This window comes from Juglans regia, chromosome 13 (genome assembly GCF_001411555.2).
Source record: "Juglans regia cultivar Chandler chromosome 13, Walnut 2.0, whole genome shotgun sequence".
NCBI lineage: Eukaryota > Viridiplantae > Streptophyta > Magnoliopsida > Fagales > Juglandaceae > Juglans > Juglans regia.
In genome coordinates this window covers 34,018,475-34,084,468 of record NC_049913.1, presented here as the reverse complement: position 1 = coordinate 34,084,468, position 65,994 = coordinate 34,018,475, and the positions used below count along the sequence as shown (strand labels likewise).

General features: G+C 35.9%; 2 protein-coding genes and 1 long non-coding RNA gene across 3 annotated transcripts; all 3 read right to left on the bottom strand.

Moving 5' to 3' along the window:
- Window positions 1-13,184: 13,184 nt before the first annotated feature.
- On the bottom strand, window positions 13,185-16,482 carry LOC108997743. Its single transcript, XM_018974121.2, has 3 exons — window positions 15,289-16,482; window positions 14,374-15,078; window positions 13,185-13,586 (listed from the first exon to the last, which is right to left on the bottom strand). Exons 1-3 carry the CDS (start codon window positions 16,480-16,482, stop codon window positions 13,185-13,187), a joined length of 2,301 nt encoding a protein of 766 aa, XP_018829666.2.
- A 13,800-nt stretch (window positions 16,483-30,282) lies between these two features.
- LOC109010823 (putative wall-associated receptor kinase-like 16) lies at window positions 30,283-34,067 on the bottom strand. The gene is made up of 3 exons (XM_018991742.2): window positions 33,185-34,067; window positions 32,801-32,992; window positions 30,283-31,611 (listed from the first exon to the last, which is right to left on the bottom strand). Exons 1-3 carry the CDS (start codon window positions 34,065-34,067, stop codon window positions 30,395-30,397), a joined length of 2,292 nt encoding a protein of 763 aa, XP_018847287.2. The 3' UTR covers window positions 30,283-30,394.
- Window positions 34,068-46,684: 12,617 nt separating this feature from the next.
- LOC109010813 lies at window positions 46,685-50,821 on the bottom strand. Its single transcript, XR_004798037.1, has 2 exons — window positions 50,614-50,821; window positions 46,685-47,218 (listed from the first exon to the last, which is right to left on the bottom strand). It is a non-coding gene; the product is annotated as an uncharacterized LOC109010813 (long non-coding RNA).
- Window positions 50,822-65,994: the final 15,173 nt, after the last annotated feature.

Sequence of the window (65,994 nt, the reverse complement as noted above, 5' to 3'; positions counted from 1 at the left end):
TTCCTTCCCAAAGTATATGTGAAATTGTGTAATCCATAGCAGTACCGACCCCTTGTAGCTCCTCCCAGCAATCCTCCAAGTACCATATTCCACAGCGTCCTCTCTTCAGCCAAGAAATGACCACCTTCGAATCCAGCTCAATATCAACAGAGGTAAACTGTCGCTGCTTGCATTGTTTGACTCCCTCCAATAATGTAGCCAATAAGGCTCGATTACTCGAGCCATGTCCAAGATTAACCGAATACGCATGAAATACATTACCCTGCATATCTCGAATGACACCACATGTCCCCGATAAGCTAGGATTCCCGAGAGTACTGCCATCTAAATTGAGTTTAACCCGAGCCTGGCTTGGTTTGGACCATGAAATCAATTGAGTTTGTTGTAGTTGTACTGGAATGATTCAAATATCTAAACTGTTGAGAATGTAAGAGTCGGTCTGAGTAAACTTCTTTATCTTTTTTATATCTTGACTTATCACACGTATCCAGTGTTTGACAGAATCCCACACAGCTAGCTTGTGCCGACTCTATTTTGCCTTCCATGCGTGCAGAACATCTTCTACCCCATAATTTCCATGTAAAACCCATGATGACCCATTTTTTAGAGGAATTAGAGGCTCTCTGAAACCAACATAGAACTGCTTCTCTCCATGTTCTTCCAATCGGCAATCCTAAAAGATTACCACATTTCTTCTGAACCACTGCCTCCCCATAAAAAAGAATGGTTTTGGTCTTCATACATACCTTGCCTACAACAATCACAATTTGAGACTAGAGGAATCCCAATACTTCTTAATCGATCATCCACAACTAGCGCAAAGTTCCATGCCTTCCACATTAATGATAACATTCAAAGTTTGAATGACAACAAGTCAAGATGTCATCAAAAGTAGTGCTGATTTTTTGTCTCCCACGTTTGATATATTGTCTCCCACGTTATTTATAGCCCAACATAATGTACACAAGTTTAATATATATATAAAATATGATTCCCACGTTTACGGTGTGGTGAGATTTCTTTCCATCGAGTTCTGATTTTCTTCTTGGTATCAGAGCGTCCAAAACTGTGAGGAGGGCTCTTCTTTTTCTGCAAATATGTCTTCAGCTTCGTTAAATGTTGGCAACTTTGTCACAATAAGACTCAAGTCTGAGAATTAGCCTCTCTGGCGTGAGCAAGTTCTTGCTTTGGCCGAGAGTCAAGAGCTTGTTGCCTATCTTACAGGTTATGCTACTATCCATGCTGTTGTACTTCCAGCTCCAGAGGGTTCAACTGCTCAACATGTGCCTGACCTAGAGTTCAAGAAATGGAAAACAGTCAATCGTTTGCTTGGAAGCTGGATCATTGGGACTTTATCTGAAGAAGCTCTTGGAATTGTCATTGGGTTAGATACCTCGGCACAGGCATGGAATGCTCTCATGGAAGCTTATGCTCAAGCCTCTCAAGAGCGTCAGTTTCAACTCACCCAGTAACTTACCTACATGAAGAAAGACCCTGACATGTCCTTGAATGATTATCTCCGTAAATTCAAGGCTGTATGTGATAGCTTATCTGCCATTGGTACTGATAAAACCAAGGTGTGCTCTCTGCTCAATGGCTTACGTGCGCGGTATCTTTGTTTCCACAAACTGTTCAACAAAGTTACTACTGCAAATCAAATAGATAGGTAACTAACTGATCCGTCAAGACTTCAAGTTAGAGATTATCACTGAAGCTCTAGCATAGATTCTATATGTATGCAGTTCTATTTGTGCAAATACAGATCATTTGGTAAATAATTATATTAGTGTTTTAAAAAAAATATAAAATCAAAAGAATAATGCTACATGATCACCATCTATAAATATTTAAAAGAAAAAGATAATGAAACAGAACATAATGGGATTCATTACTTTTTGTTCAAAGTAATAATTGAACTAGCAATATTAGGTTCCGTTAGGTAAAAATCAGAGAGTACGTCATCACACAAGTATACATGAGGCTTACACATATATTCTAGGTTCTAAAGTTTAGAGTAGGAACCTGCAAAGGGACTCTAGCTAATTCATTAATTTTTGAGTTGTGCTCTTGCTTTTATATCAAGTGATCTTAAATCTTAACGCTTAAAATTAATAACAAGATAAAACATAAAATATTTAATTAATGGAGTTTTATTACTGTAGTACCGATAGTTAATGTAGATTATATATTGATTGCTAGATCTTATTCTTATCATTGTCAACAATAATATATACAAAATGAATTAAGATCGATGCATGGCAAACCAAACGAACATGATCACGAGTACGGTTCGAACTTCGAACCCATTAAATATTAGGAAAATAGCTTAAAACCATCGATCCAGATTTTGCAGAAGCTCAACAAAAGTTTCATTCTATATAAAAGTTGTTTAGTATTCCTTCAGAGTTTGCAGAAGCTTTATTAAGGGCCGGCTTGGATACCAAAATCTATCTCATCTTATTTCATCATTATAATTTTCTCTAATTTTCATATAAAAATATAATAAACAATTCATTTTTTCAGATTCTAAAATAAAAATAATACTAAAAAATTATATTTCAACAATATTTTATTCAACTTTCAAAAAAACATCTCATCTCATCTCCCTACAAGAAAATCGGTCATTTCCAGCATTTTTAAGATGGCCGCAAATACTCATTATTTCAGGCGACTTCCATGTCGCTGCTGAATTTCAGAGCGGAGTTGAAATTTGAAGATGGAGAATTTACTGTTCAATTTTTTGCGGCGATTTTTGTTGTCGCATTAGGTTAAAAATTAATCCTAAAAGTTGAGATGAGATGAGTTGAGATAAAAGTTAAAAATTAAATAAAATATTGTTAGAATATTATTTTTTAATATTATTATTGATTTGAGATTTAAAAAAGTTAAATTGTTTATTATATTTTATGTGAAAATTTGTGAAAGTTGTAATGACGAGATGAGATAAGATGAGTTGAAAGTGTTTCTCAACCCAAACTATAATTTACAGTGTTTTAATCGAAAATAAATAAAATCAAGCAGTCAGGTCAATAAATAAATAAATATATAAAAGAGATATAATTTACAGTGTTTTAAAATAACACAATTATATTTAAATTCACTAATTACTAACTATAATTTAATCCAAGGCATGCAAGAAGGTTTAAGCTTAATTATAAATAACTTTGGGTCAAAAAACAAAAATAGCTTAATAAATAATAATAAATAACATGCTTAGGCGCCGTTGCTATTACTTTCAACGGATACAGTACTTCAAATATCGTAAAAAAAGGATGTAATTTTAACAATATTGATAATATTGTCATTGCAAAGTTTTTCATCGCAAATGCATGTATTTGAAGACTAGGGAAGTTCATATATAATATAAGATTTTGATAGTACAGTACGTACAAGTAAATTTTCTAATTAAAAGTAATTAAATAATTTGGTTTCACTACAAGAAAATAGGCCTTTCTCAGCGCCAGTTTTCGTCGCAATTACCCCCCCCCCCCAATTCGCTGCAATCCCTCGCTCTCAACGATAAGCAAGAGGCCGCATGTTGGTTGAGATTAAGTGCATTTTTTTTATGACAGTCAGCGAGATGTGAAAATCGCCGCAACTAGTGTTCCTGTTCCCGCAAATAGATTTCGTCGCGAAAACTGAAATACTCCCCGTGTCACAACATGCCAACTTATCGACGGAATCAATTGCTTTCGTCAATTTATTGCGACGCAAAATATTAATAAGTCAACGCAATTAACTTCGCCTCTCACCGGCGTCTCAGTAATCGCCGTAATTAAGATTTATAGCCGCGATGGATGTCGACGTAAAATCTGCCTCTATCGCTGGAAATCTACTGTCTCGACCAAACTAGAGTCTGTCGCAATATGTCTATTCTGGGATTTAATTTCTTCTGGCGGCGTTCCTTCATCGCTGCAATAAGCTATTTCCCAACGATGTTTGCATACGACAGAAATGTGTATGACCCAACGTCTGACTCTTGCAACGGCATTTTTTTCGCCGCAACAAACCTGTTTTCCAGCAATTTGTTTGTTCGACGCGCTGTAATTGGGATGCTGGGGTGTCGTTCCCATTTCGCCGCAATAGGGATATTTTTACAGTGCTATTTCAGCCCAAAACGTGAACGTATTAGCGTGGGAAAAAACCCATTAGTGGGCACTTAAATTGCTACTGTCCTGTTGCACTACGTTTGGCACAATTTTACGTACATACCCCAAATACATATATGTTTGTTTTAACATATATGTTATATTTTGCAATATATATTTGCATTAAAACCCAAGTGGTAACGTCAATCTGGGATGGTACATACTTTATAATTAAACAAACATATATATATGTTTAACAAATTATGACTTAAACAAACAAATTCAATTATAATTATATTTGCAATCTGGATGCAAATTTAACCGACTAATTATGCACTAGTCAATGCATAGTAGTCATCTAGTATAATATATCATCAAGTTGAGAATGACGATCCTGCTCACCCAATGGCTATATACATATATAGAAAGATATGATTCCTTTTTCTATATTAAATAAACCATCATCATGAGACAATAGACAGAGATGATCATGATTCATTCATCAAATATCTAAAGCAGTTCATATCAACAGCATAGCCCCCCAAGAGGTGTACATCATGTCATTTTAACAAAGGCAGAAGCCACTATATAATTCTGGTCAGGTGCATATTGGATATAGACATGTAGAAAGATTTATGGCTTGAGCAGTTAGGAATGATACCCTATTTCACAAACAGACATTGACTCAATGACCTGCAGCTTTCTCCTTCAGTCCATATGCCCACACAAGTCTTAGTTATATCTGATATTTGTTGCCGCATGCATGACTACTGGATCTCCACCAACATAAGTATTGCATCTACTTTCCCGTCTACACACTAGCAGCATATTTTTTCCTTTTGTGTACATTAATCAGCCCTTGGATCTGGGTTACAACCCTGCATCTCAGTGTAATACATCTTTAACATATATCATTAGTGAGATGAAACCACTTGAATATAACCATTGAATATAACCACATGACATACATCCTTTCATTGCTTATATATATATATATATATATACAACATGACATGCACTTAACATGACTTCTCTCTCTGCAGATTCATGGTATCATTAGCCCCAGTCCCACTAATGGTATATCATTATATTTACCATTACTGGTCTTGTAACAATGATACTTTGCCCATTTGATCTACAGAGAAGTAATGAAATTAATCGATCTATGGTAAGCTGATAGAACTAATATTGTGGCATAAAAGACTCAGAAAGCTGACTCAAAAATTCCCCTGGACCTTCAGGTAAAGATGGGCACTGAAAGGATTAGATTTACATGATTATCCTCATGATAAAATAGCTGAGGAATATGTAGAGATCTTGTTTTTAATTTACACAATTAATTAAATGAATATCCTCATGATAACATCTATGAGTTTGTTCTTTGTTTGTATCTTAGTACTACTTAGTATTATTCAATCATGGACAAATTTACACATCTCTCTCTCTCTGTGTCTAGATCTTGTCAATAACCCTTCAAATATCAATGCATTCGACAAAATAATATTAAGCTAAGCTAGCTTCAGGTCTGTATTCCCAGGGTATCCAATATGTAATGTTACCCACAATACCCCCCCTCAGTGTGGCTATGTTGTACATAATTAGCTAGTTGGCTCCCTTCATTCTTAATTAGCTAGCCATCTTCCTTTTCCCTTTTTATTTTAATTAATTTTTGAATGTCTATGTTGTTTTTTACCCAATAATGAGGGATGTCACTTTTACATGATATTTCTTGAAGTTTTTCTTTATTGAGTGGAGGTATATATATATATATATATATACCTCACCTATGCATATATATATATATATATAATGGTATATATGCAAATCCATTGACATACTAGTTAGAAGTTAGTGCATATATTGTAATTCCCAACTTCCACTCAGCATTCCCCTTCTGGGCTTTGTAGGATTTTTCATGTATTTGGTCCCCGGAGTGTGGAAACTAGTTGGCTTGTTTTATTCAATTTTTGAGAAGGCCTTTTTGTTCTCTTCCAGCATGGATAAATTACTATATATACCATCAATTAATGGCATTGGGTAATTTTAGTTTGTTGTTGACATTAGATTGATATATGCTGATAAAGGTCGGCTATAGTTGTGGACTGATTTCAGCATATATGCTGATATATCCTGGCACTGAGGATGGATAGTTATAATCTGAAAGTTGCTGCAGTCATTTTTCACAAGAAAACAGACCGAAATTTTTTGTGGCGGTACATGCTTACTATATAATTTGTCCATGATTTAATATAAGTCTTGTTGTACCTATGAACACCCTATGGCAGAGTATTTACTGCTTCTATCTAACTTTGTAGACATCATGCAGGATGTCTATTACACTCTACTGCCCCTACATTCAAAAATTCCCCCACAAACGGCATGCAGCATGTTAAAACTCTAGTGGGAGGGATGACAAGTATATCATCAGAATACTTGATTGTTATCATGGAATTACAAAATAACTATCATTTATTTTGTGATAGTTCAAATATCATAAGCATATATTGACACTATTGTATGTAGTCTGGAAGATAGGGAAGATATGTGATGGAGGTGGTTTTTTTGCAAACAAATATCAAACAGAAACATGCTTAATTTCATCTTCGGGTTATGTCTTATAATATATTCCTTAATCTATATAACATGAAAAACAACCGCACCTGAAATGCACCCCAAAGGAAAACACTGGCCTTTTCCCCAAGTATGCATCTTAAATACAACTTGAAAACGTCCGTCTCTCCCACCTCAGTCTTGACCACAACTTGGGTTTCCCAATTTAACCCAAGTCTGCCCATCAGAAGTGCCTGTATAACAATATTATACAGGAGTTAGATAGCATGCCAGTAGTCACAATTTATATCACTGCATTTCAGGAAAATATAGGGTACCAAAATCAAAAGATCATACCTCGTTACCATTACAACACAGCCTGTTGTGTCCCCCCCAAAACCCATATTTGCCAAAAAAGCAACATCCATATTACTAGATCGGCAGATCCTCTCATATCAAAAAAGATGTACATGATTCATATCAAATGACACTAGTTTGCATCGAGGTTATTCTAGTTACCACAAAACACTATATCTTCAACCTCCAATGCATATATACTGCCCAGCCACCATCTCTCTACCAAAAATGCACCCAAAATACTCAAAAAGATCCCACCCAAATATCTACTGATTGTATCTTGTTCACTGAGACCTCCGAAGAGAGTCAGTGAGCTGAGAAGGGAATTCGGCAAAGAATGTCGTCATCATCCTCTCCATCTCATTCTGTCTATCCAAAACTCTGTTCAACCTTTCCTTCATCTCGTCTATTTCAGCTTTGTGCATCTCTGCATCTCCCTTATGTTTGGCCACTAAATCTAAGTATCGTTGATCTCGCTCCCGGTCACGAACTCTAGTAGTCTCTGGTATCACCATCTCACCTAGCCCTTGTGCATAACCTGGTCGACTTCCAAGGACCTCCCTGAAGACTGTCGCCGCTGCCTCCTCAGTACGTTGGGAAGGTTCTAACTTAGACATCTTGGAGACCATGGATTTCTGCACATGGTCAGAGAAGATTTGTTGTAAGTGGTCCTATGATGTTGATTTGTTTATCACTTTTGGAACAAAAATTTAACCAAGAAGCAGTAGTGGCTGAATGTAATTTCTCAACACGCACATGTATGTCTTCTGTGGTAGGCGTCACAAATTTTTCCATCTTCTTCGACCAACGAACTTCCTTGTAAAAGTCCACCAAGTTGGCTCGTTCAGCCCTCTACAAATTTGTGCATATGACATGTATCAATCGAATATACACTCTGTATACGAAAGATGATTATTCTAAAATATATTCCGTTACTCAAACAATGCTTATTTTGACTACCACAGCTAGCTCTAGCAAAGCTGAATCTGTTTTACGTACTGCTTATAGCATATGGCAATATTACCTTCTCCTCTAGGATCCGGACAAACGATTTACGCCCTGCAGTGTGATTGGTATTGAGTCTCTTCCGGTTCTCCCGATTTTGGGCTGACATTTTCTGCCCAAAAACAACCATTCTTAGTACTACTACACGTGTGATCCCACCAGCCAACCTCCAATCTACAGCACTATATATTGTATTACTTATCTAACTAAGTTCAGAAAACAACCACACCATACCTTGAACGCGTCACTTCCCCATCGACCACATAGCTTTACCCATACGAGATTGTCGACCAAAGTTGTTCCAGACGCCAACGCTTCTTCATGGCTGCCATAAGCCATGTACTTCTTATGCAACTCATGGTGGAAGGCGTTAAACCTCTTTCGCAGCTGTTTTGTAACTGCCAATCGATGATTATCCAGCTCCCAATCTAATTCGAAGTCACCCTACATATTTATAACAAAAAATGTAGTCATTTACCAGACATATATGCTAAGTTCACTTTTAGTTTTGTCAGCGAAGTTTTGAGAAAATTACCCGGACCCGTTCAATCAGCTCATCCTTCTCTGCCTTCGCTACGTCACTCCATCTAGCATATGACATGTCCAAATGATGTTTTAATATCCATGTTATCCGCATCGTAAACATTGACGCGTTCTCACAACAAGGTGCGGTTTCTCCATCATTAATCTTCAAGTGAATTTTTCCATGCTTTCGCAATTTTTCAAACTCTGTGCACTTCGCGGGCCCCCGCTTCCGTTTATTCTGAACTTGGTTTACAATAGGCACCATCGTTGCCTCCATGTCTGTATGAAAGTATAAATTAATATATAAATCTCACAATAATAAATGTCTATTATTGCCTATTGTACTACTACATGATTAAACTACATGATTAAAACTGTTAATTAGTGTTAATCCAGTTATCAACAGTAGTTAACCTTACCAATTTCTTCTCTAGTAGGTTGTGGTTGTGGGATTGGATTGGCAGGTGGAGTCTCCCAAACGTGTGAGGGAGGCTGTGTTGAATCATCTGAGTTGGACTCAGATGGCTCAACAGGGCTGTGGTATGACGCAATGTGAACACCGCATGGTCTGCGGGCTTGAGTTGACCATGGTGGCAAACGTCTTCTAGGACGGATCACTGGTCCTCTTCCTCTAAAATGGCCACTTGTCTCCATGAGGGCACCTAAAAATATAACTCATTAAATCTTGTCAATTGTAGTTATTTAACAATTTATTAAAAAATAACTCCCGGATGCATTGACCATGCCAAAGTAGATTTAAATATGCTGGAACATAAACTAATGTCAGAGCATAAGCAGCAGAATATTCATATATAGTCGCCCTGCTAGTGATTGCAGGGAATTGGGGGAGGGGGGTAATTGCGACGAAAACTGGCGCTGAGAAATCCATCTTTTCTTGTAGTGCGCAAAGCAACAAATCCTTTAGTATCGTGCTACGAAATGAATATGTTGTGCTCGAACGGTCCCTGTCTCGGCACCACTTAAAGCATGCACGCTAGTGTGCATGCTTTAAGTGTTTTGAAGGCAGACCAAATTTTATATTTCAATTTGAATCTGGACATTTGGTTTTTCATCGATTTTTCTATCCCAGCCTTCCTCCATGCATGCATCTAATTATTATAAGAAATCACTTAATATCTGTAACTTTTTGAAATTATAATTGATCTAATATATCATCAGTATATACCGATGTTTAATTATATATATATATATATAATTAACTACACACTAGCTATATATGTAAGTATCATTACAAGAAAAATTCTGAGCAGATGGTCAATTATATACGATGACAATGACTATTTTCTATCAATATCAGAATGGAGCAACAAATAAATATGTAGAAATATAAATATTTCTGTATGTATTATAATGATCATGTGCATATATATATATATATATATATATATATATCAAGTTCCATCGACATTTTTTTGCCTAACAAAAGAACTAGTTTCACAACTTTTGGCCTGTGCTGCTGAAAATAGCTTCCAGATAGGCATATCTAATATATTATATAGATCGATGGAACTTGATCATATTAACAGCAGAATATTCAAAATCAACCAGACTTCATATATATATATATATACACACAAGAAAACAGACAACATCATCACTAGGTTCAACCATTGTATACTAACCTTCTGTTTTGGAGATTTGGCAAGTGGCTGCAATACCATATTGATGGCTGAAAACAAATTTGGTTCCCGTTACAGAGAACCAGTAAGTAAACATGCTTTCTTTAGCTTTTTACATCAACTCCACATATTAGAATGGATATAACTATGTTGTAAATAGCTACCCCCTCCCTACATGTTATTTTAACCCAACAACACCCCCCCCCCCCAAGCCAATATACATCAGGACAACACCTAGAAATTGCAAAACACTATAGCTCAAACATGTTTCGGGGAATCCTCACACTTTTATGGACAAAGTGTGCTTAAGGGTCTTTAACAATACGTATAACTAATTTATTGCAGAAGCCTACCACACTATACCAGCCACATCTCTATATGACTTGCTTAAAAATGGCTCCAATGCAACCACTTACCAGGAAACAGCTTCTGTTATGGAACCTTTGTGGAGTAGATCAGCACTGGTCCAATGCAGCGTCCAGGTATGGACGTGGGTTGGTGAAAAGCTGAAACTTTTCTTCAGGTTGCAGCAGGGCAGCTAGAGGTGCATAAAGGCAGGAACATCTATATTCTTCAAGTGTTTTCTAGTTCTGCCATGTGAAAGTATGAAGAGGTGCATGACTTAAACTGTCTTAGCTCTCAGTCTGGTCATGTCAGTAGCATGAGATTACTATTTTGCCCTCAATCTGTCTCAGCTTTTTGTAAAACTCCCGCCCATCTTGTCTTGGATGTTAGCACCAACTTTTTGGGATTTATCCTGAGATACATAAGTTTTGGATATTAGTAGTAGATAGGGACATGCTAATTGGCTTGTAACTCCCACGGTGACAACTGTATATATACTTAGTGTAGAGAATAACTATCATTTTGAAATACAGAGTGTAAGGGAGTGTAGTTCATGCTAAATTAACATCGTACTGAAAATCCTTGGCACCTCTCTACTTGGCCAGATTTCTTTGTTATTATCCCCCAGTCTGTAACATATGTAGTTGACACCATTTATATAGTTGTTCTTAGCATCATATTTAGTGTACATACGGAAATCACATTTTACTGGCAGCAGTATGGGATCACCCGTTTAAGTCTTTAGCTGAAATTTGAGAGCTCCATATAACATATTAAATTTCAATCTGGGTAATGTAAAGGCCACTTTTTCTTTTTCTGCAGGATGTTTATTCATCATTCGTATCTCACTTCACTCTAGGCCTTGAAGAAATGTCTTCCTTTCATGGTTGGGGGATTTTATTGTCAACCTGCTTATTATCCAACATGCAGCAAGCATCAATCCAAAATAGAAATTAACTATGTTGCCCATCATATATGTTTTACATGCAACCAGTTTTTCCATCCCAATTATAAAGTTACACCTGCTGAATTGACCATCTTGCATTATTGTCAACCTGCTTATTATCCAACATGCAATTCCTTCAATCCAAAATAGAAATTAACTATGTTGCTAATATACGTTTTACATGCAACCAGTTTTTCCATCCCAATTATAAAGTTACACCTGATGAATTGACCATCTTGCATTCTTGTCAACCTGCTTATTATCCAACATGCAATTCCTTCAATCCAAAATAGAAATTAACTATGTTGCTCATATACGTTTTACATGCAACCAGTTTTTCCATCCCAATTATAAAGTTACACCTGATGAATTGACCATCTTGCATTATTGTCAACCTACTTATTATCCAACATGCAATTCCTTCAATCCAAAATAGAAATTAACTATGTTGCTCATATACGTTTTACATGCAACCAGTTTTTCCATCTAATTATTATAAATGAGGACCCCTGATGAATTGATCATCTTGCATTAGATTTCTAACATTACAACATAACATATTAATTTAACACTCTGTTTGGCAAATGTTGCACCGAAGGGTGATATCATTTGTACCACTATATTCCATTTAACATACTTTTTCAGATTTTAAACAAAATCTACGTGCTATTTCATCTACCAGCTTAATTCCCCACAAATTTCATTTAGGGGGTGGGAGGTATACTTAGGAAATGCTGCAGATTTGTTTAAAGATTATCATCGTTTATATAGATTTGCTAAACAATTAATGGACTGCTTTCTTTAGATTTAAGTTGCCGCTAATGGCCATGCATATTGCTAGATTTTGGGAATTAGCCTATATTTACATCTATATTCTAGTAATATTCATTTGAAGATCTCCCATCTTATATCCCATGCCACGTCTTGCGAACATGTACACCAACCTCGCACCTGCATTAACATCACATGTGTATCGAATAAATGAGGTAAGTGGCATCTAAATCTTATATATCTTAGTGGGTGAACAAAATGTGTTGGAAAAAATCTTTTACCAGCAATTACAAGAAGTTAACTTGTATTATTGATGAAATGTTGTGAGTTGGCCATCTCGCATCAATAGGGAGCATACACCTATTAACAAAACCACAACACTTGTATTAGCTCAATAAGGACATGTAATTATCGAGCATATTAACGACACGCACCAACGCGATTGAAAAACTATGTTGTAGTTGACTTGGAAACAAGCCTGTGTCCAACATCCCATTTCGGGGGTTTTAGAAATACAGAGTATTTACCTTCCAAGAAATATTCCCCACAAATTGTGTAATTTTACATGGACTCCTCATTTGTGGATAGGTCTTCCTCATCGGAATATTCTCCATCCCCATACCCATCATCTGAACCAGACATGGCGAGTGGATCTTCCATGCTTGCTCTTGTAACTAAATCTATGTCTGCTGGACCCATCATCGCCACTTCACGTGCATCAATTTGCCTAGGTTCTATATCAATCCGACTTAGTGGAGTCACCACAGGAACTTCATCACATTGCATGGGTACGTAATCATATGCAGATTCATTTTCTTGATAAGCATCATCGTCACTACATTGACCATCCAAATCTTCTAACACCCTCATGATGGGTGGAATGTCATATACATTCCTATTATTGAACTTCTACACAACACACCAATTTCCCCTCATTCTTAGATCTCTAATGTAAAATCACTGTGAAGCCTGGCATGCCAACACATATGGGTCGTCCTTATACCAAGTCCTGTCCATATTGACACTAGTGATGTGGTGGTCTACTCGTACACCCCGTTTCTTATCGCCAACATCAAGCCAATCACAAGAGAACAAGTACACTCGATGCCCTCCCATGTAGTGTAACTCCACGACATCATTGATAACACCATAGAAGTCCACATTATTAGACTGTTGGTCCCCAGTTACCACCACACCCGAATTTTGTGTTCGTCGCCGAAGTTCGCGCTGCTTTGTATGGAACCTTTTCCCATTTATTATGCAAGCAGCATACGATCCCACCCAATTGTCAGGACCACAAGCTAACGCATATAGATCGGCAGAGACTCCAAGTGGGTTGCTAGCTCGCTGGTCTTGAACCTACAAAATAGTGACACGTTAACTGTCGGAAGTAAGTCACACAGGACATATAAAATGGTCTTATTGGTCATTCTAAGTAGACATGCATCAGTCAAACTTACACGTTTCTTGAACCACGCTTGAAACTCATGTTGATGTGTTCGATCAATGGAATTTTGGTTGTTCACCTGACATTTCGCGTAGTGCTCCTTGCACACAGGACATAAAGGAAATCTACCATGTTAGTACTACCGCTTGATCGAACATGCAACAATTTTTGCCACAAATGGGAAGGACTGAAAAACGTCGTCTGTGGGTAAGAAGAAATTAATAATGGTACATGGTATATCAAGGATGCTTACTCCAAGTAGGGGCCAATTTCTTGGCAATTGTTAAGCACGTACCAACGAGCTACGATGAAAAGGTTGTTTTCTAATCGCACATCAGAAGCAATACCCAATGGACGAACTTTTTGGTTAAAGATTGAAAATCCATCTGTACTCGGCTCTTCTTGAACATCAACATTGCGGTCCGGTCGATTAAATCTCATCTCAACATCATTAAGATACATCGAGCAAAATGTCAGGCATTCGGTGTGAATGTATGCTTCCGCTATTGAACCTTCTGGGCGTGCTTTATTTTTTACGTACCGCTTGAATTTGCCCAAATACCTCTCAAATGGGTACATCCACCGGTATTGTACTGGACCCCCAAGTATGCCCTCACGGGGTAAATGGACAGCTAGGTGAACCATGACATCAAAAAATGATGGCGGGAATATCATCTCCAATTTGCATAGGATGCTTACAACATCAGTTTCAAGCTGGGACAGGCGATTGATATCTAGTGTTCTCTCACACAACTCTTTGAAGAAAGTGCTTAGTTCAGTCAACGCTAAGGCAATATCACTCCTTAAGTACCCGCCGACAGCAATAGGCAGTAAGCGCTGCAAGAAAACATGGCAGTCATGGCTTTTCAAGCCAGAGATTTTGCAATCATGTACAGAAACACAACGGGAGATATTGGATGCGAACCCATCTGGAAATTTAACATTGGTCATCCAAGAACAAAATGTCTTCCTTTCATCTCCGTGTAACGTGTACAATGCATGAGGCATGGTAATTTTCTGCCCTTCAACCTTTAAATGCAATTCCTTTCTTAACCCTAACAACTGCAGATCATGTCTAGAGTTTATATTATCCTTTGTTTTCCCAGGAATATTCAATAAAGTGCCGAAGATGTTATCGCATATATTCTTCTCAATATGCATGACATCTAAATTATGTCGAAGTAGTAGTGTTGACCAATAAGGTAACTTGAAAAATATGTTGTGCTTCGTCCAGTTCAACTCTACGGTAGTCCGTTTTCTCTTCCTAATAGATTTTCCAAATGGTACATCCCCAAGCATCTGTAGCTGACTTAAAATATCTGCTCCCCCTAATAGTCTTGGTGGAATGCGATGATCTTCATTACCATTAAACAACAACTTTTTCTTCCTCCAAATGTAGTTTTGCTGGAGGAAATGCCGATGTCCCATATAACAGTGTTTCCAGCCATACTTCAACCAATTAGAATCTGTATTCTCATTGCAACATGGACATGCAAATTTTCCTTTTGTTGACCAACCGGAAAGATTCCCATAGGCAGGAAAGTCATTGATTGTCCACAATAAAGTGGCATGCAGCATGAACATTTCCTTGGTGGAGGAATCATACATAGGTACCCCATGTTCCCAAAGTTCAAGCAATTCATTGAGCAACGGCTGCAAATAAACATCGATGTCATTTCCCGGTGATTTTGGGCCAGGAATAATGAGGGATGTCATAAAGAATTGGTCTTTCATGCATAACCACGGTGGCAAGTTATATGGTACAAGGATCACTGGCCATATGCTGTAAGGCTTAGCCATATTGTTGAAGGGATTGAAACCATCACTTGTCAAACCAAGCCTAACATTGCGAGGATCGTTAGCGAACCAACTATGTGCCTCGTCAAAAGCCTTCCAAGACTTAGAGTCAGCGGGATGATGCAGAAAATTCTCATCTGTCACTCGCTTCTCTTTATGCCATCTCATTTCAGCTGCTATCTTTGTAGACAGGAAAAGCCGCTGTAATCTTGGCTTTAAAGGAAAATGCCGCAACACCTTATGAGGGATCACCCGGGTCCCATTTGTAGTTGACATCCACCTTGAGGCCTTACATATAGGGCATGAATTTAGTTCTGAATATTCCTTCCAATATAAGATGCAGTCATTGGGGCAGGCATGAATTTTGTTGTACTTGAAGCCCAAACCTCGCTCCAATGAACGAGCATCTTCATATGAGAGTGGCAATTCAGCATCCGGAAAAGCAGACTTCAACAAGTTAAGAAGCATATCAAATGACTTGATTGACCAGCCACCAAGGGTTTTTATGTGTAACAATTTCACAATGAACGAAAGTTTAGAGAATTTTGTACAACCGCCGAAAAGTGGACGCTGAGCATCCTCTAATAGCTCGTCAAACGATGACACTGGTAATGCTTCAGGAAATGAATCCCGGCTCGGCAATGGAGTGCTGCTTTGGGGAACATCGACGTTTGTCCCAGCCAATATGTCGTCTAACATATTGTCCATATCATCGATGAATTCATCTTCATCACTAACAGCAACTTCTTCATCGTCCACATTGAAATTTCTGGTTTCCTCCTCACCATGGAAAATCCATTCAGTGTAGCTCAGATCGATCCCATTTATGAACAAGTGACTCTCTACGGTAAATAAAGGCAGGAAGAGATTATTAGAACATATTCGACATGGACACCGAATGCGATCACTTCCCCTAGCATGGTTTTGCGCCATCTCAAGAAAATTGTTAACGCCTGCAGCATAAGCAGGTGATCGAAGTCTATTGGGCTCAATCATCCAGCTTTTGTCCATCACTACAATAATGATACAACATTATTAGTAGAGTATAGCAACATTGTCGTTTGGAAGATATTCAAAATGAGAATATGGCAATATTAGCTCTCTGTTCTAAACACCCAATGGCAATCAGAATAGAGAGCTAATAAGGGTGGATGACAAATGTTGGGGTCTTTCTAAATAATTAGAAAGACCCCAACTACGTCTTTATGCCAATATAGTTAGTGCATCTGTGGGAGAGCTAAATTAACTTGGTCTGCCAACCTCCAACGCCAAAAATGGATATATTTCTGGTGATATATATGGTGATAGAGGGGAAGTTGGCGGGGCTAGTTGGTTGAGATGAAATTATGGGTTGAGAGCGAAGACACATTTAAAACCAAATCGCCTTGGAGAGTTGTGAGGTGGGTCTTGAGTACAAAGAATCCCAATCTAATTCTTTGTTCTCAATAAGCAAAGGTTTATTGATGGCTGCAATAGCTTTAAATCTCACATACCAGTAGGGTATGCAGTCAGCCTTCAAATGCTCGAAATATAATCTTTCATATTCCGAGCATAGGCCCTATGGATGAGAGCACTAGTCTGGCTAAATACAATAACAATTACGTACAGTTGATGAGAGCACAACTTCTTCACAAATTATCTAGAGAGAGAGAGAGAGAGAGTTTGGCGTGTGGAAAAACAAAGGGCCAGGAGAAGTGCATAAAAAGAAATGAAACATCTAGGATAAACATTATTAGATCATATTGTAGACCATTGAGAGAAGACAACATAGAGTAACACCCACATTGGATATGCATCTAAGGAATATATTGGGTTGCAAATACATGAGGAATATATCATGTATTTGCACAATTTCTTATGCAATGATGTAGGTAGAGCTCCACATGGTTAGAATGGAGTTTTACAGCCAAAACCATGTTATAATCTAACCTGCTAATTGCATTAAATTTTTCAAACTTTGCACAGTAGGGAAAACTTTTGTAACGTGACATTTATGAGAAATGTATTACTTTGATATTCCAAGGAAGGAAAAGTGAGTAGTTGAGTATTATACAAGGTAGAACTAATATTGTAGTTCTAATCCAGACTCAATTTACAAAGCCAATTGAGTCCCCCTTAGATCCCAGTCATTCCCCAAGTATGCACAAAACCATCAAACTCCAAACTAATATTTTAAATAGCAGTGTTAGACAGTCATTTGCGGGTTTTTGGTATAAAATGATTTTAGGGCATACGTGATTGGGTTAAGTAAAGAGAACAGATCCACATAAAAAACTATAACACTTCAAATTTGTTATTTGATTTGTTGCATGGTAAGCATTTCACATTCACAATTTTCCCCAATGGTTTTTGACGTTAGGATCAGATTTGAAATCTTACCAAAGATTATTCAACCTTTTATCGGTACACAATGATGGCCTAGAGGCGAATCCAATGTGGTGAGTATTCCTTACCATTCATGTATCGCACATGAACAGTACTACTATCATTTACCAGCAATTAGGAATTGAAGATAGCTTTCCATCTTCAAATTCAATTGTGTGAACGCTGCCATAAAGTTAGTAGTATTTCAACTTATTGATGCCGGCATAATCTGATCTATATTTGTGGGCTTCACAGGGGTACCCTTCAGCTTTATACGCAAGTAGATGTGAAGCCTGCGCACAGCTTGAAGTCTAAAGCTTTTATCCCAATTATTAGTGTACTATGGGAGTTCCTCAAGTGGCAATGGCAGTTGTTTTCCATGCTAATTTATGGTGGGAACGAGTTTTCTATTAAAACTCTGTTTCTGGCTCAGCTAGCCATATCTGGAAGTTATGCAAACGTCTAGAGTTAATGTCGTGATCATCAAAATCAGTGTTATGATCCACTAACGAGTCATAACACAGAATTGGCGCACTAGAAAAATAGTCCAAATGCGCCAATTAAACAAACTAGAGGGCTAAAGGACAGCCTCACACTAACAAAAAAATTCAGGTTTTTATCCTCTCATTTCTGAAACTAAGTTATAGAGAAAGAGGAAACACATGAGTTGATGCAATTGAATATATATTATTTGCGGGGACGACAAAATAGTAAAATGTCCAGATCTGAATTGACAGGTAACAATTCAGATCTGCACAGTAGCATGCACCAAGATAGGGTACCAAAATAAGCAGAGAACAAAAACTCCCCTTCTTGATGACACTCGTACAATGACAAGTCAAGTTGTTGCGTACCTACCCCAAAGTAATAAGCATCTTGTAGTAATTAGTTTTCATGTAATGACCACTGTCATAAAACAGAGAACATATTATGTAGTGGCAGTTAGGAATGATTAGCCCTTCCAAGTAGTGGGAGGGATTCAGTCAAGTAAGATCCATTAACTAGGTAGCATGAATGGCTGCCAGCTACGATTTACGATGGCTATAGGAAAAATAAATAAAACAGCAAGTCAAGAATCCAAATGGTGCAATTGGTTGCACAGTTGAATAGGGAGAGAAATCCTTAACCCAGAAATTTTCCCCAACTGAATGTAGTATATCAATTGGTTGTTCATGAGAAGCAGGTGAATTTGATATATTCAACAAATGCAGATTCTCTGTCCTAAATGCCACGGGGAAATTACAAAACAGTTCGGGATCCGCTTAACATTACCCAACAAGACTCTATATACTTTATGCCTTAAGTGTCTCTATAAACTTAATAATAGCCTGAATAAATGCAGGATATTTATTGACTTTAACATTAATTAAATTTTCCTTTGTTGATGACATATACCTAGTAGCTACAGTGATGAACGAATATTTGGAGGATTTAACCATCTATTAAACAAGAAAACAGGACTTATGAGAATTTGCCACAATACATGAACTAATATAATTAATAAACTCAATATAAAGATCTAAAGATATTTAATGAGTTTAATTGTAAGAAAGATACAATTTAATTACACTCAATATATATCCAAGAACCAGTAACTTAATGGGGATTCAGGTGGGAGGTGTCAACCATTCTTAGTCAGTTTGATGGAGGTCTAAAGACTCAGGTGCGAGATGGTCCAACATGCATATATACCTCATTTAAGTCACTTTTACAGACATGCACCATTATGACATGTATGTGGGTTGCTAATAATGCCAAAACAAATGTTGAAAATATAGCTGGTGAATAATGGTATTTTTTTTTTTATAGAAGAGCCGGAAACCACCTGTCCATTAGCGGCCCCGTCCCAATTTTATTAATCAACCTCACTTATGGCGGAGGAAAACCGTGGTAACAAAACTGACACTCGGGATACAGACCATCCCTTGTATCTAAACCAAAACCCAAAAACAAAATACAAATCCAACTAAAACTACAGACCCAAACCAGCAAAACGAAAACTGGAAAAGAGAGAAAAAAACCTGCTTATACCAGCAAAACACGACCGAACCCCGAACCACTCAACCGCAAAGCAACTCCGCACGAAACGAAAACCAGAAACAAACACAAAACTCCTCTATTTCTTCCGCCTAACAGAAGGAAGTCCCCATTTATCAACTCTAATCAATCCCCGTAACAGAGGAGAAACCTCACCCATGCTCTGCCATACCACATCACCATCAATTGCCCCCCTTTTAGCTAACCAATCCGCAGCCCCATTTCCTTCCCTATGAATGTGCATAAACCGTATATCCATATTAATGATCTGAAGTTGCAATTCCTCCCAATAATCCTCCAAATACCAGCTACCACAGCGTTTATTATCTAACCATGCCAGAACCACTTTAGAATCCATTTCAACATCTACTGCAATAAAATTCAAATTCTTACAATGTTTGACATCCTCCACTAGAGCTCTCAACTCTGCATAGTTACTAGTACCGTAACCAATGTTCTTTGAAAATGCTAACAACAGATTACCATGCATATCCCGGATCACACCTCCTGCCCCTGCCACACCTGGATTCCCAAGACTACTTCCATCCGTGTTGAGCTTCACACGACCTGATTCTGGCTTCGACCAAGCTATGTAATCAATCTTTTGTTTTTTGATTGGAACTTGCTGTAAATTAAAACAATTAAGAATGTAAAGGTCAATCTGATTAAATTTCTTAGTCTTTGAAAACCCTTGACAAATAACGCCCACCCACTGTTTGATAGATTGCCACACAACTTGACCAGATTCAATCTTCCCTTCCATACGTGCTTTACATCTCCTAGTCCAAAGCCTCCACGAAATCACAGTAGGTAATACACCCAAAATGACACCAGATTGAGAGGCATTAGAAGCTCTCCTAAACCAACTAAGACATGTTTCATACCAATTCCTTCCAATAGGAAGCCCAAGCATAACTCCAATTTTTTTCCATACTTCAGCAGCCTCTTCACCAGCAAATAAAACATGATTTAAGTCTTCATATTGTCCTTGAATACAACAGTTGCATCTCGAGACTAAAGGAATACCAATTCTCCAAATTTTATCATCCACTGCTAAAGCTCCATGCCAAGCCTTCCACATAAATACCGAAAATTTTTTTGGAAGAATGCTATTCCAAATCCACTTATTCCCCTCAAAATTCTGACCTCTAACACGAACACAATCCCAAGCTGATTTTGTTGAAAACTTTCCTCTTTCACTAGTAGTCCAGATTAACAAATCACTGCCTTCTTTACAATTTGCAAAAACCTCTAATACCCTCTCTGTAGCTTCAGACCCGACAAGCCTCTCTAACCGAGCCATATCCCATCCTCTCTCCAATATACAATCTTTTATCTTCAAAAGAGGTTGCTCACTTACCAAAACATTATCAGCAAGAGGCCCCTGATCCAACCATTTATCATACCAAAAAAATACATTACCTTCTCGAATTTCCATTTAGAATTGCTCAAAACTGTAGGAATGTTTCTAACAATCATCCGCCAAAAACTTGTCCCCTTTTTAGAATCCAACAACATCAAAGGTTTATTCCCCACATATTTTGAGCGAAAAAAATTTGTCCAAAGAGAATCTTCATGCATCAATTTCCAGGCAAGCTTTAAATGAAGAGCCTTTTGCATATCATCAAACGATCTAATACCCAAACCTCCTTCTTCTATTGGCATACAAATATTCCTCCAAGCAACCCATTTTTTCTTACCCTTTCCATCCCTTTCTCCCCAAAAGAAAGCACTCATTAACCGATTTAATGATGCAATAATTAACTTTGGAACTTGTAAAACTGCTAGTTGATGCAACGCCATACTAGCCAAAACATGCCTCAATAAAATCACTCGGCCCCCTGCTGAAAGTAATTCATTTTCCAACCACTAATTTTTCTTTTAACCTTGTTCTCCAACTCTTCCAAATCACTAATTTTCATTCTACCCGACACAATAGGGACCCCCAAATATTTAAAAGGAAACTTTCCTTCCGAAAATCCTGTCAATCGTTTAAGATTCCTTCTTCTAGCCATCAAAAGATTTTTGGAAAAATACATAGCAGTTTTCTCTTTATTAATCAATTGACCAGACCACTTCTCATATGTATTCAAAATATTTAGTAGACACCGAATTGATCGACAACCACCATTAGTGAATATGACCACATCATCCGCATACATTAGATGAGATACTAAAATCGTACCTCTAGGTTGAGAAAAATGTCCAAAACTTTTTTCTTCCACCTTTTGTTTTATAAGACGAGACAGAACCTCCTGTAAAATAATAAACAAATAAGGCGACAAAGGATCACCTTGCCTCAATCCTCTACCACCTTTAAAAAAACCTTTTGTGGTGCCATTCATTAATATCGAGTACCAAGGCGTAGTAATACACTCTTTAATAAGACCACAAACAGCAGGAGAAAACCCAAAAGATTGAAGTACCGTCAATAGAAAATCCCACTCAACACGATCATAAGCCTTGGCCATATCAAGCTTCAATACCACATTACCCCCATGAATTTTTTTATTAATAGAATGGACCATTTCTTGTGTTAGACTAATGTTCTCAAAAATACTTCTTCCAGGAATAAACGCACCTTGTTCAACAGAAATAATTTTAGGAAGCAAAACAGCCAAACGGTTTACAAGCACCTTAGAGCAAATTTTATAAAACACCGAACAAAGACTTATTGGTCTAAATTTATCAAACTCATTAGGCTTATCCATCTTAGGAATTAAGACCACATAAGACGACGTATAAAATCTCGACCATTTACCACCTCTAAAAAACTCTTCCACTGCTGCCATAATATCCATCTTAATAATATCCCAGACACTCTTAAAAAAACCCGAACCAAAACCATCCGGCCCTGGCGCACTATTAGAAGGAATGGAATCCAGAGCATTTTTCACTTCATTAATCGAAGGAATAGCCCCAATAATCTCATTATCCTCCAAAGAAATACGAAATAAGATGAGATAAATCCGGTAAACTATCATGACTTTCAGTTTGCAAAAAAATTGAAAAATAATTGACAGCACTTAAATGGATCTCCTCAGGAGATCCCAAATAAGTTCCATCTTGTAGTCTCATGTCCGAGACTCTTTGTTTCCGTTTAAAAGACAAAATCGCATGAAAGAAAGATGAATTTTGGTCCCCTTCCGCCCGCCATTTAATTTTAGCCAATTGAGCCAATCTAATTTCCTCCCATCTACGCCAACTAGCTAATTCCATATTTTTATTCACAAGATCCTGTTCAATCACCGGATTCCAATGCTGTTGTAGATCAGATTCCAATTCCTCAATTTTATTTTCTAACCCCTGAATATGAGCTTCAGTTCTACCAAAAATACACTTATTCCATTCACGTAAAGAACCTCTTAATTTTTTAAGCTTAAAAGCCAGCTTCAGAAGACCAAAACCACCCACCTCCTCTGTCCAAATCCTACCCACAAACTGATGAAAATCTGGATGCTCTATCCACATTTGCTGAAACCGAAATGGAGAATGTCCATACTTAAAAAGATCAGACTGAAATTGAATAAACATAGGCGAATGCTCAGAAGTTGATCTCGATAAATAACAATTATTCATATTTGGAAATCTAGTCAAGCAACTGGCATTAACTAAACCTCTATCTAATTTTGCCCAACTACGTGCTAACCCTCTTTGGCCATTACACCAAGAAAATCTTCTTCCCGACGACTTCATGTCCATTAAACCACAATTATCAATCCAATTATTAAAATCCTCCATAGCCATTCTCGGACGTGGTCTACCACCTCTACGCTCCGAGTCTTCCCTTATGATATTAAAATCCCCTACAACAATACAAGGCTCATTACCTATTAGTTGACCATTGAGAGACTCCCACAATTCTCTCCTCTCACCCAAATTACATTTTGCATAAACAAAACAACAAATGACAGCATTATTTCCCACTCCAACACGAATTAAAATATATTGGAGAATAATGGTATGTTTGGCATTCCAGTGCAAAATCCATGCATATGTGTTGTGTCAACTGCAGAATACTACCCAAGGAAAAATTCACCAGAAACTAATACCCACATCATAAGAATGGCACACAGCAGACAAAAGGCAGATACCTAGAGGAATTTGTAAGTATGTTCTAATCACTAAAGATTAACTAAACCACAGCAAAATAATGAGTAATGGAATATGGCAATGCAATATCGAGAACTGCATGGGTGAAGGGGAGCGGAAATCCATAGAGGTATAGAGTTACCTCTAGAGTTGTAAAAAGTCGGGAGGCAATTTATGATTATTCAAGACAATAAACCTCCGATGTGGGTTGCCCAACAGTCACTCGACGGCGACTGAGTCAATTCAGGTCGAAATTGTTGCCAAGAACAATTCGGGTCCCCTGTCACAGGGAACCAGAATTTCCACCTTGTGGAGGGATCTTCTCTGCAAATAATCAGTAGATTTGGGTGCGATGGAAGACGTTGAATGCGGGGGAGCTATCAATTCGGCGGATTTGCGACTTGACCCAACCTTTGGCCGAAAATCTTCTGCGAGTCCAGTGGATTCGAAATGCTAGGGGCCCCTCATTGTGGATGCGAATGCAACTACAGCGAGAAGGTGACCGAAGATTGCGACAATTGAGTGGAGAAGGTTGCTATGGAGAAGGGATTTCTGTGTGAGCACGGCGGATTTCGTGGTAAATGGAAGAGGAAATATGAGAAGGGGTTCGTGTTTTCGTGTGTTTTGTGTTTTGGGTTTCGAGGGTTTGCGGAAGGAAATTTGGTGCGTATAAGACTGGCGCCCAATTGATCTTATCTTACCATTGGAGCACGGTTTTTGCCGACGGAAAAACTGACGCAACAAGTTATGAGGAAGTTGCGACGAAAATTTCTGACGCAGTAGACCGTAATATCGCTGCAACAAGTAAGGCCATACCCAATAAATGAAAACAGTTGAAGTTGCTGTTAAAAGTAACCGGCGACCACAAAGTCGCTGCAATTAACCGCATATTGAGGCGTTTTTTATTATGGCGAAATTAAAACCGCCGCAATAGACCTATTTTCTTGTAGTGTTTGTGATGACAGCAACACATCTTGGAGACTAGATCAAAGTCGTAATTTAATTCCACATCCGTCCCTATATATATAAATATTGCATGCATCATTCATGCATGTACATATATTTATTTATATATATGGATGATTGAATTGGAGGCTTATGATCAGAAGTCAGCCTCCAATTAGATGGTAGAACAGCATCTGGCCTATATATGTTAATTTATTCTTAGCAAGTAGATGCTAATTTTAGACAGCAATAATGGGATGGTTTTCACTGGCCTTTTGAATAATCGATACTCAGAAAATGGCCGGGAATGTCACTATGAATCATCAGTGGGCCGGACTGACATCACACTTTTGCAAAGTCGGATATGATTCAGTGTGTATGCGTGTATATATATAATTAGATGAGTTATTCTATTTTTTGGTCGGTATATATATAAAGCATATCATCCATATTATTTAAATGGTAAAATTTGATTCGTAAAATTCAAATTTAAAATTTTGTTTTTCAATTCAAATTATATATATATATATATATATATATTATAAAAACAACAACTTCAATTAACCAAAAAACAAGAGATTACATACGACTATCCAGCCAGATGGCTTGAGAAATAAAGTCTGGAAACCCATTCCACCACATTGCGATGAAATCTACAATCCAAGCGTGTCTAGCTAGGCCATGAGCTGCCTCATTGCCTAGTCTATTCACATGACAAAATTTTACATCAATAAATTTAGCAAGCAGGAGTCTGATCTCATAAATGATAGCCCCCATGGTGTTTGATCCGCAGAACCTTCATTCAACTCCTTCACCACCAACAAGCAATCTAATTCCAATAGCAGGTGTGTGATCCCCATGTGTGAGATAAGTTGCAAGCCACGTAGAGCAACCATGAATTCTATCACCTCTGGTTGTTCCACCTCTCATTATCCTTTACTATCTGCCATAATAACCTTCCCTTGTGCATCCCTCAATATAGCTCCAACTCCTGCTTTATAAATGATGGAAAACAGCTCCATCGATGTCTAGCTTCATGAAACCCACGGGTGGTAGCTACCAACCACAAAAGCTCTTCAATCCAGAAGTTGGAAGTAGCTTCACCTCTCTGTATAGTCTCTGCATTGTCACAGCATGTTCAATCACCCTCCTTGCATCTAGCAACTCATCCTCATGGCGTTTACAGTTCCTCCTAAACCATAGACTTGAGGCTATGGTAAAGAAAGTTGCCAAGTCTTGCATGCCACCTAAGGTCCTCACCTGCACAGCATCACAAAAACAACAACCATCGCTAACATCCATCTTCCTTTTCTACAGGCTCACCTCTGTTGGTAGACAGCCAAGGCAAGCTCGCCAGGAGAAGATCCTTACTCTATGCTGGATCTTCAACCTCCAAAGTGGCTTCCATAAATCTCCTTATACCTGAGCATTCGATGACTCCCCCCCAGCCTGTCTCTTTTCTGCTCTCAGCCACCTATATGCATATTTCACACTAAACCCTCCACTTCTATCCTCACCCCATATTAACTTATCTTGTTGATCCCCTGGACAGACTGGCATCCTCAGTATCTTGTCAGCAATTTTTGGATTGAAGAGAGTTCTCACCTTCTCTACATTCCACCATTTAGTAAACATATCTAATAGTAGATCCATAGTCCCATTTTCCTCCCCATTCTACACAACTGAAAGTATGTTCTGGGGCACCCCAGGTTTAGCACCTGGTATCCAATAATCCTTTCATATTTTCACTGTTTTCCTATCCCCAATCCTCCACATGTACCCTTCCATCAGCACTAACTTTGCTTCCTAGATGCCCCTCCATGTGTAGGATGGGTTACTTCCTAGTTTTTACTCAAAGAAGGTGGATTTCAAAAAGTATCTAACCTTAAGGATCTTCTGAAGCAGAGTACCTTCCCCATTCAAAATCCTCCACCCTTGTTTTGCCAAGAGAGCCAAATTAAAATCTCTCAAGTGCTTAGACCCCATTCCTCCACAAGTCTTTGACTCGCACATTTTAGCCCAACTCACCTAGTGTATCTTTTTTTCATCCTTCCTTTGGCCCCACCAGAACCTAGCCATCATGGCTTCCAACTCAGAACATAGCACCTTAGGTAAAAGGAAACAACACATGGAATACGTTGGTATAGTCATAGCCACTGCTTTAATCAAAACTTCCTTCCCTCCTTGTGACACTAGCTTTTCCTTCCAGCTTTGTAATTTCTTCCATACATGATGTTTAATATCTGAAAATGCACTTGATTTTGATCTGCCGACAATAGGTGGTAGCCCTAGATACCCTTCATAATTATTCTCAGCTTCAATGTGCCACATGTCTAATATGTCTTCAGGTTTGGTCACTTACATTTTGGCTAAACACCATGGAGGTCTTCTCCATATTTATCTTTTGGCCTGAAGCTAGCTCATTCACCTTCAACAAGGACTGAACATTTTGACTCTCTTGAACAGAAGCTTGACAGAATACCACACTATCATCAACAAATAAAAGGCTATTAATCACTGGGGCATCCCTACACACTCTCACCCCACTAAGTTTTTTCTCCTCCCCTGCCTTCCTCAGTAATGAGATAAGACCCTCCGTGAACAGCGGAAATAGGTAAGAGGATAGAGGATCCCCTTGTCTCAAACCCCTCTTTGGAACAATTGGGCCCTTAGGAACTCCATTAATCAATACTAAGTAGGACATAGGTCTCACAAAAAACATAATCATGTTTACAACTTTATCATCAAACCCCATAGACCTTATTACTGTTTCTAGGAACTCTCATTCAATCATATCGTAAGCTTTACTCATATCCAACTTAATCGACATATAACCCTTCTTACTAGTTTTTCTGTGTTTTAGAAAATGAATGAACTCATAGGCTATCAATACATTATCCATAATCTAATGGCTAGGTACAAATGTAGATTAGGAATCCGAGATAACATGACTAAGTACACCTTTCAGTCTATTTGCAATTATCTTGGATATCAACTGGTACACATTACATAGGCTCAAAGGTCTAAAATCAGTAACTTTAATAGGCTCAGGCTTCTTAAGAACCAAGGTGATAAAACTATGGTTTAGGCTCATCGGGAACTCACCAGTGTTCAAAGCTGACAGGAGAGCCTTAGTTACCTTCCCTCCCACAGCTGGCCAGTATCTCTGGAAAAATATAGGGGGCATCCGATCAAGCCTAGGTGCCTTTAACAGATGCATCTCTTTCAGGGCCAGCTTGACCTTTACAGTAGTGTACACTTCCTTTAAGGCCTCATACATGGTAAGTGTTACTCTACCACTAAGGCTTCTCAAAAAGTCCATCTGACCCCTTTGAGATGAGGAAGAAAACATTTCCTCAAAATGGTCTAAAATCAGCTTATCCCTCCCCTCTCCATGCACCCATTCCCCCATTCTCAGTTTTCAACTTCCAAATAGAGTTCCTCCTCCTACGGTGTGTAGCTTTTGTATGGAAAAACTGTGACATCTCGTATTTTAGTGTATTTTTAATTAAATGATTATTTTTAATAATTTAAATATTAGTTCTCTTGTTTTAAGTTTATCGGATTTTTCGTTGGTTTATTTTTATGATTTTTAATTTGTGAAAATTAATTTGATATGCTTTCTTAATTTTAATTATTGTTATGCATTTAAATTGCTCTTCATTTTAAATTAATTTATTGTTGGATTTAATTATTTTATTTTTATTTAATCACTACGTTTAAATTATTTTATTTGACTTATTGTTTTGAAATCTTCTTTGTTGGATCATTTTTATGACCCAAGATGTGAGGATTGAACCTCATTTTTTTCCCTCACCTTTTCTTTTCCTTTTTCTTTTTCCTTCTTTTCCTCTTTTTCTCTTTTTTTTTCTCTTCTTCTTTTTCCTTCATTTCTTTTTCTCCTTTCTCTCTCTCTTCCCACACGCGACACCCTCCCTCTCTCCCATTTGCTTTTTTTTTCTAACACCCACAGTGTCGTCGTGCGCCGCCCATTGCTATCACTGCCCCTCCCATTCTTCTCCCCACCGACCGGCGACCTCACCCCTCCGTTTTTTGCCCCTCTCGTGCCGCCATGAGCCTCCATGCATGGCTTCAAGCCGTGGCACCTCTTGTGTTCGCGCGTCGCCATTTCTTTACCACATCACCGACTACCCCCCAGCTACCTAACCCACCCATCCTCAGCTCCGATCCGCCACAGGTGAAGTCCATCCAACTCCATTTTCATTTTGGGCTTTTTGGACTTCAACCACCCTCTACGCAGCAACCCACGGCCAACTGCCACCACCATTAGTTTCACCGACATTCCTAAGCCCTTCCCTAGTAATCTCAAATCTTCATTTTTCCCCGTTCAAAATCTAACATTTTGAAACCCACGGTCATAGTGCATTTTGCACTGTTACGTTGTTGTGCCGCCATTTCTAGCACCTCCGTGATCATTCGAAAATTATATTATAGCACTGTAAGTATTTTTCCAAAGAACTTTTGAGATCTAAATGTATTTTTGCACTAACTTATATTTTATGTGAACTAGTTAGTTGTGTCGGACTGAGTTTGAGGAGTAAGGGGGTCGGTTGGATTGGAGGATGGAGTTGTTGTGTGATTCGGTTATGCGGGGATTTGTTGGTTGTTGGATATTTGTGTCCTATCACGTACATTGCATATTTGCACGCATGTTCATTTTTGTAAATGAAAACTGGGTTATCGCATAATTGCATACATGTTCATGTGTATATTTGAAAATTGAGTTTTCATGTGAGAATTTGTTATTGGCTTTCTCAGCAGGTTTACCACATGGTACTAACAATGTTGCTGAATTTATGGCCCTACTCTATGGTTTACGGTATTGTAAGGAAATGGGCTTGATAAAGTTGAAATGGAATTGGATTCCATGCTAGTGGTTCACTGGTTGGAGGAAAAAGCTGTGGAATCTGATACCTTGAGGACTATTGGGATGAAATCCTCGAGATTCTTTCAGGTCGATAGGTTGTGTTTCTTCATATATTTAGAGAGTGTAATGCAGGTGCTGATTTTTTGGCTCGACTTGATACTCAATCATTTAGAACTTGGACGAGTTACGCGGATCTACCGCATAAGCTGAAAGGAATATTGAAAGTGGATAAGTTAAGCCTTCCTTTATTGAGCTGCTAGGCATGTATAGGGTCTCTTCGAAATAGCATTTAGTATAATGTTCTTTGTATCCATGGTTTTTCTCTACCATACGTGAGGATTTTAATAAATTCCGGAGGTCCCGTCCACCTTAAATAAAAATAAAAATAAAAATAAAAATCAAATTTCAAAGTGAAAAAAAAAAAAGGATAATGAAGCCTTATTACAAAAAAGAAAATGAAGGTGTGCGACAAGAAAATTCAGACATTAAACACGAAAAAATAGGAGAGATACACATATATGTACGTACATTAAGTAATAAATTTGATCAACTGGTGAAGATCATGATGTATGTATTGGCCATGGACTAGCTTGATCATCATCTGCCGTCATCTAATGGTTTCATGACTTCGTTCGTCATACTTTCAAGCCCAACTTTTGTGATGGTACTAGAGGAAGAACCATTGTAGACATCAATGTTGAATGAGTGTGTAGGTGGCCCAAGTAAGTTTTCAGTCTCCTCTGCATAAAGATTAGCCTTTGCCCAAGGATGTTTTCCCATAATTCTCAATCCTTCTAATTCCATTGCCACTTCCTTCATAGTTGGCCTATCCTCCCCTTTTACACTTAAGCACAATTTTGCAATATCAGCAACTTCATTTATCGCATTAATATTGCCATCATTAACAATTTGATTGTCAAGAATTTGATGCAAGCGATCCTCTTTTACTGCAGAGTTAAAGCACATTGCCAAATTTCTATCCTTTTCCGGCCTATCAAAACAAAGTGCTTTTTCACCTGTCAATAACTCTGCCACGACAACACCAAAGCTGTAGACATCACTTTTTTCTGTAAGTTGGTTACTATAAAAGTATTCTGGGTCTAAATATCCAAAAGTCCCCTTCACCAATGTTGATAATTGTGTTTGATCAACAGGGACCAAAATTGAAGTTCCAAAGTCAGCCACTTTTGCTGAATAGTTATCATCTAAAAGTATATTTGCAGTTTTCACATCCCTATGTAAAATCGGCACCGAAGTTGAAGAATGCAAATATGCAAGTGCCCCTGCAGTTTCTGATGCTATCTTCAAACGTTTTTCCCATGAGAGCGAGGATGATAGGTTTCTATCATGAATGTGACTAGAAAGAGTCCCATTTGTGATGTATTGATAAACTAGTAATGGAACTTCCGTTTCTAGACAACAACCTAACATCTTAACCACATTTCTATGGTTAATTTGTGTAAGCACAATTACCTCATTTATGAATTGCTCAATTTGGCTCTGATCACATATCTTTGATTTCTTAATGGCAACAACTTCGTAATCTGGTAGGACTCCTCGATAAACAGTTCCATAGCCTCCTTGACCAAGGATTCTGCTCTCGTCGTAACTATTGGTAGCTTTTTCTAGTTCCTCAGCACTAAAGATTTTCGCAACCTCTGTAGAAGCTCTATAATTTGAGAGTTTTTGTTGTAACAATATGCCTCCATTTTGTTGGAAAAATTTCTCTTTTAGCTTGATGAGTTTTCTTCTTTGGAGTCCAAAATATATTGAAGAACCTCCCATGAACAATCCTATGAGGCCAATGCTAATAGCTGCACATACTCAAACATGTTATCTTTGTTTCCATAAATATAGTTCAACAAAGTTACTGCGAATCAAATAGGTAGGTAACTAGCTCGTTCAATACTTTAGTTCTATATGGGCAAATGCATAATGGGTGAATCATACTAGTGTTAAAAAAACATAAAACAGAAAGAATAATGTTACATCACCATCGAGCTCAAAGGCACTAGATACCTATAGATATTTAAAAGAATCTAGTGCATTTGAGCTCATTGTAAAATTTGTAGACTAATGAGAGAACGCGTCAAGATTGGAAGGTGTATTACACTATAAGAAAATTGCTTATTTGCGATCAGTTAATTTCAGCGAAATGACTATTTGTAATTAAAATTAATTGCGAAAAGTCTTTTGGTTGCAATAAATTAGTCACATGAAAAGACCATTTTTCTTGTAGTGATATTAATACCTGGGTGGTTTTACACTAAGTCTTGACAGCAGCAACTCCCTTTATTTGAAACAGATCGAGATCCATGGAATCGATTACATTTTGTTCAAAGTAGTAATATTTAAACTAGCACTAAGTTCCTTAATTTAGGTAAAGAGAATCACATAAGTATACATGAAATATTTTAGGTCTTACCCAATATATATAATTAAGTACGTACTAGATCTATTCGATCCGCTTCTATTCTGGAAGTTTGAGGAGGAACCAAAGGGACTCTAATTCAATAAATTTTTGAGTTGTGCTCTTGTTTTTATATCAAGTCTTAAGTCTTCACTTAACTCTTAAAAATAACAAGAAAAAAGATAAAATATTTAATTAATAGATTTTTATATTACTTTTGATCTACTGGTAGTGTTAGTTGTATATATATTGCTTTTATTCTCATGATTGTCATCAACAAGTTTAAAGGTAAATATACATACACAAAAAATGATCAGAGTAGAATATTAATTAAGATTTTAAAATATTAATTACTCTTGTTGATTTCAGTATCTAGCAAGACATATCAATGTCCATGCAGCTGGCATCATGTTGACCAAAGAGTATCAATCGCGTGAGAGAGAGAGAGATCATGAATGGGGTCCAACCATGCACCCATGTACGTAATTAATAAAGGATTAGTTAAATACCAATTAGTAGAAAAATATTGGTTTTATAAAAGAATATAATGCAATATACCCACACACACACACATTAATATTCTGCCTACTTACCGAGTGGAATAATGATATTAATCTTTGATCGGTTGGCCGGAGCTTTAAGTCTGCAACTTGTTGATCCGTTTATGATCTTCGCATCAACTTCGTATCCGACGCGGCACGTACATGTAAAACTCCCGTTAATGTTGTTGCATGTTGATGTAGTAATATTGCAGGGTTTCGGATCTTCTTCGCACTCATTAATATCTGAAACAGAGCAATAATACAATATTAATTAAGTTCGATCGATGCTTCATTAGCAAACCAAACGCACATGATCATGAGTTCTTTCGAACTTCAAACTACTCAAATCTCAAGAATAGTTTCATGATTCTATATAAAAGTTGTTTCCTTTAAGATTTTGGAGAAGCTTTTGTTAGATATGCAACTCATACGTACCTTGGCAACCATCAGAGAGGTATGGGTTTCCTCGATAACCTTCTTTGCACTTGCAACGATACCCATCGACCCCTTCTGGGGGAACATCACATAAGGTGTTACCCCCACATATGTATTGATCTGGCTTGTTCGGAGCAGTTTCACATGTTTCCTTACCGAGTGCCCAATCAAAAACCATTGGAAAGGTCTCATTCCCTTGCAGGCTTTTAAGATAACTAGAGGAGAAATTGAACATGTCATCCTCTTTAGCCACAAAAGCAAAGCTGCATGGATTGAATTCAGAGACACGTATGTGATTGTAATAGCTACGAGCTTCCAAAGTAAAGTTCTTCAATCCCTTTGGGATGTCAACCTGGCAACACCCAATCCCAGTGCAAGATCCATTTTCGACATTTGTAAGACTTTTGCATATAGACATGCAGCCTATGGAGAAGCTTTCATTGTTTCGGAAAGCATTGAGATAAGCATAACTGTCGCAGCCAATGGTGAAGAACTTGTTTTTGGTGTTGGAAATTGTGAAAGCCGGGTAGTTGATCGAGGGGTTGTTACGCTCATGTACTGGCTTACCACTCTCGTAACACTGTTTGGCTATATACATCAAGATGTCAAGCTCGCCGTTCATCGAAATGTTTGTGACATTCAAATTTGCACCGGTTATTGGTTGGGGACTGCCGGACGAATTGTCACAACTAATCAAAAAATCATCATTTAGGGAGCAATCTTTAGTTGTACCAAATGGATATGGAACTCGAACATTTCCACACCGATTCAGGCATTGAGGGCTCAGGGCTATGGGAAATTCTACAGCTGCAGCACCCATTTCGGACAATATCACCGCAACACATGATATCACTAATTCCAAGAACATCCTACGCAAACCCATTGTTTTTCTCAAGAAAATCTTCGCTTCTCAAACTTCTTGTTTTGGTCTCTTGCAAGACTTCACATAGATGGAGGCATAAAGGATAAATCCAAATAGAGTGGACCATATAATATATTAATATTTAGAGTTATGAAAAAAAAAAAATGTAGAATATCAATTAATATTATTTTATGTTAGATGATGTGGAAGCAGGAGCGGATGTACCAAGGCCCCCCAAAAATTTTTAAAATTTTGATTAAAAATTAAATTTTGAAAGACTTTTTTATACACTATATAAAATTCAGAATTTTCATAACACTTAAATTTTGAAATACTAATTTTTTTATAAGATAGACTACATAAAAATTAATATTTGAACCCCTAACTGCTATTTTTTTTAATTTGACCCCTCAAACCAGATTTTCTGGTTCACCCGTGTGGAAGGGATCATGCCGCGTGTTGAATACATATATTATTTCTAGATCATTGATACTTTTGTTGCATTAAAACTTACAGTAAAGCTAGCGTGCCGTTTGTAGCTTTCAGCTGCAAGTGACTGTTAGTATAAAGTTAGTGTTTATTTTTTTATTTAATTTTTTTATTTATATATTTTTATTATTTTTAAAAAATATAAAAAATACGTTAATATATTAAAAATTATTTTTTTAATTATTAAATAACAAATTTATTATTATTATTTTTTTTTAACAGAACGAACAAATAAAACGGTAAACTTTGTGCGACAAAGTAAATTTTTCCTAAAACTTATCGGATGCAGAAGGGGCCTGCACAAGCCGTGATTGATGTGGATTTTTTTTTTATTGTTTTGAAAAAGATTGATGTGGACTTAAAAGGGAAAAAAGTATTGTCAAAATTTAAAAAATATTTTAATCGTAAATTTATAAATTAAACTAATTTAATATAATACGTTAAATTATAAAATTATTTTTAATTATAAAATAAATTTAACAAATTTTATAAATTTATATCAACTTATAAATTTACTTTATATAATTTTTTTATATTTGTATCAATTCTCATGCAAAGATATTTAAGCTTAATAAATTATAACAATTAATGGTGCTTTCTCACTTTTTTTTTTATTATTTAGGTACTCAAAAATTCATTAATTGAATAATTAACAGTGCCTTGAAATTCTAATTTTATTTTAATTTCATATATATATATATATATATATATATAATTACATTGGAAGATTTATATATCCCCTTTGTATAATAACTCAAACAAGTAATTTGATTGGTGATGATCAGTACTACGCATATGCGGTTGTCAAAGCCATGTGCTTTTGGTAGAATAAATTAAATTTAAATACTAATTTCATACCGCACGCTATGAAATTACCATAGTATTAGCATATTTTTTGTTGATAAAAATAAATCAATTGCAACGATTTTTCGTTGTTAGTCAGTTATCAAAATTGTCTGTGAATGGCAACGAAATACTTTTTCCTCACTAATAGTCTATTTTTGCAAGCTGGACTTTTATTGTTTCTATTTGAATTTATCGTCCTCGCTAATGTCTTGATCCTATTAACATGCTTGGCGGATTGCTATTACTTATTTTATTTTCAACAGATACATTATCATAATATCGCTAAAGACCGTATTTGTGGTGGCAAGTTCATACATAATATTTATATATATAGTTTGTGATGAAAGCAACACACCTTGGAGACTAGATCAAAGTCGTCTATTAATTTCAGATCCGTACGTCCCTTTCTATTGCATGCATGATCCTACCATTAATCAATCATCCATATTTGAAAAGTCACATTACATATATATATATATATATATATATATATATATATAATGTGAGGTGAGGTGGAACACCTCATCCTAGTCATTAACCATTTGAAATTCTAACTCTTGAGCTCTAACCATTCGAACATGTTTAAACCATGTTCGAACAGAATCTGGATCGAGGTCCAGCAATAGCTGAGTAGACACAGTGGCCATTGAAATGAAAGGAATCTACTAATTCCTTTTGTTTCTTCCACAAATAATACATACACAAGGCCATAAATTGCAAAGAACCATTCTGACCTTGTGTTTTCTAGCTCTAGAATACTAAATCTATAAATAATATGAGTTTTTTAATATCTTTTAAAACTAAATCAAAATAACCAAAAAAAAAATACATTGAATTGGTACCTTTTGAATAGTTATATTGTTGGTCGACGGTAGCGGTGATACGGCCTGCGTTTGATCCCTTTTTGAGTTTTGAACGTACAAAATGACAAATGTTCGATCGATCGAATAACCAGGCACCTCTTATAGTGTAGCACCATTCGAACGCATTTATGCAGCATTCGAACATACATTCGAATGTTAAATTCTTTTGTTTGAACCGTTTTCTGTTCAATTGGGTGTTTGAACGTTAGTGCCCCTTAATTTGCATATTGCATATTTTTTTAACTAATTTCAAATATAATATAGTAATATATACTATACTAATATCTATATATTATATAATAACTATATATTATATAATAATATCTATACTATATCGAACGTATGTGCCCTTCAATCATGATATAATAGTATTATACACTATAAGTATGTATTATATTGTAATACTATAGTGTGAAAAATTATTTTCCAGAGAAAAATACAGCGTAATTCCAGGGAAGTAAAGTGCGTGGTGGGTATTCATGCTTGAAGAGTCTGCTCTCAACCGTTTTTTTCTGAAATCGATCGAGTAGGAATGGGGTCAGTACTTTCTATTTTGACGGAGGAGGTTGGGAGAGTATTTATTCACGGTGGTGGGTAGAGTGGAGGATGGAGGAGATGGAGGAGAGATGGGCACATATGAAGCTAATTGAGGAGGAAACTGTCCAATCGTGGTGGAAATGGGGGAACAGAAACAGATGAAGGAAAAAGAGATAGATACAAAGTGTTGTGGGGAAGATTTTTTCTGAACGAAGGATCGAGAGGGAGATAGTGAAGACAACAATGTAAAATATATGGAAGGTGGGGAAGCCGATGGAGTTTAGGGAAATTGGAACGAATTATTTTGTCATTACCTTTGCTAAATCTAGTGACAAGAACAAAGTTTGGATAGATGCTTGTGGTTATTTGATAATTTCCTGTTTGTATTAAAGAATTTTGATGGGAAGACTCAAACGAGTAGACTATATTTTGATGAAGAATGTTTTTGGATCTAGATGCATAATTTGCCTATGGGATTCATGAATCAGGGGATGGGTAAACACAGATAGGTGGTACGATCGGGAAAGTCATAGAGGTTGATGTGCAAGAAGATCGCTTGGCCTAGGGGAGGACGTTAAGAGAAAAGATAGAATGTGAGCTCAAAAAGCCTTTGGCCAGGGGAAGAATAGTGAAGATGGGAGGGGATTGACTCTGGATCCCTTTTCAATATGAGAAACTACCAAAAATTTGCTTCAGTTGTGGGAAGATAGTGCATGATGCTCAGGAATGCACAAATGAAGGATCGAGTGAGAAACAATATGGTCTGTGGCTAAGAGCAACAATTGATAACCGAAGAAGGCCAGAGAGGAAGGGGAATCAAAGACAGGATACTAAAGGTGAGAATACTTCTGATGGTCTTAATTCATCTGTTGGTTTGAGAGAGAACTCGAGGGAAGACGAGGAAGTGAAAGGGATGCAAGGTGTTGAAGGGGTGAGGGATAAAAGAGAAGGGATTCTAAGGGAATTGGAGGTAGGGGAGAGGAAAGAACAAAGAAGGTTGGGGATCCCATTGGGATCAAGAGAGTGGAAGGGAGTGAGGAGGTTGGCAGCTTAGGTGTTTGTATTAAAGCCACTTTGAGCCCAGAGGCAATGTTAGTTACGGAGCTACAAGGAGTTGAGAGGGGGGCTTTGTTGGAAGGTGAGGACGTGGTCATGGAGAGAAGGGACCAGAGAACTATAAAAGAGAGTAAAAAGAGCAGCGGTGAAATATTATCTGCTGCCATGGGAACAAAACTTACTATTGATGAGAAAGAAGGGAAGAATGTGGGGAAGGGTGGTGAGAAAAAAGCTAGAAGAGAGGAAATAGAAGACAGTTGATAGAAAGTGTACCTGAGGAGACGATTAGTTCTGTCATTCAAGACAAACTTTGTGCCAGCTGATAATGAATATAAAAGGAAAGTTATTTTCGAAAAAAAAAAAATACTATAGTGTTAGTAATACTGTAGTGTTTGTGTTATTAATACTATAGTGTTAATGTTAGTAATACTATACATTAATATAATAATACTATAGTATTAGTAATATTATAGATTACTAACACTTAAGATTACTATATACTATATATTAATACTATAGTATTACTAACACCAACACTATATATTAATATAATAATACCATAGTGTTAGTAATACTATAGTGTTAGTAATATATATGGTGTTAGTAATACTATGGTGTTAGTGATTCAAACTTTGATAATTCAAATCCAAACCTAATTGCTTAAGTTTTAGCCTATTATGCTAAAGGTTCATGCGTATCATACTGAATTTCCGGCCAACTTTGCTAAAACTCCAAGTCTAACTACACAAAATTTTCAACCCTATCATACTATGATTGAAGCCTATAATTCTAGTACCGTACTTAAGGGACTTATGAATTTAACTAGAGTCGTAAAATCTCTGATACCACCTGTGGCACCCTCAACTCCCGCTTGTGTTTTGGGAGAAATCGTGGTGCCGAGATGTCAACCTCAAGGGTCACACACCCCTGGTGCATACTAACGTCAAGTGTGTGCATACATGCAATACAATATTATGCAGTTAATTTGCAACAGAAAAATAAAAGGACAGTCATTAATTCTAACATTACCAGAAATTAAAGCTACATCACCAAGCAAATATCCATAAGCCACAAAGTCTACCATATTATGGCATAAAAATATTACCGTCATTCGAATAAGTTAAATCAAATAATAACACTTAAATGAAAGGGGGAAAGGGCCCAAAATCATCACATCCTTAGTCAGAACCGGATCTTCGTACTCGTACCCATCCTCTACATCAAAGTCTCCGGTTCCGTTGAGTGGAACCACAAGTGGGGACACCAGAATGAGATTTCGCAAAATCTTAGTAAGTGAAGTCAAAACTAACACCCAAAATGCAAGCATGTGGGAAAATAAGAAATTACGCAAAAATGGGAAATTCAGAGAATTATGAAGTTTACAAATTTATAAAATCACAAGCACATTCTCAAATCTCACACAAAATACTACGCACCCGAAAATTACATTTTTTAATGTTTTGGAAATATTCATTTTAACATTAAGGTATGCATCCTGGTCTCCCATATGGACCATCCGCACATTCATTTTAACATTAAGGTATGCACCATATTCACACCATGGCTAATGCCCGTGCGTGTGACTTCATAACGAGTGATACCCAGCTCTACGCTTGGCATGTACATGACCAGACATCATCTAGTCTCCACCAATAGAGAGGCAACTAACTCAACCAAAGAGCGTTACAGTCTTGCTAGAGACAATTGTCCCCTGGCGACAAACCATGTGGGAGGTCACACAGTTTTATGCACTTTTGAGTGACCTGATGAGCTCGCCGAGATAATAACTCATCTAGGCTTGGGGTTGTGATCCACACAAAATCCATACAATCATTTTATTAAGGCATGCACCATGGTCTCCCTTAGGGACCATTCGCACACTTTGGCTCCCATCGGGCCACGGGTAACAACCATGCGTGTAACTTGATAATGAGTGATGCCTAACTCCACATGCTAGCCACTAACTCCAACACAAACCCTACCACCTCTGTAGCTCAAAACATCCATCTTCAAGCGACAAAAGGTACTGAAGTCGAGCCCGACTTTAGTCTCTCATGTATAGCGCCCTCAATAGCACATAGACTAGGCATCTCACAACACTCATTGCATTGGGAATATCTGGTCTCAGACCTTGACAAATATCAAAGAGTTTGCTATTGACGTCCCCTTCTCTGATCTAGGTGAATGATCCCACCTCCTGCTGATAACCTGTTCTGGCTTTGATCAATGTGCCCACCTCCTGTGCAATCTCAGCTTCCTCCCTTAAAGCCCAATCAACTTCTTCTCAGCTAACTCCCACTTGCTTGATATTACGTCTCACAAGATTTCACCTTTGTACCGTGGTTCACCACCTTCTTTAAGCAGGACATAGTTCAAGGTAGGTGACCACCATGGAGGTGTAGACATACCTGGAACACCAGACGCTCTATTCCCGTCTCTCATGCCTCTACTCCACACTGTGGTCTCAGGAGATTTCTCTAGGGTTAAATGAGGAACTGCAAAACTGAATCACTTTTGCTTCCCCCATCTTGTTAGCATGACCAAGCCTACTCTGTTGCAACTTTGCATTTACCTTCACATCACTAGACCCTGATGTCAAATATAAAGTGTCAGACTTCTTACCATGCGCCAAGACTAGCACACCCTCTGTGACCTTCCATGCTCCCAGAAAACGATATTGTATGATCGCTGTTGTCAAGCTATCCCATAAAGATCAGGCTTTTCTTCAGATCCAGAACATGTTTAACTTGCTGCAATGCCAACACACTCCTATTCGGAAGTAGCCACTCTCATTACATCTAGTGTCTCTTCATCAGTCGTGTACATCATCCAAAAATGGCCAACATCATAGTTCTACATCATTGCTAGATGTAAGGTGCTATGAAACAAAGCCTTGAATCCATCACTCAAACATCAACCAGACTGTGTACTGAAAGAACTAGAGTGTCCTATATTTCTTCAGCACCATGTTCACAGCATCATCCACAATACTTTCCTGATTCTGGACACCTCTCTTGATGTGGCTCAGCTTCCCATAACTCCGACAAATGATTTGCTGCCCCAATCGTCAAAACTCAAGGCCAAACCGGTACCAGAAAACTCCCCGAAGTCTTTCTTTTGTACCTCCTTAGGATGAATAATGTCACCTACATCATCGTAACTGAATTTCATCTTCTTGGCTAGACTACTTACCATCATCCGCATGGTCTCCCAACTATTTGGCAACGATGCCAATAGAATCAACGCGATGCACCTTTTCATTCGCCAACGGCCTTTCATACATACCTAACAAAACTTCCATGAGATCTGATGTGGTTCTCTCCTTTAAAATGTTGTGCACCATTGATCTAGACAAGGTGAGCCAAATAACCCCTAGAATCTATCGATCTAATAGATTCCACATAGTTTCGTCCATGCTTTCCAGCATCTTTCCCAACAGAGGAAGGTGTACCATTTTTCTATAGAGATGATTCTCAATTTACATCCTCCAATAACCAAAATCTTTGTCATCAAACCTCTCAATTTCAATCGTCACGTCTTCTCCAGAAATCATTTAGCCCCGAACCCTAGGAACCTTAGAGCTCCGATACCAGTTGTTGTAGAAACACTAGAGCAACAACGCCCACACACAACGATATCGAGATAGACAGTTAAATAAATGCAGAAACATAGGAATTAAGTGTGCACACACACGACATACAGAGTATTTAACTTAGTTCAGCAACGTGTCTACATCCATAAATCTACAGGAAATTTTATTCATAGGAGATTACAATCATACCGTGCGTTACAAGAGCAACACCATACTCACACAAGCTCAACGTTCCTCTCTATATTTTTCTCAAACTGATACATTTTTATTCTAAAACATATATATAGCAAACAGTGCCAGGAAACCCTAATGCGGCCAAACTGGGTTATTCGCTTGAGTGAAGTGTCGAGCACGCCTTGAGCGAATAGCTAATCCAACAATGGCTTGAGCGGAATGTCAAGCAAGCCTCAATGGAACTCTTTTTCCGAACCTTGCTCGAGCTCATCATCGAGCAATCGTCGAGTAAACTCTCTATCTGAGATTCACTTAACCAAACTATCAGGCGTACGTTAAGTTTCGCTCGAGCGACAGTAGAGCGAACAATTTATTTGCACTTTTCCAACTTACAAAACAAATCAAGCTCCATAACCCAAGAGTCAATTTAGAAATGCAAATCGTAGATAAGTAAGATAGTTAGGGTGAATGCATTATATATTTTTAAAGAGATATATATATATATATATTAATTTGTTAATTATGAAAATTCTGATACTCATAGACCAACATGAATTCTTAGTAATGCTCATCTAGTCGGTGACAGATAGGGAAGGGTAGTGGGGCCCCGCCCTCCTCTACCTACCCTGCCTCTGCCAACGATGGGGAGGTGGCGGGGCAATCCGCTCCAATCTGACCACCCATGCGGGTGCAGGGGACGGACGGGGCTTGGGCCCATTCAACATTAGACAAAACGACGTTGCTTTCTCCAAAACAACATTGTTTTGTTTAATGCATAAATTCACCCCCTTCTCGACTCCCTTCTCTCAGACTCCTTTAGCGCTCTCTCTCTCTCTCTCTCTCACGACCTACATGGAACACTAACCTCTCTCTTAACCTCTCTCACTTGTCTTAGTCGCCTAAAACCATCATCGTCACTAATGTCATTGCCCTCGTTGAGTACGTGTCCCTCCTACGTCTTCAGCTTGTAAGTATCCCAAGGAGCCATTAATTTTTATAAAAAATCTACACAACTTCTTAATATTCACACAACCTCTACACACCATATTTTTTTAATTTTTATTATTTTTTTCTTTTATCAAATATTTAATATATGAATAATTAATAGAAAAATTGAATTAGTTTAAAAAGAATAAACACAAAAAAAAAAAAAATTTTAAAATATTAAAAAATTTTAAAATTTTTAAAAAATATGATGTGTGGAGGATGAGAGGTTGTATAACATTGCTCATTTATGTGGTTGTGATGATGTTCATTATTTAATAAAGTTTTATAAAATTATTGTAAATTTAGTATTTCAATTCGATATATGGGTTTCAATTATATTGAAACTATATATGAGTTTATTAAAACTCATAAACTAATTAGGTAATCATCTTATATCTCATCTATGAGATCAAACCACGCCCCACTCATTTAGTAGGCGACAGCAACATATAGTACGTGGAGGTTTAGAGGATTGGTTTGTTTTTATAAATAAGATGGGATAAGATAAATTAAAATAAAAATTAAAAATTAAATAAATATATTATTAGAATATATTTTTTAATATTATTTTTATTTTAAATTTTAAAAAAATTAATTTATTTATTTTATTTTATATAAAAAATTTTAAAAATTATAATAATGAAATAAGATAAAAAATTATGAAAATGAACAAAAAGCAGCTTTGACCTAGCTATATAATTTAGGCCGGCTTTGTCCTAGTTAGTTTCCACATACGATGTGTTACTGATAAAAAGTTTTATAAAAATCAACTATACCTAGCTAGGCCGGCTTTGACCTAGCTATATATTGTAGGGCGGCTTTGTCCTAGCTAGGCTCCACGTACGATGTGTTTCTGTCACCGACTAAACTAGTATTAATTCTATTATTGAATTTATACCTTCTAATCATTGAGTAGGAACCTATATAATAGTATTTTTTATAATTCAAATGTCTCCTGTGATAAATTAATTGTTAGTCTGATCAGAGATAATTAATTACTTATTAATACTTCTCATTGAGTAGGAACGTAACATTCTTGTGCTTTATTTTTGAGATCTTTCTAATTTCTACTCTTAAGCTTTTCATATTCAGTTTAGATTATATTAGAAATATATATTTAATATTTGAGAATAGGACGTGATCGACACTAGTGATCCGGATGCATGCATTGGTACTGGTCGAAACTTAATTAGGCCGAGTCAATATATATATTAATGGCATTAAGTAATATGAAAGTTGATGTAAGGTCGTGAGTCGTCACGTAAAAACAAAATATAACCAACATCACTTCTTTTTCAATCCAGACGTACGTATCGAGCAAGTTCGTATAGACTTTTGTTTACAAAGTTGTCATCATTTCTTTGTTTTCTTTCGAGCTAAAATCAATTCGAATTGGATTTTTCAGACCTTTTACGCTAGCCTGCAGCATTTTTCATCCCCTTCTTCCCCGTGGTTTGTATTGGCGTGGGCTTTTAGGGTGCTGCATGCAACGAGCTATTCTAGTCATCATTATCTTTAAATCACACTTCTCATTTTATTTTTTATTTTTTTCTTTAAATAAATATATAATCTAAGAATAATTAGTAAAAGAACTAAATCAATTTAATAGAAATAAAAAAAAATTAAAACAGAAATAGTGTGTGACGTAGAGATGATGTGTAAAAAAACCCTACTTGAAATATCAAGTAATGATGTAAAAAAAAATCGAGAAACTGGTCAAACCGGCCCGTGGTGAAACCGGTCTAGTTTTGGACTGGTCCGATTCGAAACCAGTTTTTGTAATGAAAAAACTGGCCAGAACCGGTTTTAGGCTTTTAGATCCGGACAGGACCCGTTCCAAATAATAATATTTTAAAATATTTTTTTAATATTATATAAATTATAATTATATATAAAATAATGTTACTATAATTTATAAAATAAAAATTTAATCTTAAATATGAAAATTTAATTATTCATATGTTTTAAACATAATTTATATATATATATATTAATAACATTTTATCATAAATTAATTTAAAAATAACGAAGTTCTCATTACATTAATTTGTGGCGGAGACTGGGGATAAATGGCTCGGCATCTTTTCAAGAGTCATGGCCAGCCACATTCAATCAGCTTTTAACATACCAGTCAAATTTCTACTGGAGCAGATTTTTCTATTGCATACTTTTGCGACTTTTTTTTTTTTTTTTAATTTTTGTAATAGATATATTTAGACTTTTAGCAGTTTTTTTTTTTTTTTTAGTATAACAGATTTTTATAATAGTAACAAATTTTGGAATAAAAGTATAAAACAAATTTTTTTAAAGTAGTTTTTTTTCACAAATTTATATTTTATTAAAACCGAAAAATTGGACTGAACCAAACCGAATGTACGTTTAGAAGGGCACCCGTGCATAATCAATTTTTAAAAATATAAAATCAGTACATACCGATTTGATCTTAAATTTTATCTAAAACTAGACAGGACCGGACCGATTACACCCCTAATAATATCAAGCCATTATTACTTCGAATATGGGTAATTAAAGATTAAAAAAAAAATCATTCCTCAATGTTTAATAAACAGCTAGAAGCTGATTTCATGTTGACTCCATCCTAGTCTTGGCCAAGATGTGTGGCGTCATAAGTATCTAATGTAAAATCACTACTTGTTTCAAAAGCTTAAGTTGATAGTTAAGAAGATGTAAATTTTATTATTTATTTTGTATATTAACACTCCTCCTCTCGTTTGGGTCAGGCTCACTCTCAATGGGTGGCCCAACACGTGGAATATTTAATTAAATGAGATAGAGTGTAGAGTTAGAGCTCAAACTCAGGACCTCAGCTCTAATACCATGTGAAATCAACATTGTCCCAAAACCTTCAGTTAATGAGAAGAGATAGATTTTATTATTTATTTTATATCTTAACACCTAACCTAAATAATCACATCTAGTTGTGATTTTGATTTGGTGGTCAAGATACAAAGTGTGTTTTTCATATTTTGAAGTACGATGGGAGTGTAGTACTGAGACAAGCTTGAATCTCTATTTCATTCTTTATATTTGTTATTTACTTAAAATCTAAAAGAGTTGGTGTGATATGGATATTTATTATCAAATTGCTTACTAAATCAAACCTAGCTAATTGCTTGAGTTCATCAATTCCTATTACTCTCTAGATCACAAGATGTGGGATCGATACGTGTTCTTTGTCAAAATCTTATATATATTTCATGTGTATGAACTTGACATTACAAATACGTCTTTACCGATATTACGACAATGTATCTGTCGAAAATAAAATAAGGGATAGCAACCCGCCAAGCATATTAATAGGACGACATTAGGGAGGTAGATCGACTATTAGCAAGGAAAAATCGTTGCAATTAATTTTTATCAACAAAAAACTGACTATTACTATACTATTTCAAAGTGCACGTTCAGTACGAAATTAGTATTATTTAAATTTTCTTCCACCACGAGCACATGACTTTGACTACTACCGAGTACGCGTAGCGATCACCAACCAAATTACTTGTTCATGGAGTTATTATCCAAAGGGGGTATAAAATCTTCCAATGTAATTATTTATATTATTATATATATGAAATTAACATAAAATTCACTACAATAAATCAGGTCTTTCCAGCACTCAAAATCGTCGCAAATACATATAATAATCGCTATATTTGATCATTTTTGGCTATTTATAAATCGCCACAAGTTCAACGAAATCCTAAAACCATTTTTTATCAATTTTGGCGATTTTAAAAAATCGTCACAAAAAACTACTATTTGCAGGATTTTAATATGTCGCAAAAGAAGCAAAAATCGACGGAAATATGTATCGTCACAAAAAGCCATATAAATCGCTGCAAATAACACATTACTTTTCCCAATGATTTTATGTAGTGCAGAAATAAACCTGTATGGCAGGTACAAAGAAGTGACCTAAATTAGAAACATTGATTCTGCACCTATAGCAACACAGGAACTCATTCAATGACAGGAGCAAAAACTAAGTGAAACTAGCCCAACAATAAAGGCACAATCATCAACTTGGCATGAAAGAAAAATCTAAGGAAATACAGAACATAATGCACAAAATCTCAATATAAATCTCAAACTATTTAGGCAGCACATTCTGCTGCAATGAATCACACAATATAAAATCATATATCCTTCATTTGTTTCTTTGGCTTCCACAACAAGAGAATGGGATTTTCTTCAAGATGGACTTCATCAAGTTTTATGAAGCTCACTATAAGTTGATATACTCTTCTACAAAATTTAAAAAAAAAAAAGAAAAAAAAAAACATTGTACTCAAACAAAATAAATGCTATAAAATGGTGTGAGTAAGCTGTAAAGTGTATAACCCATTTATGCAAAATAGCCCTCAAACACATGGTTCATCTCCTCTAATTTGCATACTGGTGATCTATTTCCTATCAATCTTCTTGCACTAAAACCTAAACTATGCAGATGGTTGTTTCATCATTTCATAACTCATATCCCAACTTACATGAATATTTACCCACAAAACCTGGAGAGTACCATCGTGATAGAACTGACCCAATTATGTGTCCCAACTCAGTGTTCGGCTAGCCATCTCAGAAAAGCTCCATGAATTGCTGTGATACCTCTGCATCAAGTAACAAGCATTAATTAGCATCCAGCACCATTCTGACCCAAGGGCTTAAGCACAGAATTATTATTCAATTTTATAATATAAAGACTGATGCTTCTAGAAGATTTTATCCATATTAGGTTTTTATGCTGTCATCTATTAATGATGACGATGAACTTTAGCATCCATCAGAGAATTGTAGTCTTGAAGAGTGTGGCACACACTCGAGAACTTAAAAGTTTTATTAAATCTTGAAAACCATTTGTCTATAAGTAAACTTTTACTAAATTTGTAATAATATTTCATTCAATACACAACATCATAAAAGGTGCTGCTACTCAGCCCTCAAGTTACCCCTTGTGCATTTTTTTTTTTTTTTTTTTTTTTATAAATAAGAAAAATTGCTATTTTTTTAATGTTATAAAAACACACATATACACTAGTGGTAACTTTTTTAAACATTTAATGTGAAAACAGTGGATAGATTATTATTTGTTAGAGAACCTAAGTAACAAACCAAAGGAAGAAACACATCTAATGTGAAACACATCATTTAATTATCTCATTGTTTCCAGTAAGACCCTCCAAGCCCCAAGAAAGAAGTTGAATTGAAATGAAAACTTTGGAATAAATTAATAAATGTCAATCAGAAAAACTTTACAGCCTGCAATAAGATAGAACAAACAGTTACCTTAAAGCTTTATATTGAAAACACCTAGAATGCTCATATAATATTTTAGGTATCCAACTGAATACAAGTGTCTCTCTACCCCACCACCAATACATTATAAGATGCCCTAATTTAGTGCTAGCTGGGTGCTTTTTGTACTACTTTTACCCATATTATCCTGGAAAACCCATTTTAAAGTAGTATTATAAAATACTGAATCCAAGGGCAAGCGGCCAGTAATATAGCATACATCTAAAGAATGAGAAAGAATAATTATGAAAGATATATAGAAAGCAAAAAGTAAGAAGAAGAAGAAATGAAAAAGTACTGATAACTTACCTGGGCTGTAACAGTTTCATTGGACATTAAATGACCAACAAATACCAAGTGACCAGTTGGTGGCAAGAGCAAGGCACATTGACATAAGCTACAATATCTATCTATATATATATTATATATATATATGCATATCCCTAATCTCAAGATTTTTATGCATTTTTATGTTTTTAAAAACCTTTCAAATATATATCTAATGCATGGCATGCAGCTTTTTGATTAAGAGTTTTCACCTTGGCTAAAAAATATTCAGATCAATTCATAAACTTTTCATTGAAATCTGTCAACACAACCAATCTTTTGGGACGCACACAAGGATCAATATAACACTCATTCTAAGGGTACTGAATTAATTACATGAATGTAAAGACAAATGTTTGGATATATAGTAAATTTTTTATGTGGCTCAACAAGATGGGAGTGAACCCCATCTGACCCAACAATCTTACCTATCCTCAAACATGTGTTGATGTGAGTAAATTTTTGTTCTTTTTTCATCCTGTTCTTATTTGGTTGGTTGGTTGCTCAAAAAAGAAACTAACAGGGCCATGGATTAGCAATTCATGTTTTGCACACAATAAGTTAGGTGAATTACTAGACATGTGGCTTTAGCATAATGAGCATATCAATATTAATTTGATATTGATTTGAACAATTAAATATCAATATAATTTCCCTTTTAGGAATAGTGAGCATCCATCTTTCTTCAACGAATCTGCAGAAAATGAGCATGAATGTACTAAAGCTGCTGGATGTCCATGGTCGTGCAGAAAATTCTGCTATGCACTCTGTTTTGCTTCTTCAACCAGTCCATTTCATCTCCAATTTTCATTGGCATCTTTTGCTCAACCAAAGTTATTTGTTTGTATGAAAAACTATTGAAAACAAGGGACAAAAACCAGCCATCTTATAAGCTTTAGCTCTTCATTTAATTTGGTTCCAACAAGTTACTAAAAAGCTGTCAAATGCCATTTTAACGGTGAAATTTCCAGATTTTTTATACTTCCTTGTTCTCTTCCATTTGTAAGTAAATTCCTATCATTTGTACATTCTTAACCCACGATCTTCATATATCTTTCATGTAGAAAACTCAATGGCCTTTATTGGACAGCATGCATGCTATTAGTTATTTTCATGAATTCCATTAGAATGCTTGAAATGAGGAGTTTTAAAGTTTGATAACTATAAAAAAAATCATATAGTCTACTTAACCTATATATTTGCACTCCGATTTATAAGAAGCAAAATCTTCGTCAAAATACAAGAGTTATTGACTATAGTTGCACTTCGATTTATAAGTAGCAAAAAGCCCAGAACATGTCTGCCTGCACAGGAGTGCATAAAAGATGATAATCCATAGACACTTGCAAATGTGATAGAGGTCAAATGCTCAAATGTGGTCATATAGTCTACTTAACCTATATAGACTATAGTCGACACCAACATTATAATTAATAGGAGAAAATATAGAAAGACGAGACACAAAAAATACATATAATGAAATTGTATGATGAATAGCATTACAAAGCAATCTCTATAAAACAGTGCCTGTATTTATTTATTTTTTGCACCCTGGCAGGAAAAGAGAGAATAATAGAGTGGGGTTGGTGGGCACGCATGGCCAATATGGGAATAAGTAAATATCTAGAGCAACTTAGCATCAACCAATGAAGCTTAAGTGTATAAAAATTTTAATGAAGCAGCAATCAAGAACCCAAGTTCACAATATTTTAACTCAAGTCAGGTACTTTATGTATGTATTTTATGGTTGCAACTTAAATAAAGAACCCAAAATCTATAGTAACTACACTAAGAACTGCACCAACACTAACCCCAGACTTGTTGAAAGGGAAAAAACATAGTTGAGCAAGATCATTGAACTTAACAACAAAGAACTCTAAAAAAAACACATTGGCAGGAAGCATTCACAAAAAGTTTTAAGGTAGGAATTATTAAAGTTGAAACAAAAAGGGGAAGTTGAAATTGGTTGGTACAGGGGATGGTCGGTAAATCACCACAAGAACATAATAACAAGACTAACAATAAAACGAAATAACTACAGGAAACAAAGATCACACGCAAGACACAGAAAACCAAATGGTTTAAGTCAAATTGACTCTGAGAAGAGAGTAGACTCAAAATAAAAAATAAAAGCCTAAAATCAAGATTACTCTCCAACAAAATGCAACAAAAAATAAAAAAGAACCTAAAATTATCAACGGGACACCATACAACACTACAATCTAATGGTAAAAACCCTAATCCTCTGTTTTCATGAAACCCTAATAGAAACAATCTCCCAAACATGCTAAAATCGATAGTCATTGTATAAAATCAGACTGATAATATAGTATTCAAGAAAAAAAACTTAAAAGGATAAATAGAGAGAGAGAGAGAGACGAACGGAGAGAGAGAAAGAGAAAGAGCACGAGAGAGATGAACAGAGAGATTGAGAAAGAGAGAGACGGTCACTTGCTAGGCTAGGCGGCGACGGCGACGTCGACGTCTCGGTAGAGGCATAATGTGGGAAGGGACGGCAGTGCACAGGCTCGGGGAAGATGGTTGAAGTGGAGAAGGGGGTACAGTGATAAAGCGTTTTAAGACTTGGTAAGGCTCGGGGGGGGGAACTCAAATGTTTAGTGGGTTTTGGCGCCCCAACTCAATCCCGTCGATTTTATCCCGTTGGTAGTAGTTTTTTAAACTTGCGTCGAAAGTTCTCGCCGTTAAAAGGCATAAAATCGCTGCAGATACATAATTTCGTAGCCCACCGTGTTTAAATTGTAAAAATGCTGCGGCAATTTTATTTTCGTTGCAAAAGCATACTTACTGCGGCGATTTTTTTACAGTAATTTTAAAATCATTGGGAAAAATCTGATTTCTTGCAGTGGATTAATATCATTATTCCGCTCGGTAAGTAGGTAGAATATTAATGTGCATGCATATATATATATAATTGTATTATATTGTTTTTTAAAACCAATATTTTTCTACTAATTGGCAATTGGTACGTAATTAACTAATCCATTCACTAATTACATGGGTGGTTGGACCCCATTGATCTCTCTCTCACACGTGCACACACACACGCACATATAGATAGATAGATACCAATTCTTAAGAATTTGGATCCCGACTTGGTCAATGGTTGTAATGTCACAAGCCATCATGCATTGGCCTCTTTGCTCAACATGATTGCCAGCTGTATGGACATTGATATGTCTAGATACTCATGAAAACAACAAGAGTAATTAATATTTTAAAGTCTTATTATTCTACTCTGATCATTTTTTTTTATGCATATTTATCTTTAAAATCATTAGGATTGGTCTATGCATATGTATATGAAAAGTCATATTAGCATAATATGACCCTAAAATCTTTTACATTGGTTTATACATATCCAAATATTTAGCTACCTATGAACAGTTCTTATCCAAATTTGGATAACCACTATTCACCCTACAAATCATATTTTAATAATTATTTATCTCTATTCCCACTCTCTCTCTCTCTCTCAATCCTTTCTTTTTCTCCATTCTTCAACAACACAACAAATCTTCACTTGCACATTCATTTTCTTATTATAATATATTATATATATATTTTTTCATTTTATTATATTTTTAATATAATATATAAAAAAATTATATTTTTTATTATTGCATTTGTATTATTAATGCCAAATGTATGTAGTGGATGCTAATTGCAAAATATATATATAAAAAATTGATTTTAACAAAAAATTAATAATAATAAAATAATAAGATTTTATTATTATTTTGTCTCAAATATGCATAAGCCAATGTGAGAATTTTGCTTGAATGGCAAAGTGGATATGCAAAAGAGGTGATTTTGTATATGCATATGCCTAGACCAATGCTAATGCTCTAAACTAGTTGATGACAATGATAAGAATAATAGCAATATATATACAACTAAAACACTAATTAATAAAACTCTATTAATTAAATAGTTTATCTTTTATATTGTTATTTTTAAGGTTTAAGACTTAAGATTACTTCTTAGAATATGAGATAAAAGTTGAAAGTTGAATAAAATATTATGTTAGAATATTATTTTTTAATAATAATTTTGTTTTAAAATTTAAAAAAAGTTGAATTGTTTATTATATTTAGTGTAGAGATTTGAAAAAGCTGTAATGATTATAATCTCATCTTGGTAACCAAACCCAGCCTTAAGATCACTTGATATAAAAGCAAGAGCAGTACAGCTCAAAAAATTAATGAAGTAGAGTCACTTTGGTTCCTCCTCAAACTTTAGAACCTAGAATATATAGAAGCGGATCGAATTAGACTTAATTATATAAGGGTAAGCCCTAAATTAATATTAAATGAACTTAATTAATGCTGGTTTAATCACTACTTTAAACAAAAAGTAATCAATCCCATGTTACGTTTCATTTTCGGTTTTTGTTTTATTTTTGAAATATGGTGTCATAGATACAAAAGGAAATAAAGGGAGCTGTTGTGCATGTCAGGACTGAGTGTAAAACCCAGGTATTACACCTTCCAAACTTGACGCGCTTTCTCAATAGTCTACAAATTTTACAATGAGCTCAAATGCACTAGATTCTTTTAAATATCTGAAGGTATCTAGTGCATTTTGAGCTCGATGGTGATGTAACATTATTGTTTCTGTTTTCTATTTTTTTAACACTACTATGATTCACCAAATATGTATTTGCCCAAATAGAACTAAAGTCTTGAATGAGCTAGTTACCTACCTATTTGATTCGTAGTAACTTTGTTGAACTATTTATGGAAACAAAGATAACATGTTTGAGTATGTACTGCAGCTATCAGCATTGGCCTCATAGGATTGTTCACGGGAGGTTCTTCAATATATTTTGGACTCCAAAGAAGAAAACTCATCAAGCTAAAAGAGAAATATTTCCAACAAAACGGAGGCTCATTGTTACAACAAAAACTCTCAAATGATAGAGCTTCTACAGAGGTTGCAAAAACCTTTAGTGCAGAGGAATTGGAAAAAGCAACCAATAATTACGATGAGAGCAAAATCCTTGGTCAAGGAGGCTATGGAACTGTTTATCGAGGAGTCCTGCCAAATAATGAAGTTGTCACTATTAAGAAATCAAAGATTTGTGATCAGAGCCAAATTGCGCAATTCATAAATGAGATAATTTTGCTTACATAAATTAACTATAGAAATGTGGTTAAGATGTTAGGACGTTGTTATCTAGAAACAGAAGTTCCATTACTAGTTTATCAATACATCACAAATGGAACTCTTTCTAGTCATATTCAAGATAGAAACCTATCATCAGCACTCTCATGGGGAAAACGCTTGAAGATAGCATCAGAAACTACATGGGCACTCGCATACTTGCATTCTTCAACTTTGGTGCCGATTTTACACAGGGATGTGAAACCGGCAAATAAACATTTAGATGATAACTATTTGGCAAAAGTGGCTGACTTTGGAACTTCAATTTTTGCCCCTCTTGATCAAACATAATTATCTACATTGGTGAAGGAGACTTTTGGATATCTAGATCCAGAATACTTTTATAGTAACCAACTTAAGGAAAAAAGTGATGTCTACAGCTTTGGTGTTATTGTGGTAGAGTTAATGACAGATAAGAAAGCATTTTCTCTTGACGATCAAATTGTCAATGATGATAATATTAATGCAATAAATGAAGTTGCTAAGCAAAATGTTGCTTAAGTGTAAAAGGGGAGGATAGGCCAACTATGAAGGAAGTGGCAATGGAGCTAGACGGATTTTTTTTTTTTTTTTTTTAAAAAAAAAAAGAGCCGGAAGCCACCCACATAGCAGCCCCATCCCAAATTTTATTAATAAGCCCTCACTTGTGGCGGAGGAATACCGTGGTTACATCCCAAAGCCTAGGGGCTACAAATATAAAATAAACCAAAACCCAGGGCTCCAAAAAAACCATAAACTCAAACACAATACAGTTGGTACCCAAAAAGCTAGAAAAAAACTAAAAATTCAAAACCAAAAACCTGCAAGAAAAAATCTGCACCAACAAAGAGTAAGAAAAATTAACTGAGCGCAACGAAAAAAAACCATACCTGTAGGTAAACCAGTGCCCATAACCCACTAGCAACGTCTTCAAGCTTTCAGAATATAGAAGGATTGATAATTAAGGGAAAGCATCCATGGGTAAAGTCTGATCTCTATAGAGAAGAGACAGAATACTTGCTCGGGGCTTCAACACACTCTTTCAACATTGATATTGACAATGGTGCTTCTTCTACCCTCACAACAGTTGGGTTTGAAAGTATAAGGAACCAAGCCATGAAATCATTATATGACGGGAGATGATGAACTAGTCCACGGTGATCAATAGATTTATCTTCACCAATTGAAGAACTTTATTACATGTAGATATAAGTATATCTCCCCTATCTTTTCATGTTTTATGTCTCAATTTTCGTGTCAATATATGTATATCTCTCCTATTTTTTCATCATGTGTTATGTCTTAGTCTTCTTGTTGTATGCCTTCCTTCTCTTTTCTATAATAAGGCTTTGTTGCAGGTAGATATACCTTAAAAGAATTTTTTTTTAAATGATGATATCTTTCATTCTATTTTTGTTATCAGTATTAATTAGCTATGTTACTTTGTTACATATGTCTACATACGTTTCTTTGTTACATGTTTATACACATGACATTACCTAGCAAGTTTTGTTACCAACCCAACAGATTGTCATCAATTTTTGTCTATCCATATTTCATTACAACTAATATTATCCCATGGATTAGGCAAGTTATCTCCCTAGTTACGTACTTTCTTTTGAGGTTTGCATCATTTTGGGAGATAGCAACGAGTACTATATGAGCTCGTAAGTCAAGTACGGAACAAGCCTTGTCTATGAAGCAGAATGACCTTGTCTTGTTTGCTTCTGGTGAAGCTTCTAGCACTAGATAATTGGCATTCTTGTATGGTAGGAATACCACCTTTTAGGTCGACTGTTACATAGGAGAGATATTGAAGCCAAGCCATATAAAGGCAAGCAGCCCTTATAGCAATAGCAAATGTGGCGCCCCCGACCCCCATGTACAGGAATACGGGAATCGAGACATCCGGATAATGACAACACGGTCACGCATCTCAACGATAGTGTCAAGTGTGTGTACATGCAACAGTGTACAATAAACAACGTAGTGGATAATTAAAGTAAGTCAACTAAGTACCAGAATTTTTAATATAAATTTACATAAGTAAAATGTTTAAAAAGAGTTATACAACTATCCCAAAATAAAATATAATACAAGGCCAAATACAAATACGAGCGATCCCAAATCACTCCTCGGGCAGAGCTGAATCCTCAGGCTCACCCTCAGCTTCATCTGCTTTATCATAAAACGGTACCATAGGTAAGTATAATCCAAACAACTCACGAGAATAAAAATGCATTAATGCAACCAACATGCATGCATATGATGAAGTATGCATTATTCTTAAAACAACATTTTCCTTGAAAATGAATATTTTTCAACACACGCCAAAATCCCATTTTGGCCCAAAAATAATAATCCATCATTTTTCTAAAAAATGACCTACACAAAATCCTTTTATCCAACACACACTATTCTCCCAGAAAATAGCCCAAATATCCATTTATCCAAAACTCGCCATTTTTCCAGAAAATGGTCCATTAACCAATTTTACCGTATGCACCATGATCTCCCCTAGGGACCATCCGCACAGCCTGGCTCCTTTCGCCACACCACGGGTAACGATGGTGCCTGTGACTTCGTGATGATCGATGCCCAGTTCCGCGCCCAGCGTGTTCATGGCCAAACATCCTCTAGCGCCCGTCAACAGAGGGGCCACGGAGTCGACACGAGAGCGTTACCATCCCGTTGTCGCCCAGCAACAACCCAGGGGATGTCACTCAGTATATTCCGCTCCTGAGTGACTAGAGGTGCTCCACCGAGATAATGCCTCATCTCGGCTTGAGGTCATGACACACACGCACCCAAAAATCTTTTCACATGAAAACCCAGTTTTCAATAAACACATGAACATGAATGTAATTACACGAAAATCTAGTTTTCTTTACAAACATGATCATGCATGCAAATATATAATGTACATGAAACAACGCAATATCCAATATCCAACAATTCACAACACAACCCAAACACGCAAAACAACTTCATCCTCCAATCCATCCGACCCCCTTAGTCCTCGGATTCAGTCCGGCATAACCAACCAGTTCACAGTAAAATGAGTTAGTATAAAAATACATTTAAATCACAAAAGTTCTTTGGGAAAATACTTACAGTGCTATAATATAATTTTTGAAGGATTATGGAGCTACAAGAAGTGGCAACATAACAACAGAACAATGCCAAATCCATTGTGGCCGTGGGTCTCAAAAACTTACTTTGGAACGGGTACAAACAAAGACCCAAGATTGCTAGGAAGGGTTTAGGGATGTCGGTAAAGATAATGGTGGTGGTGATTGGCCGTGGGTGGCAGCGTAGAAGGCGATTGAAGACCAAAATGCCCAAAATGGAAATATTGATGGTGGGGCTTCACCGGTGGCGGATCAGAGCTAGGGTTGGGTGCATTAGGTTGCTAAGAGGTCAAGGATGATGTGGTGAAAAAATGGTGGCTAGAGGTGGCGAAGGACGGGAATGAGCTCTGAAGCGAAGGACGGGAATGAGCGGAATCAATGTGTTCCAATTTATGGCTTGCACTAACCATCTAATGGACCACGGACTAAACGGCCATTGCCTAAAAGGATAGGTTCTTACACGTGAACAACCCCCTGTCCTTTGTTTTCCAAATGGGCATAATACGTAGAAAAGTGGGCCACGGCCTAGCCCCCACTTATGAAGTTAATTACAAACTAAAGGCCACAGGCCTACTCCAGCTACCTACCCAAGCCCACTATTACTTCAGCCGACGACTGTAAACTGAATGTGTCACGTAAAAAAAATGTATAGAAGGAAAATGTTACTATACCCCCTAACTTATACCACTCAATTTACTCTCTTGAGTACGAAAATACTACTGTAATTAGGATAAATTGAGTGATATAAATTAGGTGGCATAATAGCTTTATCCATGCATAGAATACATGCTAGCAAACCACCATAGAGAGATTGGTGACTCTTCTTGCTCGGCTCTTATGAAGCAGCGCCAGTCTGGAATTAAGATACCACCTTAGAGTGTGGAGGCGCCAGCTTGGGTGGCGTGCTGATTGAAGGTTGTGTTGTTTCGGCTGAAAGAGAACTTGAGAAGATGGCTCACCGACATAAAGCTTTGGGCTCAAAACGGGGTAGGAACTTAAATTAACCCTCGGGTTCAGTCCAATTAATTATGTATGCATAATATATGGGTTTTGTATTCTGAAAGTGAGCCATAAAGTATAATGAGCCCATTTGGTCATGTGTACAATAGATGACCCAGCCCGATTGACTTGAACTAGTCTATAGTTCAATGGTGTTTCTAACATGGTTATAACTAAGGACATTTTTGTAACTATATATAGTGTAGGACTTGCACAAAGAATCTCTTCCATTGTCGTTGGAAATAATTCAAGAGTCATTTGGATTGAGAAACACTCTCATTAATCAATATCATCTCATCATTATAATTTTTCTAATTTTTTACACAAAATATAATAAACAATTCAATTTTTTCAAATTTTAAAACAATAATAATATTAAAAAATAATATTCTAACAATATTTTATTAAAAACCATATCTTCTTCATCTCAATCTCATTTCAATATCCAAACAACTCCTCAATTAACCTTGCACAAACAAAGTGGTTAATTTTGTAAATTTTAGGTTTTCAAGAGAATTAAATAGATTGAAAAAAAGGATAAGTTATTATTTTTTTCAACAGTTTGAATGATTGTAGTGATCAAAGGATCATAATTATATTGTTATGATATGATCATAAAGAGCAATGATCACATGCACGTATCGAAATTGCTTGATTAATTAGGTTTTCAGAAATTGCTTGAGTTCATCAATTCCTATTACTCGTTAGATCACGTGCACGTATCGATATCGATACGTGTTGTTTGTTTCCTAGCTATTATGATAAACGTATTTTACATTTAGCGAGTTTAATTCCAACATGCAACAAATAATCCAAATTAAACTGATCTACTCAATCAACAGGGAGTCCAATAATAGAGTTGGACTTCAGCCTCCATGTGAAAAAAATTAGTTTGTCCCCCTACCCCGGCCCACCCCCAAAGTAATTAGAAATTCTAGTTCCACTCCTAGCCTGCAGCCTCCATCCTCTTAAAAGAACTTGAATCCCTTAATTCTTTGAACAGAGGGAGCAATGGCTTTCCGTAGGATGCTCTTGTACGTGGCATTAATTGTTGTTGTGATGTTATCGAAAATGGCAGCAGCAGCATCAGCAACTTCATTAGCCAAGCCAAACTGCCAGAACAGGTGTGGAGATGTTGAGATCCCTTATCCATTCGGCACAACGGAAAATTGCTCCCTTAATGATGATTATTTTATCAATTGTAGCAATTCCAAACCACTGTTGGGAAATATTGAAGTCACCAACATTTCCATCGACCTAGGCGAGCTCGAAATCTTGATGTTTATAGCCCAAAAATGTTACCCAAACTCGAGTCATGCAGGTACGTACCGTGCCTGTGGTTGACAACAAGCCCTCTCTCACTACCGCCACTTTCACAATTTCCAACACCAAAAACAAGTTAAATAAAAAATAAAATCACTATAATATATAAATAAAAAATAAATCACTATAATATATACATAAAAAATATTTATCACTTTTATATATAAATAAAAAATAAAATCACTAAAATATATAAATAAAAAATAAAATCACTATTATATATAAATAAAAAATAAAATACTATAATATCTATCATTATTATATATAAATTAAAAATAAAGTCACTATAGTATATAAATAAAAAAATAACAGTACCATAATATTGATCACTATTATATATATATAAATAAAATTATTATAATATTTATCACTATTATATATAAATTAAAAATAAAATCATTATAATATTTATCATTATTATATATAAAGTAAAATAAAATCACTACAATATTTATTAATATTAAAAAATCACTATAATAAAATCATTATTATATTTATTACTAAAAATAAAATCACTATAATATTTATGGGACCCACATATTTTTCAACTACCTACTCAAAAGTCAACAACTCAACATACTTCACACATCCAAACAACTCAAAATATTCTCAATGGGACCCACAAACTCACTCCAATCTCTACTCATAACTATTCACAAATATTTTCAATACTTCTCACTACCCAAACGTATCCTTACTCTCACTTGAACAGAGAGATTCGTGACCTGTAGGACGTCTCTGTCATGATTTATCCATGAATTTATATTGTTGTGTCAATTTTGCAATATTCTTTCTACTTTCGCAAATATCTATGTTATTTTCAATTCAACAAATATATATATATATAAATATATATATTGGGCCTATTAGGAAAAATCACGAACTTTAATTGTGGTAGATATTTCAAGTACTGAATTATATACTTATAAAATAGGTAAGTATCGCGCACTTTTATTAATAAATTAAAAATTTAGGATTTACATTAAAATGGATAATGATTTGTACAGTTTTAAGGTGTGCAAATTCTGCTCATTCTCTTTAAAAGAAAAGATAAATTTAAAACCTACATAAAAAATATATATATGTATATTTTTTAATGGTAAGCCCAGCTCTTTTTTAAAGAGAGAGCGTGATATTTACCCACTATATGAGTGTATCTAATGTTTTTTTTTTTATATAGAAATTAGAATTTTTTTAATAATTGGAAAAACAATTACAGACAATTATCCAGTCATAAGGCTTGAAAAATACAATTTGGAACACAATCCCACCATAAAGCAATACTATCAACCTGACAAACATTCCTAGCTAACATGTGGGCTACCATTTCCCCTCGCAATATATATGCGAGAAAATACAACTTTCAAAATACGAAGAAAGCTGTTTAATTTCATAATATAACCCCTCAAGCAAAGAGTTATGCATATTGTTATCCTGTAAAGTTTCAACACATATCTAGCTGTCACTTTCTACAATAAGTTTTGAAATTTTCATAACAGTACACGATTGCAAACCCTTGAAAATTGCCAGCAGTTCTAAAGCTTCTGTGCCTTCCATATCTAATTCAGCTTTAATTATAGCCATTAAAACCTTGCCAGAACCGTCTCTCAATACAGCACCAATGCCTATTTTCGCCAACTCAAAGCAAACTGCACCATCAACATTTAATTTCAACCATTCTGGTTGTGGAGGCTGCCACTTATATATAGTGTTGCTTAAGTTGTGCCCTTGTCTTCTGTTTTACTTGAATATAACTTCTCACTAGGTGTATTTAATATTACTCTTTTAATAATGAGCCTTATTTTTTTCAAACGGAATATGCATAATTAACATGTTCGATAATTATATATAACATTACTCATTTATGAAATATGATCCTAAAGTAGTTGGCATGCTATGATATGATCATAAAGAGCAATATACAACTAAGACATCCCGTAGAACACAAATAAAACTCCATCAACTATTTTCTTTTTTATCTTCATGTTTTGATTCTAGTTTTTAATATCTTTTATCTTGATATTAAAAGCTAACGAATTAGGATTTTAATTTTGGTGTTCTTGTGCGAACTCTAAGATCTACAGTAAAAGTGAAATGGATTCATTTAATTATTATAAGTAAGCCCAACTCCTGCATTTAATTATTAATGATGTAGAATCTACTTTGTATACCTACCTTTTTGCCTTGTCAAAGTCTTAGAGAACCTTTTGCTTAATTTGCTGATCGATGCAGGGAAAAACGCAAAAAAGAGTGTACGTGTTTCTACTTGGAAATAAAAAATAATAAAACTCCATTTGAAATATTGTTACGGTTTTAAGAAATAGAAAAGTCTCAAAGTAACCATTTCCATTTTATGTTTCTTGTTTTTTTAACAAAGTATCAACCATATTTGTACTCGCCAAATGTATGCATATATATATATATATATATATATATACATATTTCTGTGCGTGTGTAAGTACATATAAATTCTATATATGCTGCTACTATGATAGACGTTAACTATGCTTTAACTCTTCAGTCTTGAATGAGCTAGTCTTCTTGAAATAATACAAATATATATATATATATATATATATATATATATATATATATATATATGGTACTTGCTATTGATTCGCAAATTTGTCAAACCGTTTGTGGAACAAAAATACAATTTGATCACAATGCATGTTTGAACATGTCAGCTTTCAGCATTGGCCGATCAGCATTGTTTATCACTCGATCCTTCATTTGTGCATTCATGAGCATCATGCACTATCTTCCCACAACTGAAGCAAATTTTTGGTAGTTTCTCATTTTGAAAAGGGTTCCAGAGTCAATCCCCTCCCATCTTCACTGTTCTTCTCCTGGCCAAAGGCTTTTTGAGCTCACATTCTATCTTTTCTCTTAACGTCCTCCCCTAGGCCAAAAGATCTTCCTGCACATCAACCTCTATGACTTTCCCAATCGTACCACCAATCTGTTTACCAATCCCTTGATTCATGAATCCCATAGGCAAATTATGAATCTAGATCCAAAAACATTCTTCATCAAAATCTAGTCTACTCGTTTGAGTCTTCCCATCAAAATTCTTTAATACAAACAGAAAATTATCAAATAACCACAAGCATCCATCCAAACTTTGTTCTTGTCACTAGATTTAGCAAAGGTAATGACAAAATAATTCGTTCCAATTTCCCTAAACTCCATCGGCTTCCCCACCTTCCATATATTTTCAATTGTTGTCTTCACTATCTCCCTCTCGATCTTTCGTTCAGAAAAAATCTTCCCCACAACACTCTGTATCTCTTTTTCCTTCATCTGTTTCTGTTCCCCCATTTCCACCACGATTGGACAGTTTTCCTCCTCAATTAGCTTCATATGTGGCCATCTCTCCTCCATCTCCTACATACCTCCACTCTACCTACCACCGTGAATAGATGCTCTCCCAACCTCCTCCGTCAAAATAGAAAGTACTGACCCCACTCCTGCTCAATCGATTTTAGAAAAAAACGGTTGAGAGCATACTTTTCAAGCATGAATACCCACCACGCACTTTCCTTCCCTGGAATTATGCTGTATTTTTCTCTGGAAAATATTTTTTCACACTAAAGTATTACAATATAATGCATACTTATAGTGTATAATACTATTATATCATGATGGAAGGGCACATACGTTCGATATAGTATAGATATTATTATATAATATATAGTTATTAGTACAGTATATATTACTATATTATATTTGAAATGAGTTAAAAAAAATATGCAATATGCAAATTAAGGGGCACTAACGTTCGAACACCCAATTGAATAGAAAACGGCTCAAACAAAAGAATTTAACAGTCGAATGTACGTTCGAATGCTGCATAAATGCGTTCGAATGGTGCTACACTATAAGAGGTGCCTGGTTCTTCGATAGATCAAACATTTGTCGTTTTGTACGTTCAAAACTCAAAAACGGATCAAACGCACGCCATATCACCGCTACCATCGACCAACAGTATAACTATTCAAAAGGTACCATTTAAATGTTTTTTTTTTGGTTATTTTGATTTAGTTTTAAAAAACATTAAAAACCTCATATCATTTATAGATTTAGTATTCTAGAGCTACAAAACACAAGGTCAGAATGGTTCTATGCAATTTCTGGCCTTGTGTATGTATTATTTGTGGAAGAAACAAAAGGAATCAGTAGATTCCTTTCGTTTCAAATGGCCACTAAGTCAACTCAGCTATTGCTGGAGCTCGATCCAGATTCCGTTCGAACGTGGTTTAAACATGTTTGAACTGTTAGAGCTCAAGGGTTAGAATTTCACATGGTTAGTATACCGTTCGACCATCTATTAAGATGGTATTCAAACCGTAAAAATGACGTTCGAAGGCGTTCGAACGCATTAAAACGTATTACTGACAAGTTTTAATTTCAAACGGTTGGAAAACAATTTAAACACTTTTGCTACCATTTGAACGTATGTAACATTGTGCAAACAGTTAATTTAAGTTGCATTGTGGCATTTGAACTCCTTGTAATTCGATTGAACGCTTAAGAGTAAAACAATTTTAAATTATTTTAGTCATTATATAATTTTGTCACTGTTTTACATTTGATATTTTATAACTCATTTTTCTTAATTTTGTTATTTAGATTTCAGGTTGAAAATGTCTTCTATGGGAAGGAAGCGTAGCAGATCAAGGCCGAAAGCCTCTACTAGTACCATTGGTGATGCATTTACTAACAAGACAGTGTTATTGGAGCGTCGGGTGAAGGTCTCTAACTTTTAGAATCTTCTCTGGGAGAGGCGTTCCTTGGTGTCCATCTTCATGGAGCGCGGTTGGACATTAATTCTAGACGATTAGGATGAGGCGTTCCACCTCACCTCATACATTGACATCGTCACTGAGTTTTATAGAGTGTTCGGTGGCTCCAGTCGAGATGCTGATAATGCATATACAATTACTGTACGGGGAGCAACATTTATATTTTTAGAAGACAGACTTGCTGATTTCATCGGCCTCTAACGGTTGCAGACTGCATATTCAAACATGGTGCCCAGAGAGTCTAGAACTGATGGGCAAACGGCTAAGGACGAGGGCTCTGATAGAGATGAGATCGATGGTCTCATGGATCATGAGGTCAGACGTTGGTTGTTGGTTAAGATGCTCCTCCCTATGATGGGATGAAGAGCATCAAACATGCTGATTTATCTTCTTTCTTTAAGATCATGGACTTGATCATTGCCAACAATATTGATTTGAGGCAGCACAAGACAGAAGTTGACATTGATCGGGCAAAGTTTATGATACAGATCGCTCGTATAGTGCCTATTGACATAGTGGGCTATATATTCAGTAGGATTCGATCGGAGGCTTCCTACGTTACGACATATATTTTGCCTTTTGGGATCTTCATCATGCGATTTCTTCTGCAGTCCGGGGTCTTGCCAGATATTGTCGAACGTATCTGGGAGCTGATTGGACCGATTAACTCCTCTACCATGTCACAGAGCACGGGGCACTCGAAACTTCGTCTTCATGCTCCGGTCGATACTCAGGCCGAAGATGCACACCCGATAGATCATGGAGTATTGGCCGGTGAGATATCCACACAACCCGAGGCCTCACACACTATTACTCATGACCAGATTGTTGATATAGTGCATGCAGAGATCCCCACACATACTTCAGAGGTAGTCGCTGCAGTGCGTATGGAGATCCGGATTGCCTTCCTCGAGTTACGTACGGAGATTGATCTCCTGTCTGAGAGGTAGGAGACAATCTGTACTCAACTAACACAAATAGAGGCACGCATAGCTTCAATCGATGATGTGTGTAGAGAGTTAGGATCTTAGTATTTAGTATTTTTAATTTATATTTTCATTTATTTTTGGTTTGGACAATATGTGATGTTTGGTAAATTTAATCAATTACGAATTAAATCTTTTTTTTTATGAATTAATTGTTGATTTCTATTATATATTCTTTAATTAAAATTAATGTTAACGTTTGAACAACAAATATACCATTCTAACAAAAAATAACCATTCCAACTCTGTTATCTGAGTTTGAACATTGATGATCTACATGTTCGAATGGTAAAGTGGTATGTTCAAACATAAAATCAAATTCCCGCGCTTAACCAGCCAATTTCTTTACCACGTTCGAACTGTTATTTTACTACGGACGAAATTTATCGTCCCTACATATACCATTCGAACATGTTAACAAGGTCAACATGTTTCAGTTTTTTTTTTTTTTAGGAAATAACTCCGAATTTCATCCCTATACCTCATTTTTTGGGATGATTTTCATTTCATTCCAAACAAAAATGTCCCAAAAACCAAATTTTGTTGTAGTGGATCGGGCATTCACATGGAGAAAAACTTTGTTTTGAATGGTCAACTACATGAAAATTAGTTTGTTGAAATTTATATATGAAGTCATTATATTTAATTAATATAAAACAGAAAACTAGTCAATTTAGAAATTTAGAAATTTTAAAAATATTTTAACGAAGTAGAAAACAAACAAGAAAATTAGTCAATTTAGAAGTCAAGATGGAAGAGAGGTTAGAATATTAGTGTGTGATTGCTTTCAAAAGTTAATTATTCTTTTCACATTATTCGTCAATTTCAAGAATTAAGATATTAATTTTAAGATATTAATTAATTACGATCGAATGATCTCAATCAATATATATATATATATATATATATATGCTCGATCGTAAGCTAATGTTTATTTAAGAAAATTTTTATTATCAACCCGATGTGTAGATTACATGACAAAATTTGATTTAAAAGATAAATTTTAAAATTTAAATCTTAAAAATTAAATCTTACTATTTAAATTATGTGAATAGTGTACTTTATTCACCTACTTGAGAATAAAATAACTCATTTAATTATATATATAATAATAATAAAAAATTATAAATATGAAGTGTGAGAGTGAATGTTGACTGATGATTAGAATTCCTCTATTCTAAATTAAAATACTGATTCATATCCGACTTTGATAGGCCAGATGCAGATCTACCATGCATCTAATTGGAGGGCTGACGTCTGATCATAAGCCTATGATGCATCATGCATGTATGTGTGTGTGTGTGTATATATATATATATATATATATATATATATATATATATTAAGCATGCATCCA

Coding starts and splice junctions, on each gene's coding strand:
- LOC108997743 (XM_018974121.2), bottom strand. CDS start 16,482: ATGGACAAAAGCTGGATGATTGAGCCCAATAGACTTCGATCACCTGCT. Junction 15,079..15,288: donor TTGAACTTTGGGAACATGGG/GTACCTATGTAT, acceptor CATTTCCTCCAG/CAAAACTACATTTGGAGGAA. Junction 13,587..14,373: donor CCCAGCTTGAAACTGATGTT/GTAAGCATCCTA, acceptor ACTATTTTGTAG/GTTCAAGACCAGCGAGCTAG.
- LOC109010823 (XM_018991742.2), bottom strand. CDS start 34,067: ATGGGTTTGCGTAGGATGTTCTTGGAATTAGTGATATCATGTGTTGCG. Junction 32,993..33,184: donor CCTCTCTGATGGTTGCCAAG/GTACGTATGAGT, acceptor GCTCTGTTTCAG/ATATTAATGAGTGCGAAGAA. Junction 31,612..32,800: donor TAATATCATTATTCCACTCG/GTAAGTAGGCAG, acceptor GAGTATGTGCAG/CTATTAGCATTGGCCTCATA.